We start from the raw sequence: 72,089 nt of genomic DNA, 5'->3' as shown, positions 1-72,089 counted from the left end.
TGCTCTGTTGTTACAGCCTGTTGTCCAGTTATGTTGTTACCTGATGTTCTTAACTGATGTTGTTACATGTTGTTGTTGTTGTTGTTACCTGATGTTACCTGATGTTACCTGATGCTGTTACCTGATTTTGTTACTTGATGCTATTACCTGATGATGTTACGTGACGCTGTTACCTGATGTTGTTACTTGATGCTGTTACCTGATGTTGTTACTTGATGCTATTACCTGATGATGTTACGTGATGCTGTTACCTGATGTTGTTACTTGATGCTATTACCTGATGATGTTACGTGATGCTGTTACCTGATGTTGTTACTTGATGCTATTACCTGATGATGTTACGTGACGCTGTTACCTGATGTTGTTACTTGATGCTGTTACCTGATGTTGTTACTTGATGCTATTACCTGATGATGTTACGTGATGCTGTTACCTGATGTTGTTACTTGATGCTATTACCTGATGATGTTACGTGATGCTGTTACCTGATGTTGTTACTTGATGCTATTACCTGATGATGTTACGTGACGCTGTTACCTGATGTTGTTACTTGATGCTGTTACCTGATGTTGTTACTTGATGCTATTACCTGATGATGTTACGTGATGCTGTTACCTGATGTTGTTACTTGATGCTATTACCTGATGATGTTACGTGATGCTGTTACCTGATGTTGTTACTTGATGCTATTACCTGATGTTGTTACTTGATGCTATTACCTGATGATGTTACGGGATGCTGTTACCTGATGTTGTTACTTGATGCTATTACCTGATGATGTTACGTGACGCTGTTACCTGATGTTGTTACTTGATGCTGTTACCTGATGTTGTTACTTGATGCTATTACCTGATGATGTTACGTGATGCTGTTACCTGATGTTGTTACTTGATGCTATTACCTGATGATGTTACGTGATGCTGTTACCTGATGTTGTTACTTGATGCTATTACCTGATGTTGTTACTTGATGCTATTACCTGATGATGTTACGGGATGCTGTTACCTGATGTTGTTACGTGATGCTGTTACCTGATGATGTTACGTGATGCTGTTACCTGATGTTGTTACTTGATGCTGTTACCTGATGTTGTTACTTGATGCTATTACCTGATGATGTTACGGGATGCTGTTACCTGATGTTGTTACTTGATGCTATTACCTGATGATGTTACGGGCAGTGGCGGCTGGTGAAAAATATTTTTGGTGGGGCTGTGCTATTTTTTTTTAAACAAACTTGTGCTTTCTGAGCTTTGTGCACAACTTCACTATCTCCTGAATTAAGCACAGCTCTTTTATTTCCTGTCTTACATCATTGGACAAACTGATTAATCCAGGTGTGTCTGACTATTGGCACGCTGCCTTGCGGACCAAGGTTGAAAAATACTGCATTAAATTGCACATAAATTAACATGACCATAAATGGTAAATAGGCAATGCAAGAGGCAAGTAAAAGAAACATTTTGTTTAATTTCAACATTTGAGTGAACATGAAAAATTATGAGCAGGTCACTGTTACAGTAATGGTAGTAAACACTACTTAGACAAAATGCCAGAAATTTTACACTGTTAGGACTTATGGAAAGTGGAAACACTTTCATAGGAAATAATGTCATCAGTATCCTTTTACAAATGTCATATTTCCCACTTTTTGAGACAATAAAACATTTCTGGTTCTCAATGAGATGTTTTTACTTCAAATGTAAAAACATCTCATTGAGAATCAGAAATGTTTTATTGTCCCAAAAGCTGGGAAATTTGTTTGCTGCAGCAGAAGTGTAACAAGTAAAATGGAATCAGATTGATGTATGTACAAATTTACTTGAAATACACATTTACATGATTAAATATGTATAATAGGTATGTGTATTGAAATTAGTTTTTACAGTTATTGCACACTAAACAATGTACATGATATTAAACAAATGTCCCGGTTTGTGGGACAACCAAGGATTTCTGATTCTGATTGTCTTGTTTACAGAAATGTAATGTACAGCTTACCTCTGCACCCAGCTGCTGTTCTCCCTGTCCAAACGTCCTCTGTTTCTTTGTTGGCTGCTGCACTGATGCGCTGCATTCCTCAGTCAGAGAATGAATGGAGTCCCCAATGAGACACAAGTTCCACATCCACCTTCTGTGAATCCCAGCCGTTTTGAATAACAAACACAGAAAGCAAAATAACTCATTAGCGTGATTGCATACAGCTAGCCACTGCTTCCTGGTGTACCAATTTTAGGAGAAGCGTCGTGTGTACAGTTTACCTCTCTCCTTCTCCTGCTGGCTTGTCTTTACGTCAGGCTGATCTGGTCCAAGCTCTTTGACATTAAGTTTTTCCACCATAGTTCTCCTCTCGAACGGATACTGGAGAAGAGACCGAACTGAATTCAGTGGCTGCTGAGATCCGGTATCCATGTTGTAGGCGCACTGGCGTCCATGTCTACGTCTGCGTCATGACCGTCACGAGTCACGACCAAAAACGTGCTGGAGTCGAGACTCTCCGAGTTCTACCGAACACCAACGAAAGCCTTGGCGGTAGCTCTATCGCCCATCATGCTTCTGAAACGTTCTGAAACAACGTCGACGCTGATTGGATACATTCCCATTCCTACCCTTTGATTTTCTTGTCAGCAATTGGACAACTGGTCCCGTCTTGTTAGGGCGATTGAAAAACAGCACACAGCCTCCACCGCTCGGCAGAGACCGGCAAGGATCGGCAGAGACCAATATATATATATATATATATATATATATATATATATATATATATATATATATATATATATATATGTGTATATATATATATATATATATATATATATATATATATATATATATATATATATATATATACCGTAAATCCTCTAATACAGGCCCGGGCCTCTATTTGACTCAAGCTCATCAAGCTCCAGGCCTTTATTGGAAGGAGGGCCAGTATTAGAGGCAGGCCTCTATTTCCATTTGAGCAAAATGAACTAATGTTCATTGGAGTTTTTGACAATTACAATTGCGCCCACATTTTCAAAGTTAAACACATTTCTTTTAACAACGGTAGTTTCTGCTTCAGCCCTCCCCCTGCTTTAGCCCTCTCCCCCCTCCCCCTGCTTTAGCCCTCTCCCCCCTCCCCCTGCGCAGCGGCCGCAAACTCACTGATGCGCCTGCAGCCTCTCGGAGTTCCTGCTGCTCTAAACATTAAAATAATTATTTCATTTTCTGTTCCTCACTTCTGATGACCTTCAGTGGTGTCTGTTTGTTGCAACCAGCAGGTACAAAAACTAACTTGTTTTTATTTGACTATTTTTCTGTCCTGTCTGTTTATTATCTTCCTGCATCTCCTCTCAATCCTAAAGAAAAACTGCTACCTGGGTTCATATATATTCACCTCATGAGTTACCTTTGAACTGCAGTTCTAAAAGATCTACCGACCGCAAAAACAGCAGAGTGCTCGCTGTTTGTCGGCTGTATCAGTGATCAGTGCGTCGGAGGACAAGGTGATGCGCGCAGCGCCCCGCTCCACAGCATGCAGCGAAACGCATCAGGCGCAAATAAAAGACAGAAAACATTAAAGGAAATGAACTGACATGAACGATCGCGTGTTAAATTAGTTTTTGAGGTGGCGACACCTGATTGTTACTGTGGCCGTGCTCAGGAGGCAGATCTACCGACCGCGAAAACAGCGGAGCGCTCCCTGCTTGCCGGCCGCATCAGTGATCTGTGCGTCGGAGGACAAGTTGATGCGCCCCGCTCCACAGCAGCGATACACATCAGGCGCAAATAAAAGACAGAAAACATTAAAGGAAATGAACCGACATGAACGATCGCGTGTCAGTGCCTACGGTCTGGCACAGCGCGCTGCCTGTATTAGAGGATTTACGGTATATATAGTGTAGGGCAGTCAGGGCCAGCAAAGCCTTCTCTGCTGGCCTAAACATACTCAAAAACGTAAATGTATTTTTTTTCCTTTGGTAAATATTTTTAAATTAAAAAAATGTTCACTGGTCTATTTTCTTTATATCCTATTATACCCACTTGGCTGAGCTGCTTCCAGTGTTAAAATACCAAGGCTGGGTGTTATCCAATCAGATTTAAGCTAGCTTGTGTTTTCAGGCAGATTAAGTCTGCTCTAGGCCTTCAGAATCAATCGAGAAGCCCGCTGTCTGCTGTAAGTGAACAGAGACGAGCCAGTTGCGATAGCCAATCAGCTCACGAGTCAGCGTGGCTCAGGCCAGCTAGCTGGCCTCACGCAAAAGTTGACATGAACGCATCCTGTGATTGGATAAGCAGTAGTTAGAACTTTTCTAGCAGCATGAAGCAAAACTAAACACAGAGATTTGTACCTATAGGCAGCTATCGGTGTATTTTTGAACACATGATGGCTGAAAGAGGAGAAGGGACAGACTTGGTTGCAGATTTACTTGCCACACCATTTTCCAGACGGACCTTTCAAGAAAAAATGGATCTTGTGAGAACAGGTCGTCCGACTCCAATGCTAGCTGGCTTGTCCCAACAGGGGAAAGGATTTGTTCGTCATTTTCAGGCAAGCAACTATGAACGGTACCCATGGCAAACAGCTTCAGAGAACCGCTGCAGGTTATTCTGCTGGGAATGCCAGTTGCTCGCATCAGATGGATTTGGTAGCATTAAAGTGCGTTAAAACGTACGCCAGAAACACGACCGGGCAGACACGTCTTTCAGCATTAGCCTCCATGTCCATAGAAAAGGATCCTCATGGACCTGAAGCGCACAGATAAACTGTACAGAGCCATTGAGGTTTTCCTGAGGAAAGAAAGAAGGATGGATTTTATTTTCAAATGAGCAGGAGAGGAGGAGATCCATGCTGGACATTTATGTTGGTGAGTAGAAAGTATTTTTTAATGTTTTGTCATTTCATTTTGTTAATAATAAATGTTAACGAAATAAAATGGCTAAATGAAATAATTCTATGTGTTCTGTTTCTATGCAATTTATATTGTGTATAACGTGGTGTGTGCAGCTGCGCCAACATGTTCAATTGTTTCGCGGTGCAATTTTCTCCAAAACAAATGCAAATAACGTGTTTGCTTTACTTGTTTATTTTATTGTCTCATCTCTTAAACCCATCTTTCATTTTTGAGATTTGACAGTATCCGTGGTCTTAGTTTCCTACTCTCAATTGGGAATGCGAGTTTGATTTTAAAGGCTCCGGAAATGACGTCTTGCCCAGCCACTGGCGTGTGTGTGTGTGTGTGTGTGTGTGTGTGTGTGTGTGTGTGTGTGTGTGAGTGTGTGTGTGTGTGTGTGTGTGTGTGTGTGTGTGTGTGTGTGTGTGTGTGTGTGTGTGTGTGTGTGTGTGTGTGTGAGGTTTCTCCAGCTGTGATGTCCTATTGATGGTATTTTAAGGTGTGTTAATTTAGATTGGACTGAATAGGAAATCACTGAAGGCCCAGGGGTGGAATGCACCGCCCGCCACTGTATATATATATATGATTTATTTTTGTTACAAAACACACAATTAACTTAGAATATGTGATTATTGTTAATTTTATTTATCTATTTTTTTAAATAAAAATTAAAAACACAGGGGAAACTGGGAGGGCGGCGCCCTATCGCCCTCTACTGGCCAGCCGCCACTGGTTACAGGATGCTATTACCTAATGTTGTTACCTGATGCTCTTAATTGATGTTGTTACATGGTGTTACATGTTGTTGTTGTTACCTGATGTTACCTGATGATGTTACCTGATGCTGTTACCTGATGTTGTTAATTGATGCTATTACCTGATGATGTTACCTGATGCTGTTACCTGATGTTGTTACTTGATGCTATTACCTGATGATGTTACGTGATGCTGTTACCTGATGTTGTTACTTGATGCTATTACCTGATGATGTTACGTGATGCTATTACCTGATAAAAAGATAGACTGGGGCGATCAATAGACGGATTGGTGCTGCATCTCCCTTAGAGATAGGGTCATCCTAGAGGGGCTCGGAGTAGATCCAGTGCTCCTCCACATTGAGAGAAGCCAGTTGAGGTGGCTCGGACATCTAGTTAGGATGGACAAGTCCCTGGTGAGGCAGCTCCAAGGAGGAGACCTAAAGGAAGACTTAAGACAGGCTGGAGGGACTATGTTTCTCGGCTGGCCAGGGAACACCTTGGGATTCCCCCGGAGGAGCTGGCCCAAGTGGCGTGGGGAAATGGAAGTCTAGGCCTCTCTGCTTAGGCTGGTGCCCCCGTGAGCCGACCCTGGATAAGCGGAAGAGAGTGATCCAAAAGCTGATTCAGATTAATTCACAACTAATTCTGTCAGTTAATTCTATCTATGTTAGTGATGCAGTTGCAAGACCAGACCTGCAAAGGAAATCAAAAAAGGGGCCATACACCATGAGGTTAGCTACAATCTTGTGAAGCAGGTGGAAAAGGTTTAAAAGGGGATAGTTATGAACAAAATAAAGAACGGTCACAGGAGTCCACAAGAAAAGGTCACTGTAACGAGATGCAATAAATCTTTTTCTGTTTTGACATTTGGACAAATGATAAACATTAAAGTTCCAAAATGAAAACATTTAGAAGAAAATGGCAGCAGAAACACAATTCTACTAAGTAATTTTGTTCATTGTGTGAAAATGAGAATTATTGTGGTGGCTTCACCTCAGATCGAGCCGTTTCCTACTGCAGAAGGAACAAATCCCACCGTCGAGACTTGTCTATGTTTTTGCTGTGATTCAGAACAAACAACCCAATTCCTTCCACTCAATGTGACAAAGTCTCACACTCTGCCTAATAAGTCTGGAGTAGAGCTGTCTTCTGCTGGACAGTCTTTTATTACAGCTCCTTAATGCTTTTCCTGGAACACATAATGAAACTGAATTTCCTTTCAGTGACGATTTAGAGAAAGAGCTGAGATACATTATCTCACCATGAAGACCTTCAAAAAGAACACACACACACACATGCACACAAAGCAGCACCAAATTCACTTTCATGCACATAAATCACAGATTGGAAAGCAAAGCTAAGCAAATTCTTCACACAGGGGACTGCGATAGTTTATATTGGATTAAAATTGTTCTGATTCCCTCAGTAATGTTAAATTATGATAATTTGAGCTAACTGGTTTTATAATAACGCATCTGAAAAATATGTGGCCACTGCAGCAGATAAGAGTTCCGTGTTATCAGTAAGGAGAAATTACTTTCTGGCTGTTTTTCTTCACAACATTAGATCAAATAACCGTTTTAGGTGTTTCAATTTTCAGAAGCTGACTGGAATAATTATTTTTTAATTTTAACGAACACTTAATCGAGGGGAAGTTCATATTCTTCTTTTTAAAATGCAGGACTTAGTGATTTAATCCAGGAAACACAATGATCTCCTTTTACTAACAATGAGCAAAGGATCGGCTCATACGTGGATTTGTGCAATTATTCAGCTCTTCTGTTAATACATTAATTCAGTGTAACTTCATACAATTAATTGACAGTCTTCCAAATTAGCAGCTTTTCTCCTGCGTTGCATTCAGCTGCTCTAAACTGCAGATAAGAATCTGGAGGCGGGCAATCAAAGAAACAAATAAACTCTTGAAAACAATTGCTGCAGAGCCAGAAGTTCATCCACATGAACTCCAAAAACTCGCATCTAATCTTTTGTTTTAAATTACTGATCGTACGACATTTGAACAAGTAAAAGCTAAAAATAAACGTTTCTACAGGCATGCCCCCTTCTCCTCGGAGAAAATAAGCTCTGATGACTTGCATGTGAGCTCATTAAAGCGCATTGCAATGAAAACTTGGTAATAGAAAGATTTTCAGAAAAATTTGCATTTTGTGCCAAAAATAAAAACTGAGTTTTCACAATGCATCTATAAATTCTTGCAGTGACCCAATGAAAACCTTTGAATAACCAGAACTGGTTTCTTTTCTACAAAATTATGTCAAGTCTTGTTTTAAAAATTCAAGGAATGCATGTTATGTTGTTTTTTTACAGTGCAAGAAGTCATAATTTTAGCCGAGCTTGATAAAATACTCCTGTTCGTTCTTTCATCTTTGCACCAATCAAAGCCCAGAAGTCTCCATCTGAGCACAGGTGCATCAAAATGAAGTCAGTTGCATGAAAAGAAATAGAAAAGTGGTATAAATGCTGTCACAGTCATGCCATGCTTTTTATTCTGCAGATGGCTCAGACGTTTAACATCCACCAGGAAGCACGTTCATGTCTCTGCTGTTCTCGCTGCACTTCACTGGCTCCCTGTTGGCTTCAGAATCGATTTTAAGATTTTATTATTGACTTTATGAATGTTACATGGCCAGGGTCTCCAATACCTGCTGGATCTCCTACAGCTTTATGCTCCATCCAGAACATTTAGGTCTGCTAAGGACAACCTTCAGGTGGTTCCAAGGACAAGGCTGGTGCCCAGAGGGGATTTCACTTTTGTCATCATCACGGCACCTAAAATAGAACCTCTGTGGCGAAATTCAGAGTCCTTCTAAAAACTAACCAGTTTGAGAAATTCTACCATCTTTTTTCTTCTTTTTATTTGATTTTTTAGTCAACGGATCTTGTTTTATATGCACATCATAAATTAAGATTGAACTGAGTGGAATAGTGGTGCAAGATATGAAAGATTTGTCAATTGTCACATTTACATTTCTTTATTTTTGTAAAATTACTGCTGACTTCTTTCAAAGCTAAGGAAGTGAAGCTCAATCAAAAGGAAGACTAGATCTTTAGTTATTTTTAAATCATCCACTTAATAAAAAATCATTTACAAACTACAAAACTTTTCATTATGTGAATAATTATAATAATATTATGAAGTAAGATAATGAAAAACTACGTATGTGATGTGTTTTTGTTTTCTTTAATGGCTGATTAGAAATCACAAGGCCAAGGCAGCTCAGTTGTGTTATTTTTATTTAAACTTAACAGTAAAAGATGAATTTTGTGGGGCGATGGTGGCACAGGAGGAGTGCTAATCGGAAGGTTGCAGGTTCGAGTCCCGCTCAGTCTGTTGCTGTAATTGTGTACTTGGGCTAGACACTTAACCCACGTTGCCTGCTGGTGGTGGTCAGAGGGATCAGTAGCTGACTCGTCTCTGTCAGTGTGCCCCAGGGCAGCTGTGGCTAACATGTAGCTCATCACCACCAGGGTGTGAATGTGTGTGTGAATGGGTGAAAGACTTGTAAAGCGCCTTGGGGGTCCCAGAACTCTAGAAGGTGCTATGAAAAATACAGACCATTTACCAAATACAAGCCATTTGTGAGATAATGAAAGGCAAAGCTGAGCTTTTTAAGGTCCTTCATGTTGACTAAATCATTGTTGGTTAGGGTTCTTCTGGTCTTCTTGTTTAGTGTCAAAATAAACCCATGCATGTCATGGCTGTATTTATTTATTTTATGTGTTTATCTGAGTTATTATTCTGTCTTTTGCTTATTCAGTTTTCCATCCATCCATCTTCTGCTGCTTATCTGGAACCGAGTCACTGAAGCAACAACCTAATCCCAGAACCCGGCACCCCTCTCCTCCAGCTGCCTCCTCCAGGCTTTCCCAGGCCAACAGTGAGATGTAACCTCTGCAGCTGGTCCAGAAGGTCCAAAACACCTCAACAGGCTTTTCTTACTGTTAACTTCTAACAGACATCAAACAGTCAGCTGTGTAGACAATAATCACCCTGCCAGTATAAATACTCCCTAATTTTCAGACGCTGCTGTTTGCTCAATATTGTTTTTGTTCCAGTTTCCTCATCCCTTCAAACTTTTGCAAGTTAAGCATGGTATTATCATTAGATGTTTGTTTTTCACAATAAAGTTTTATTTTATTCACCTCTGTTGACCACACTTTAGGTTCTGTTATGATAATGCAAACCTCCCACAGAATCAGATCACTTATTTTATATTAATAATGTGCTAGTTCTCATGTATGCATGCTCTGCTCTGTTTCAGCAAGTTTTATGTGTTCATTTTGCGAAAACAGAAAGCTCTACTATAAAGCTGTAAACCACAAATACAAGAAACTGTCTATTTTTGAAAATGAATCCTGTCATGTATAATGGTCACCACAGCAATTTTAAATATGTTTTTATGCAAATGTGCGGGTGTCTTCACTCCATATGCCCACTGGAAGTGGATGAAGTCATGATAGTATTCATAATGAGACAGAAAGAACATAAAAGACAAAATAACACAACCTAATTGAAATAATGTAAAAAAAAATAAAGGACAGAGAGAGCTTATTTAGAATACATTTTCATTAAAGTGAGCAACAAATGATGCAAACTGTGCAAAACAGAGGCAACGTTTGTTACAACTTTTTTCTTATTGCCCCAACAACTGACATCAAAATATTTGAGAATCAGTCATTCATGAAGTGCCGCATTGGTAATTACACACGACTGACACATGGTTGTTTTGTTTGAGTTGCATGAGTAACACAAATCAGTGAATCATTATTCAGTCCTGAACTGACAGCTGCTGATTAGATGGGATATTTTCACAACATTTATTAGAAATTTAATTTAACTTGTCATAAGTGAACATTCTTAATGCAGCAAAACTGGCATTTTATTTTAAGTGGACTTCAAGTCCATCTTGTCTTCAAGTAAAACACGTCTAATATTTAGATTCTGTCAGTAACGCAAATAAGTAATGATCAATGGAAAGGAACTTTGGTGTTCATGATTGCACCATCAAAGGTGTGGAATACTCGTTGAAGCAATACATTTCCAGTTGTCTCTTGTAGGAATGAAATGGTAAATGGTTTGTAGCACCTTCTTTCACCCATTCACACCCTGGTGAGGATGAGTTGTGATGTAGCCACAGCTGCCCTGGAGTGCACTGACAGACAGAGGCGAGGCCTGCAATACAATGGCACCACCGGTGCCTTCAACCACCACAGCAGGCGAAGTGTCTTGCCCAAGGACACAACAGCAGCAACCTCTGGTCTCCTGAGCTACTGCTGCCCCTAATGAATGAATGTCTTGTAGGTTGTTCTCTGGGGAAGAAAATCACCAGTGCAACATTTTCAGGAACTAGAAGTGATCCACATCACAGCTGAGTTTTCATCAGGATTTGGAGTTTTACTTCCTGATGTTTGGACATCTCGCTTCAGACTGGATAACAGCAAAGCAACTCTACCAGTGACTTGCAACATTTATGTTTTATCTCCACAAATAACACAAGCCTGGAGATGCTTCTGCTGTGTGGTGTAGTTGCTAACGCTAACGATTAGCTTCTACTACAGTCAAGATTTTCTCTGCTGTTTCCTTGACGTTAAACCAACAAGCACCTTCCCCGTCGCGATGGGTGAGCCCATGACTGTTAAGTGGCAGTGTGACATAGATCCGTCAGGCTTTTCAAATCCTTCCCTGTCTATTTTCAAGAGTGAACAAGAAATTAATGCAGGAAATGCCTGTAGGAGACTCTTTTGATGTTCAGCCTGCATGAAAAACTCAGAATGACAGATAATTGAAAAAAAAAAAGGTTTTTCAGTGTTCCACACCATAAAATGAATTTCTGAAGGTTTTGACATGAATATTTATGAAAACCGTACTTGGTGGCAGATTAATTGATGTATGAATTAACATGGGAATCGGCATTCATGAAGTGATGAGTTGAGTAATGGCATAAATACACAGCAGGTTGACCATCTGCTCCTGCGAAGCATCAAGAAGGCATGAAAAAATCCATCAAATAATCCAACAGATCCTTATTGTTTGGATTAATATTGTTCTCATTTCTAGCATAAACATTGTATTCTTTATCAGGTGTCTCTAATAAAAGTACGAATTTAGTGTCTGAAAATTAAAGCCAATTGGGTCTGTTTTGTTATATTAAACTAGGATCTGTAAGAGCCATAAGCCTCACAGCCAACCCAGAGAATTTATAAGTGTGTTTCACATCTCTTCAAATTCTTAAGCTTAAAGGATCAAAAACAATTTTCTCTTATGATGAGCTTTAAAAAAACGGTCAAATTAAAAAGCATGCTTGTTTAATGAGTTAAATTTAAAAAAATGTCCCCTTTCAGATTGGTCTCATCTTTTTCCATTTGAGCGCATCAGGAGGAGCCCCCCTTTGCACCGGGAATGGATCAAACCGAACCCAGTCACAGTACAGCCTGTTGTTCCGCGCACGATGGATGAAGCGGACTGAAGAAGCAACAGCTGCAGGGACTCGGATGGAAATGACGTTTTAATTATTATCTGGATTAATTCCAGGTGAGGATGTCCGTCTGTACGCGGGAAATGCGCGTCATTGTTATTCATTTCCTTTTATGTTTCTGTCGGGCAATTTAATCTTAAACGTCATCTTGAATTAGTGAGAAAACTGGACAGGAAGAAGATAAGTTCGGGTAATTATTGCACTGTGTGGCATTTTCTTGCTTTTACGCATCTTGGGGAGACATTTGTTGTGTTTTCAAGCTTTAATTAGTGTAATGATCTATCATTTCAGATGAACTGTTCTTCTAATATCTTAACACTAAATTAGAGTTAACGGTTTTTTTATCATTAGTTCTGTAATGATGTGAGGACATTTCTGGCTGAATGTGTGGAAACGGAGAAATTATTTCTGATGTTTCTCTTGGTTTTCACAGTTTGACTCCAGCTGAGGATGGCGAGGAAATATTTAGTCTAGCAGGATTTCTTTTCATTTGAGCGTCCAGTCAGTCAGTGAGACTTCATGATGTTCGACCAGCTGACGGATCAAACGCTGAACAGCAGCTGTCAGGGATCAGCCTTAGATTGCAACAAGAGCGCTGATGATGGAGACGCACTCCAGCTCCCCACTTTCTCCACGGCGGCCAAAGTCAGAGTTATCATCACCTTCACCCTGTGCGCAGTCTCGGCTGTGTGCAACCTGCTGGTGCTGTGGGCTGCCGGCAAAGGAGGCAAACGCAAATCTCACGTCAGGATCCTGATTATGAACCTGACCGTGGCAGACCTGCTGGTGACTTTCATCGTGATGCCGGTGGACGCAGCGTGGAACATCACGGTGCAGTGGCAGGCGGGGGACGCAGCCTGCAGACTGCTAATGTTCATGAAACTGGTGGCCATGTACTCATGCGCTTTTGTGACTGTGGTCATCAGCCTGGACAGACAGTCGGCCATTCTCAACCCTCTGGGCATCACCGAGGCCAAAAGGAAGAGCAAAATCATGCTGAGTGTGGCCTGGTCCATGAGCGTGGTCCTGTCACTCCCCCAGGTAGGAGAGAACTCCTGAGGGTTTATGCACATCAGATTTCTCTAAGAAGATGAAATCAGCAGAGAGATTTAAGTCAAAGTTGTTAAGAAGAAAGGCAACATTTCCAGAATAAAGGTGACATTTTGACAATTAAGGTTGAAAATTTTTCAGTGAATAACACACATTGCAACTAGACAGAAGAATGAAGTTTAGATGTTGAGAACAAAATGTCAAGATATTGAATCAAACAAAAGACCTTTTGTTTTGAGACAGAAAGTCAACTTACTGTTTCCAGACAAACGTCTGAATGGAAAACAGAAAAGTGCAAATTTTCATGAAGCAACACTAATATTTAATTCGACTGACTCACTCTGCAGCAGTAGCTCAGGAGTTAGAACAGGTTGTCTAGTAACCAGAAGGTTGCAGGTTCAATCCCAGCTCCCACCAGAAAATGCTGCTGCTGTGGCCTTAGCAAGACACCTAACCCGCCCCGCTGATGGTGGTCAGAGGAACCAGTGCACCAGTGTATGGCAGGCCTCACCTCTGTCAGTGCACCCAGGGCAGCTGTGGCTACAATGTAGCTCATCATCTCTAGTGTGTGGATGGGTGGATGACTGATGTTGTGAAGCACCTTGGGAGGTTGTGGAACCCTGAGGTCATTTACCATTACGTTGAATTGAGTTGATATTTCCAAGAAAATTTTAACTAATTATCTGTAGAAAAAAGGTGGAATCTCAAGAAATATGTCCACTTACAAAAAAGTCTAAATAGTGATAAAAAGTTGCCATTCAATTCTAGACAAAAACGCTGAGGGGAAAAAAGTCAACATTTTTTTTAGAAAATTTAAAGAATAGCCTGGAACTGAATTATGGCTTCTTAAGCTGATTATATATGTAGGTAACAAGATGGCGCCTGACTCCGGCTTTGCCCCTGTTATTAACCACTCTTTCAAACTTTTCTCTGCATTCTTCTTCGGTAGTGTCCTACCATCCCATATGATGGCCAGACTCCTTTATCCTTCCGAGCAGGATACCGGCCCTCGAGGACCAGGGTTCCCCACTCCTGATCTAAATGAGGGAAAGACAGAGCTCATTGTTTTCCACCCCAGTTGCAGGGCTGTGGGTCGTTATGTTGATCTTGGCCCTCTTTCTCCCTACTCAAAACCAGTTGTCACCAGCTTGGGGTGAAAATTGACCCTGGACTTAAATTTGAGGCTCACATCAACTCTGCGATCTGGTCCAGTTTCTTTCATCTGAGACGCCTTGCAAAAATCAAACCTATGGTGTCTAGAGTCCACCTGGAGCAGGTACTCCATGCTTTTGTAATTTCCAGGCTTGATTACTGCAACTCTCTATATGCAGGGTTGTGTCAGTCATCACTGCGCCACCTACAGGTTGTGCAGAACAGCGCAGCCAGGTTTCTGACTGGGACCAGGAAATGGGACCACATCAGTCCGGTTCTGGCCTCCCTGCACTGGCTTCTGGTCTGTTATTCACACTTTAAGCTCCTGGTCTTTGTTTTCAATTTCTTCCAGGGTGGTGCTCCCCCCTACACACCCACACTCCTGAATAGACATTCCTCATCATGCGCTCTTCGCTCCTCTGACCAAGGCCTGCTCGCTGTCCCTCGTTCTAGGTGTCATACTCGTGGGGACCAGGCTTTCTCAGTTCTAGCTCCATCACTCTAGAACCAGTTGCCACCCTCGGTTAGGCTGTCCCCATCTCTGAGTCGCATAAAAGCCCACCTCTTCTGCCTGGCCTTCCCTGAACATGTTTGAGTTTGGCCCTCTTTAATGTTAATTTTATTTCCCTGCTTTCATTGGTCTCTTTTCCCCTTGTTTTACCCATTTGTTTCTTCTTAAATGTTTAGCCTTTTTTGCACTATTTGAATTGCTTTTTATTATCGATTTATTCATCGTGTTTCACATTTCTCATGTACTGTGTTCAGTGCCTTGGGCTTCCCGACAGGGTCGCGGAAGGCGCTTGGTAAATAAAGCTTTGATTGAATTATTTGAAATAAAATTAATCTAATTATTACTTTGTCTAAACGTTCCAGAGCATAAACTAATAACCCTAAAATAAACTGTTTTCATTAGAAAATACTTATTTTTCAGAAATGGCACTTGAGCCTTTTCTCCCACAGCAATGAATTGTGGGTAATACCCTTCGCCCAAGTGCACATCGAGGTGAAGTGCTGATCAAGGGTGCAAAAGTGGCATTATCAACTTCCGCACTTGAGAATCAGGACACCGGATGCACTCACACCCCTGGTCGGGAGCTGAAGGGTGCAAGTGTGGAAGTGCGAGTATTGGGATTGGGCCAAAAACCATCTTAACTTGGTGATCTTCTCAGTCTCTTCACCACCAGCAGGTCCCTGAGGTCTAGTGGCCATGGGTGTCCAGCGCACCAGGCTAAAGACCAAAGGTGACAGATCATTTGCTGCTGTGGCCCCCAGACTCTGGACCCCCCCCCCCCCCCCCCCCCCCCCAGGCCTGAGAACAGTGGACTCAGTGGTCTCCTTTAAAGAGTAGCTGAAAACTCACCTGTTCAGGATAGATTTTATGTGACCGTCAGTTGATTCTTCATCACTACTTTCTCTTCATGCTACAGTTTCTACCAATCCTGCCTTTCTCAGGATCCCAATACCATTTCTTTTTCATGTTTGTCTTCTTTCATATTTTTTAAAATATATTTTTTCACTTTCTCTCATTTTTATTACAATAAAAAAGAAAAGAAATGAATAAATACAAATAAATTATATATATATATATATATATATATATATATATATATATATATAATATAATATAATTATTTAAAAAATGTTATTTATAGTTCTTGTGAAGCGCCAATCACATGTGAGCCTGCAGGGTTATCAAATCTTCAACACACTGCTCTGACATTTTTAATTTGACACCAGCTGACAAAGAACAGCAGCGTTGTGGACAGAATGGAAGGCAGTAAAAGGAGCAGCCAAGAAGCAAAAGATATAAAACAAACCATTTCACTATGGTTTGCTCATATCAGGAAAGGAAGGCTAGAGGTTTATGTTGAGCTAACAATGCTAACAGTGATTTGTAGTTGGCTCTAAAAAAATCTTAAGCTACTTTTTTTCAGTTGCCAACAACTGGAGATTACAGTGAAATGTATTTATCTATTTATCAACTTGCTATGTATGACTCATCTTTGCTCACTAGTGTTGATCTGTAATCGGCTAGTGCCATGAAACTCATGAAGGAGAGGACTTGTTTGTTTTCATACATGGAGTGCAGTTCCCAAATTTGACCACAGGGTGTCATGCTTACTTCATGCACATTCAAATGTAGACTATTATAAATTGTCATGCAATTTTGTGTTAAAAGTAAAGACATATTACTCTTTACATTGATGTTTAGTGGAACCAGTTGACAAAATGTTATGTAAATTCAGCATTCAATTTCCTAGAGTGTGTTGTTCTTTTTTTGTTACAGTTGTTTTCTTATTTAGCCAATTTTAATAGTTTGGCCACAAAAAGTATTTTTATAAACTGGGACAAATATGGTATAACTAAAAATGACAACATTCAAAGTTTTACTTGAAATAGTCTTTAGACTTTAGTCTCAACAACTCAACTTTGTCCTGCAGGTAGTTTGTCATTTTCTTCTTTATTTTTAAATATTTTCTCAGCATTTAGATTTTTATCTTGACTCTTCCTCCTTTCCTTCCTAGTGGCACTGATACTCCCTCATACACATCAGCCTATGACAGCAGGAACATTCAAGCAGATTTAAAAAGCACTTCCAATAATAAAGCTTCAAAACAAAACATGAATGAGTTAAAGACACTAATTCTGGAGTCCACGGATCAGTCATTAGTGTGTGGAGCAGAAATGAGGCAGTTTAAATTAAATGAAGTGTCTGATCAGGTGCAGTATGTAAATGCATCATCTGCTCTGCAGGCTCCAACTCCCAGAAAGGAAACAACTAATCAAGTCTCAAATCAACCAAGAGCCCAACAAAATTTTCCCAGTGGGACAAAAATTTGCTGTATAACCCACAGTGGACTCAGAAAACAGTTTCTCTTACCATTTACACCAACTTAAATCAATTAATGGAGACCAGATTCAACATAAAAGTGTGTACTAATTTAAACATTATTTACTTGTTATTTCAAACTTGTGATAAAATTATGAAATATTATATTTTTCATGTTGATAATTTTACGATGAAGGAAGTTATTTTTCAGCTGACTGCCTTATCCAAGTTGTATGGTTTTTTTTGCCCTAAAAAAAGTTAAGATGACAGGATGCATAGAAATGAAAACCATCATTTATATGTTCTAGCCCTAGCTGTAGCTGGTTGCTCGTGCAGCCGTCTGCAGTACCAAAGAAAGACAGCAATAAAATGACATTTTCATACCTTTACATGTTATTGAGTTTGGCTGCAAGATGAGACTGTAACAGCACTTTGAAATATTGTTTCCATATTTAATCAGGTGGCATAAACTTGTGACAGCTTTAGATTACACAAAGTGATTGCTTTCTTAGCTTAAATTTAATCTTTGATCTTGTTCTTTCAAGCTACTGTTGCTCTCCTTATGCTAATTGGTCATTTTGTCAAAACGAGCAGCGTTTCAGCTCAGTTTTTTTTTTACTGCTCTGGCTGTTTCTGCAGCAAAATGATCCCGAGGCAATAAACCAAACAACTGCTAAGTCTGTTACATGATGAGGAAGATTTCATTGGGAGTGTTATGAAAGAGAAGAACCAGGCTGTGCAGCTCGTGTTTTCTAATGCAGCACAAACAACCTGAAACCAGTGGAGGGACCTTTAACACAGTGAAAGAATGGGTAAATATTTAATCTTGTGCTGTGAGATGCTTGAGTTTTAACTGAGAACAGAGCTTTGATAGTACCTGCTGGCAAAATACTGTGCGAACAATAATGTTTAAATCTCTGTAAAGGCATGTCTGCAAAATCTGTCAGCAACCATCTGACACATATTATTGAAACTCTTAGGAGGAAGTAATGATTGGATGTACGTCTCTTACAATGTCAATGGCATTTGCAAACACAAATATTGAAATTGTGCTCAATTTTTCAAATGCTGAGCTAAAGTGTGGTGTTGTAGCCACGGGTACACTCCAACTCATACTGAGAATGTTTAATGGCCTTCTGGAATATTTGTTTGCCCTCAAATGTTGGAAAGAAGGTCACAGGAAGCTGAAGAAATGTTTTGAGACTAATTTGGATGTCCTCTGTGAGTCACTATGAGATAGTGACTTTTTAAACTTGTGTGGACAACATCAGCCCCACTAGAACAGTGAGGTGCTTCCCCTGGAACAAACCCTGGATCACCAGTGACCTGAAAGAAGTTCTCAACAAGATAAAAGCTTTAGAGGAAAGACACGGGTAATCCTTCCATTCATCCATTATCGCCTGCTTATTCGAGTCAGCAGCAGCCTAAGCAGGGAGGCCAAGACTTTCCTCTCCCCAGCCACTTGGGCCAGCTCCTCTGAGGGAATCCCAATGCATTCCCTGGCCAGCTGAGAGACATAGTCCCTCCAGGGTGTCCTGGGTCTTCCTGTGGGTCTCCTCTCGGTTGGAGATGTCCGGAAAACTTCCATCAGGGAGGCGTCCAGGAGGCATCCTGCTGCCCAAACCACCTCAACTGGCACCTCTCAGTGTGGAGGAGCAGCTGATCTACCAGTATATATATAAATGTCGATGTATCTACCCCAAGTCTCTCCCGGATGGCTGATCTTCTCCGCTCATCTCTAAAGGCGGGCGGACACTGTGCAACTTTTCCACTCGTAGCACTGAGCTTCAGCTCAAACTGTGCGACTTCCTTACAGAGTAAATTTCACGAATCGTGCTCACACTGTATGACTCAGTTCTCAGATGCAACCTGACCGCTCACACTGTGCGTCTCGTAGCAACATGTCGGACCTAAAAATATGATAAAAATAGCAGTTTTTACACAACACGTCGGACTTTTTTGTGTTGTAACGGATGTCTGTTGTCCTTCGTGAGTGCTGCAGGAGGACACAGGGATTTGTAGAGGTTGGATGAGGAAAACGAAAGAAAGTAAATCAGTGTTTTGGTCAGTTGAATTTGACATGAACACGACAAACACACTTTCTTGATAATCCTTGTCATTGTGTGTATGAAAAAGTGTAGAAATAAAAATGAACGACGTGTGTTAATAGGGAAATAGCTGGCGAGCCGTGCTAATGCATGACTGTGCATGCATCGTGAGCGGTTCTGGTACTTGCGCTTGCAGCGCCACTTCAACCCTCACGAGCGATGAGCCAAATTTCAAACATGCCAGAAGTTCGTGCAAGGTCATTATTGCTGATTGGTAGCTGTTCACGTGGTGTTAATCGCCTCTCGTAAGCCCCTGTACACTACACGACGCTCAGCACAAAACTCGCCCCAATCTTGTGGATTCTCGCACGAGTGGAAAATTGGCTCAAAAGAGTGAAAAAGTCACACAGTGTACGCCCAGCTTAAGGAAGCATCCAGACACAATGCGGAGAAAACTCATTTTGGTCACTTGTATCCACAACCTCTTTCTTTTGGTCACTACCCAAAGCTCGTGACCATAAATGAGGGCTGGAACAATCCTTGGCTACAGAGGCTGGCCACAGGCAATTCTATTTTCAAAAAACTCCTGGCTAAGTATAAAAACAATAAGCAGGTGAACATAAGACAGCTAGAGCTCAAGGTATGGCAGAATAATAAGACATTTGAGAGCATTAATAAAGAACATTCCTGGCTTTATGCAGGAGACTCAAACATCGAAGTATGGAGAATCCAGTGAGCTGAATGCATTCTTTAATGTCCCATTAGTTGTCACACTGGTGTAGACACAGCTGTGCTCAGGAACCTTTTGTTGGTTTAACTCTCCAGTCAAACCCCTTAATGTTGAGTGTCAAGTACAGAGGCATTGGGTCTCACCTTTAAAGTCGCTGGTATGACCAAACCGTGGAATTGAACCCACAATCTCCCAGTCTCAGTGCGGACACTCATACCACTAGGCCACTGAGCCAGTAAAGGTCCCTCCCACTGTTTATGTGACACACTTCAAAAGTTGGAACAATTTTATCTTCCACCTTGGTCATGCATCCTGCTGCTGGTACGTAGTTGGTGTTAACCGCATCAGGAGATACGGATCTATGTCTCTAGCAATCAGGTCAGGAAGCAGCTGGGGAGACTAAGCAGGAACCAGGTGGATTATCTTTGTGGGACACCCCTCTCACCTGAGGAAATTCCACGAAGAAGTCATCCTGCTTTATTCCAATGCCTAAGAATTACCCTTGATTTGCCCTTAATGTCCAAATTCCTCATTCCCTAACATTTCACATCTTTACGGTCCTCAAGAAGTCACTGTTAGCCCACCTGAATGAGCAAATAAACACTTTTCAGTTTGTTAGCTGTGGAGAGAAAGGCACCATCACACAGGAAAAAGCAGGCTGCATTGTGAAGATCATGTAGTTCATTTTTCTCCTGTGCATTTAATACAATTGAGTCTGTCAGAAAATCAAGATGAAGCAGGATGCACACCTCCTCAATCACCTGGATTAATGACTACCTGACAAACAGACCTTAATTTGTGAGACTGGAGGGTTTTGTGGCTGACCAGGTTGGTCTCACCATTCCCTTTCACTTGGTACAGTCTAGTCATCTGTGTAAATATAAAATGCGCTATTTTCATGTGAAACATAGATGGAAAAGCAACTGAGTACATAGATCTGGAGGACCACTTTGTGGCATGGTGTGTGAAAAATCATCTCATCTTATGAAACATCCTTCTGTCCACAGCTAGACCCATCTACGCTAGCATTTAAAAAAATGTCAGCAATAATGATCCACCACAACATTTAATTTTCCTCTAGAATTAATAAGAATTGTTGAATTGGAATTGAACGATTCAACCTCGTCTGCCAATATCATGAACCTGTGAAAATATTTTCATTAAACTCAAAGTAATCTGGTCGCACATCTACAACAGAGTCTGGGCCTCTGGGGTCTCATTCACAGGCGTCTGATGCATGTGAGTGTCTTTAAAAACAGGATTTAGTTGAAAGTCCTGATTTGATCAAACAGCACGCTTAACCTCTGGCGTAGTTGATTAGAAAAAGGAGGCTGTTGATTTTAGCTGAAAGGTGAGATGAGGGTTAATTCTGACATTAGGTCTGCAAACAGAAACATGATGAGACAACATCCAAATTAGACAAGAATCTTAATAAGAGACAGGGTATGCTGCAGGTGAACTGACTGATCATTGCAGCCGGTAATGTTGTGTGTGACATTACACCTAAAGGCTGCAGTCAACTTTAACTCACATTACCCATCAAAAGGCTTTCATTGACTGAAGCATCAAGTTACAAAAACAGGTTAAAGTTGATGGTTTCAAAAATATTTAAAATTTATAAGATTTCTGAAATTTTACTAAGAAATGTAACCTAAATTAAGCAAACTTACATTTTATCAATAAATTGGGTTTCTGATCAGAGGCAGCGTGCCCATCCATGGATTATTTACCTGATAACTTGAACAAAAAATGTAAATATTGATGATGCTGTTCAGGAACCTGATCAAGAGTTAAATCACCATATTTTCCACATCAAGTGCGTGGGATTCAACAGCAACAGATGGCTGGAAATATTTATGTTTCTCAATTAATTAGCAACTATAATAGCACCATTAGCTAGGACTCTGAATAAATTAGTTCTAGTTTTATAAGAGTTTGGGGATTTGATAGAGAAATGAAGCTGCACTTACCAGCTCAATGACTCACGTGGGTTTTGAAATGTTAATTTATCTCCACTTTACTCCTGATACCCATGATGCCTTGCTTGTTGCATTTTCCAGGTAATGCATTTTCCTTCCCTCGGAGTGACCGAAAACCCAAAAAGAAGGGAAAACACCTTGGATGTAAAGTGGTCCTATAAAGAGGGAATAAATTAGATTAAACAAACTAACCAACAATCTGTTGACTTAATCTTCCAAAATATCTTTTTTTTTCCACATTTGTTTTGGGAGATTTCTAATAACCATCTATTCATTGTCTGTACAGTGAGAATATGCAAACTCCTTGCAGACCCCAAGCTTGGATATGAACCCAGGACCTCTTTGGGGCAAAGCAACAGTGCTAACCTCTGCACCAATGTGCAGCCTAAGATTTCTACTGTATAAAATAAAATTGTAAAGATTGAAAGGATTCAGTTAAACATTGTGGACATTAACAGGAGTTTCAGGTTTTTGTTAATTCTGTTTTTCAGAGAAATCAAATGACAGAAAAATGAGTAAATATTGCCAAACTCAACATAGATGAGAAGAAAAGTCTTTATTTTAGCTTTATTTTATGCTTTGGGCTTTAATTTGACATTCCTTAAATACATGTGCTTAAACAAGATGTGGAATACTGAAGAAATAAATCTTTATTATTATGTCTGATTGTAATCGGTCACTCTGAGGTTTTCATGCAGGCTAAACATGAAAATGGTCTTCTACAACTATCTCCTGCATTAGCTTCTGATAGGATTAGAAAAACCTGACAGATCTACGTCACACTGTCACCTAACTTTCATGCATTCACCCATTTTGACTCGCCATGAGGAAGGTTGTCCAGGAAACAGCAGAGTACGTCTTGACTAGTAGAAGCTAATCGTTAGCATTAGCAACTTCACCTCATGGCAGAACTCCTCCAGGCTTGTGTTATTTGTGGTGATAAAACATCAGCATTGCAAAGCAAAAAAAAATATGTGGTAGAGTTGCTTTGCTGTTATACAGTCAGAGGCTAGATGTCCAAATAGCAGGAAATAAGACTCCAAATTCTGCAAAGCTTTCTTCTGAAATGGCATTCTGCTAGTTCCTGAAAAATGTGCATCTCATTAGCAAGCTATATTCATTAAAGAAAGACAAAAAGAATAAAATGAAACTCAGGAGGAACAAAATTATATAATTTTTTCTTGTCCATCATAAAGCTCAGTGAAAGAAACTCTAAACCTCGAAGCTGAACCCAAGCAATCAAGCAAATTATGAGTCATCCTTGATTCGTCTCGTCTCAGATTCAAAAACAAAACTGAATCTGTATTGAAGCACTTGAAAAATCTTCCCTGAGGCAACGGAGAAAAACACATCCACTCATTCTTACTTCAGATGTGATTATTGTGATGTTTTTTTTCATGATCTTTCCCCCCAAAAAAGAACAATTTTATCATTATTCCATGTTCTGGAGAAAAGCAGGCAAGCACCCATAAACCACAGGTTTAAAAACGTCTGAAGTGTCAACTTGTTTTATTCAGATGTCATTAAAAAAATTTTTTAATCATTATTAAAGCTTTAGTAGCTTTTTTTTCTGCTTTGTTCTCGAAGTTGTTCTGATTTCATAAACCTTCAGGTCTACTGGAGGTAGTTTATCTTTAATTTTTTGAGGCCATCGTTTTCCTGCTATGGATCACACCTCGTGAAAAGACAGAGAAGCAGAAGGTGAGCAGTGGCGTGCCTGGAAAAATATTTTTGGGGTGGCCAGGTGTGGGGGCACAAATTTGGACAAGGGTGGTACGTGTAAATGACTCATAACTTTAAAAACAAATCATATATATATATATATATATATATATATATATATATATATATGTATGTATATATATATATATATGTATGTATGTATATATATATATATATATATGTATGTATATATATATATATATATGTATGTATGTATATATATATATATTGTATGTATATATATATATATATATATATATATATATATATATATATATATAATATTACAAATTATTAAAGCATTCATCATAATCTCATTGGTTACTATTAACCAAAATAAGGTCAAAACACAATACCAAAGGTTCACTTATATCAGGAGTGGGGGGGAACCATCAGGAGTGGGGAACCCTGGTCCTCGAGGGCCGGTATCCTGCATGTCTTTGCTCCGACACTTCTGATTCAGTGGTTGGTTCACCTGTTCTGCAGCTCATCAAGCTCTACAGAAGCTTGTTAAACACCTGCTGATTGAAATCAGGTTTGATGAAGCAGGGTTGAAACAAAAGTAGGCTGGATAGCGGTCTTTGATGCACCAGAGTTCCCCACCCCTGACTTATATAAAAAAATTATGTATGACGTTTTTCCATGAACAACTGCATACTTATATTATAATTGGGACTTTCTCTGGCTATGTAAAGTGGGTGGGCCTGCCGGGCCTGGGTCCACCCACATGCACTTGGGCCCCCCCAAGACAGCCGATCACAACAGGTGACAGCAACCAATAACGTTCGCTCATGTACGTCAAAGTTATCTTTCAACAGAAGCTGATTAATAAAACAATTTACATAAAATTGGTCCAGAAGTTGTAGCCCATCATTCCTACGATATTTTGATATTTATCTCCCTGCTAGTGGTTTTAATATGAGCAGGTGCCGCCTTTTGATGCGTCACACATGTCTCCTTTTAAAACAAGTTTAAGCTATTCAGAATACAAATCCAAGCTCTGTCTCTTTGGATTGTTGTAATTAAATTTTGTACTGAACACAAATTTACAATTAACAATGTTGGAAAAAGTAAGAAAAGGACCCGATCTGTTAATTGTTTCCCTCATTTACAGTGAAGGAGATAACGAGGTAGTTCTAATGGCTTTGGTGTTGAACAAGTTTAATTGTTTCTCTTTGCAACAATCTTCACAAGAAGGCAAAACAGTTAAATGGCAAGGTTCGCACTGACTGAATATTTCTTGTATTTGACCATTTATTTTGACAGAGAAACCTCAAGACTGTCGTTTTGAAAGAATTACCCCGGTGCGTGCAGAAGCGCTGACATTTTAATTGTTGTGCGCATTGTGGAGGTAGCTAAATCGATCAAAAATGATTCCCATCAGAACATCTGAGCATTATGACCAGCGTTGGGAACGTTACTTTTAAAAAGTAATTAGTTATAGTTACTAATTACTTTGTCAAAAAGTAACTCAGTTACGAGATTAAAAAAGTAACTAATTACCAAGAAAAATAGCTACTTAGTTACTTTTTTCATTAAAGAATGCTAGAAAAATGGGTTCCCCTCTTGATTAAACTTACTTAATTTACTATAAATTACTACAATAGTGAAATATAAATGACTAATGACTGGAACATAATAAAATGTATGTCCAAATGTTTTTATAAACCTGAATAATTTAAATAAATAAGCACTTAACAGGAGGAACTGCTAACAGGAACATTACACTAATCTAGACTATTATCACTGTGTGATGTTTAACAAGACCCCAATCAGCTAAAATTTAAAATTGCAAAATAGAAGCACCTGTAAAGGTTCCTGAGCCTTTAAATAGTCTCTCAGTCTAGTTAAATTACAGAAATAAATGTAATTTTGCACAGTATTTAAAAATTTCCACCTTCACATTTGTGTGTTTTTAGCAGCATTTCTGTTGCTGGTAATCTAGTAAAGGTTAAATAAATAAATAAATATCCTTTAATATGACGCTAGAAGAGGCACAAATCTGATGTAGGACTTACATGTACTAACTTGGGTCAGACCCAACCACAGAAGAGCTGAAGCTGGGTGATAAACACACACAGGTAGTGCTAATAACACCTGAGCACCCATGACGTCTGAGACTGATGCATCAGTGTTACAGAGGGACTAAAGACATGATCAGAAACAGGTTACAGCTGGATGATCTAGGAAGATAGAAGATCGTGACGTCTGAGCGGTGAACAGGTGAGCGGACCTTCGGGAAGTCCCGCTGTCACGCTAAGAAGGGAGTGGCTGCAGATCCACACCTGCAGCCGTAGATATTCATCACGTCTTCCTCGTTCTTCACGGGTCGTGATGCGCTTGGATGAAGACATCTGCCTCTTTAGCTCCTGATCAGCTGATGACAGCTTCAACACACCGCACTGCTTAACGCACGCTTTTTCTTATCAGTAACAGAAACAACGTTTTGATAAAATAAGACGGTAATTAATTAGATTGCTCTTTACTGAAAAAAATATTTTTTTAATAACGCAGGTTATTTTAAACGGCGTTATTCCCATCACTGCTCTGTTGTGTCTGTAGACAAACACAAACAAAAACCCCTTTGTGACATCATATATGACAAATATCTGAGATCACATGAGTGACACTTACATGAGATTTGGTGCAGAGCAGATGAGAATGTGAGGCGAACGTATTTCCATGGCGAAATACATACATTCGCTGTGTCCCCTATGCCCCACCTTCTTTTCAAACTTTCCAGTACTGGAGGTCATGTGACTCCAACGTGTTTTCTGTTATTTGGCAAAGTTTTACATTGATTAGGTCAAAGCTGTCCAATGGGGAGACAGTAAAGCATTACTTGGTGAGAACACCAACTTTGACACTTGGCCACTCCCACACATTAGACTTAGAAAAATATTTCAGCTCAGATTTTTTTTCTTTATGGCTTCAGAGCGGATTGTATAAACAAGAAATGGCTGTGCCCCCAGTGTCACGATCTGCCCCTGCCCAACCTGACTGTGTTCCTCTCCTGCCGTGATTGCCCTTATTGTTCTCACCTGTCCCTCGTTTACCTGCCCATGTTTCCCTGATTAGCCCTCTGTATTTAAACCACCTGTTTTGCCCCTGTCTTTTGTCAGTTCATTGTTGTTGTTTGTCGGTGTCCTGTTCATCCCATCCTGCCATTAAACCATTTTTACTTTTACCGAAGCCTGCATTTTTCCTCCGTTCAGCTCATCCACACATGGTCTGCCGTCTCCACCTCCTACACCGTGACAGAATGAACTGACCAAACCGTGACCTGTGGTGAGCACTTCTAAATCTCCCTGGAGGAATTATTTTTTCTTTTTTGTCCTTTAGCAGAAGGAGATTCTGGCCTAGGGTGTTGGCGCATCCTACCTGTTCTCCGGGGTGGTCAAGCCTCTGGGTGGGTTTCGGCGCATCCAGTTCATTTCCTGCGGTGGTCGAGCCCTTCTCCTCACCTGCTTTCTGCCCCCGTCCCGTTTGTGTCATGGAAGCCGCGGATCCTGGAGCTCTGACAGAGTTACACCCCCTACGCACGCCATCATTCTCCGGGGTGGTAGGGTTGGTCTCCCCGATCTTCTCCTGCTTCCCTGCACCCAAGCCTCTGCCTGAGACCCAGCTAATCGTGCCGTGTACCTGCTCTGACCGGTTGTCGAGCACCTGCCGCCGAGCTGGGTTCCCTCACATCGCTCCTGCCGTTCGTCTACTTCCTGGTCCACGCTGTGGGGCTTATGCCTGCAGGTCTCGTGCTGCTGCAGCCTCTGCTGGGTCCCACGCCTGCTCCTGCAGTTCTCTGCCTGGGTCCCACGCCTACTGCTGCAGCTCCTGCAGTTCTCTGCCTGGGTCTCACGCCTGCTCCTGCAGTTCTCTACCTGGGTTCCACGCCTGCTCCTGCAGTTCTCTACCTGGGTTCCACACCTGTTCCAGTCCAGTCCATGTTCCGGTCCAGTCCAGTCCATGTTCCGGTTCAGTCAAGTCCATGTTCCGGTCCCATGTCAAGTCCATGTTCCGGTCCCATGTCAAGTCCATGTTCCGGTCCCATGTCAAGTCCATGTTCCGGTCCCATGTCAAGTCCATGTTCCGGTCCCATGTCAAGTCCCTGTTCCGGTCCCATGTCAAGTCCCTGTTCCGGTCCCATGTCAAGTCCCTGTTCCGGTCCCATGTCAAGTCCCTGTTCCGGTCCCATGTCAAGTCCCTGTTCCGGTCCCATGTCAAGTCCCTGTTCCGGTCCCATGTCAAGTCCCTGTTCCGGTCCCATGTCAAGTCCCTGTTCCAGTCCCATGTCAAGTCCCTGTTCCAGTCACGTTCCTGTCATGTCCAGTCTTCATGTCCCCGTCTCCTGTTGTATAGCCTTGTGGGCGTCTGGTATCCGCCCTTAAGGGGGTGGGCGGGTACTGTCACGATCTGCCCCTGCCCAACCTGACTGTGTTCCTCTCCTGCCGTGATTGCCCTTATTGTTCTCACCTGTCCCTCGTTTACCTGCCCATGTTTCCCTGATTAGCCCTCTGTATTTAAACCACCTGTTTTGCCCCTGTCCTTTGTCAGTTCATTGTTGTTTGTCGGTGTCCTGTTCATCCCATCCTGCCATTAAACCATTTTTACTTTTACCGAAGCCTGCATTTTTCCTCCATTCAGCTCATCCACACATGGTCCGCCGTCTCCACCTCCTACACCGTGACACCCAGGCCCCCCTCTGGACGCACCCCTGAAGGTGTGACGGCTGCCAGGTGGTAGGGAGACCTCTTCAAATGTTTCTTGAAATGCAAATAATGTCCTAAACCCTTTTTGGTGTTGTCCTTTAACTAGTTAATAACCAAAAAGGAACAAGCTGATGAAAAAACAGGTTTTGCATAATAAAGTTAAGCTTCAACCACTGGATCCCCAAGACTCTCATCTCAGAACAATCAGAACAAACAAAGCCTGGGCCTTTTGATGGATACACATGTGAGACTGAAATTTCTCAGCAGGGTTTCTTGCTTTAATTTACATCCATCCTCAACCAAAGAAAAAAAATACAGCAGGATGACGTTTAAGCACCTGTATTACAACCAGGTGTGATAAGAATGCAGGACTTCTCATCTTTCCTCTGCGTTTCTGCCGTTGAAGGTCACAGGATCAACTCTCATTTTACAAACATAATGAGGCAACATAGCAGAAAAGGTCAAGAGATAACACCAACATACAACAGCTGCTGGGGTCCTTGCTTTCGTTCTTTTTTAAACACAGAAACAGTTTTGTTTACCTGTTTGTAGCTACGGTTTCGCCGACAGCTGCCGGCTTCTTCAGGCTGACGCTGATGGTGGCGCGTCACTTCCTTCTCCGTTTATCTGCGGGCAGCAGAGGACGTTGTCGCCCTCTACTGCCCGCTCTCCCCTCTCCGACGATGCAGTCCCATGCGTGGTCCAGCGTGTAAACTCCGTCGTCCCTGTTCATGGTCCCACATCCACGTCTCCTTATCTCTATTGCTTCCTTGATCCATCTTTTGTATTTTTGTTGTTCAGTGGTTATGATCCGTGTGCTGTCCCAGTCCATTATATGGTTTTCTCTTAAGCAATGTTCTGTTACGGCTGACTTTTTTATTGTACTTTCTGCTTCTTCTTTTGCTGCTCTTGTGTGTTTACGATTTGCCTCTTTCTCGCACTCCTTTCTGTGTTCTATTGTCCGTGTATTGAGTTGGCGTCCGGTTTCTCCTATGTATGTTTTATTGCATATTTTGCATGGGATTTCGTAGATGACTCCACATTTTTGTCCAGCTGATATTTTGTCTTTTGGGTGTACTAATCTTGGGGAAAAAGACACATAAAGAAGTTAAACAGACTCATAAACAAGAAAAAGAGGGGAGAAATACAAGGCAACTCCACACCAAACTCATGGGTATGTAACATTTCACAATACAAACTAACAGAAGCAGAAGAGAGCATATTAAAGAAAGGTTTAAACTTTGCAGTCACACCAAAAGAAATACCATATGATGAATTTATTGTAGCAACAGAACTAGCATGTCAACAGATCACAGATGAGGGAAAGAAAGCAGAACTCAGAAATAACGTAGTTGGGATATTAAAAAACAGCCAAATTCAACACAGCAATATTACAAAAGAAGAACAATCAGCCATGACAGCTTTATCCAAAAATGAACAGATAATTATTCTACCGGCAGATAAAGGAAGAACCACAGTAGTTATGGACAGAGAAAAATATAAACAACAGATGAAACAGATGCTAGAAGACAAAAATACATATGAAATACTTAAAAAAGATCCAACAGAAAACATTAAGAAAAACATGAAAAAATTACTGAAGCCACTGCACGAAAAAGGCAAAATAACAGAAAAAATGTACAAACACTGGATTCCCACAGCAAACATAACACCAAGAATATATGGAACACCAAAAATACATAAACAAAACACCCCACTTAGACCAATAGTTGACAGCATAGGTACACCAACATACAACATGGCAAAAGATATCAGCAGAATCATCAGCCCGTTATTAGGAAATACAGACCAACACTACAAAAATAGCATAGAATTGGCAAAAGAACTAAAGGAGATTACAATAGAAGACAACGACATACTCATCTCACATGACGTCACATCTCTGTTCACAAAAACACCAACCCAAAAAACCATAGACATAGTAGTTAACAGAATCAGACAAGACAAAACTTTACATAAAAGGACAAACCTCACAGCAGATGACATAGCACAACTGATAGGACTGGTAGCTAACTCCACTTACTTCACATACGACAACACAATATACAAACAACTGGAAGGCTTCGCCATGGGTAACCCGTTATCAGCCACCCTGTGCGAGTTTTTTATGGAAGACCTGGAACAAAAAGCCATAGCCACCGCCCCCCCAAACTGCAAAATAAAACTATGGAAACGCTACGTAGACGACATACTGGAAATCATACCAAAAGGTCAAACAGAAACACTAACACAACACTTAAACAATATTGACGACACGGGCAACATAAAATTCACTTATGAATTAGAAACAGAAGGCAGCATAGCATTTATGGACATGAAAATCACCAGGCAGACCGACGGGACCCTAAACATAAACACATACAGGAAACCAACACACACAGACCAATATCTATTATGGACATCAGAACACCCCACCATACACAAAATGTCAGTAATCAGAACATTATATCACCGAGCAAACATAATAACAGAAGAGAGAGACCGTAAACAAGAGGACAAACACATACAACACGCTTTAAAGACCTGCAGATACCCGACATGGGCAATAAACAAAGGAAAACAACAAACAAAAACAGAAAGCAAAGAACAACCCAAAAAAAGAACCAGAAACCCAGAAAGACAAGAACCAAAACCAGTGATAACCCTACCATACATCAGAGGCATAACGGAAAAAATAAGAGCAACAATGAAAAAACACAACATAAACACACCAACAAAGCCATACACAACAGTTAGAAACAGATTAGTACACCCAAAAGACAAAATATCAGCTGGACAAAAATGTGGAGTCATCTACGAAATCCCATGCAAAATATGCAATAAAACATACATAGGAGAAACCGGACGCCAACTCAATACACGGACAATAGAACACAGAAAGGAGTGCGAGAAAGAGGCAAATCGTAAACACACAAGAGCAGCAAAAGAAGAAGCAGAAAGTACAATAAAAAAGTCAGCCGTAACAGAACATTGCTTAAGAGAAAACCATATAATGGACTGGGACAGCACACGGATCATAACCACTGAACAACAAGAATACAAAAGATGGATCAAGGAAGCAATAGAGATAAGGAGACGTGGATGTGGGACCATGAACAGGGACGACGGAGTTTACACGCATGGGACTGCATCGTCGGAGAGGGGAGAGCGGGCAGTAGAGGGCGACAACGTCCTCTGCTGCCCGCAGATAAACGGAGAAGGAAGTGACGCGCCACCATCAGCGTCAGCCTGAAGAAGCCGGCAGCTGTCGGCGAAACCGTAGCTACAAACAGGTAAACAAAACTGTTTCTGTGTTTAAAAAAGAACGAAAGCATGGATTTACAAAGACACAGCAAGAACACACCTAAGATGCTGGGGTCCTGTTTATTAAACATGTAGGTGACACTAAAATTAAATATATACAGTAGTTTGTATTTCAATCTAGCTGTTGAGCTTAAAAAATCAAAAGGGAATATAAAAACAAACTATTAGAACCTTATAAGGTTAAATTATACATGTTTTTGCAGGAAAAGGCGTATTTACAGGGCAAAGCTTTCTTATAAAACTAGTCAATCCCCTGTATTTGCTTTCTATTCACAGCTGTTCGCGTTTTAGTCGTAGCAGCTGGACTGGTTGTTCGTGCATGCTTGTGCATGTGTGCCACCATGACAGGATAACAAAGGTCAAAGCCTCCAGATTTTGTTAATAAAATGTTTTATTGAGGCTCCAGGTCTTGCCATGCTTTTTGTTTTGATTCTGCTTATTGGGGCCTGACATGCTTTTGCTCTTTGCAGACAGTGGTTTTCATGAGGCTGTGCACCATATGAACAATTGTGAAGAAAACCCATTAAATCAAATATTAATCATCAGAAAGTTTTATTTCTTAGAAAATGAATTAGGGGAATGTTGCATCATCATTTATTAAAAGACCAATGGCTGCCTGTGGTGTGATGAAATGTTTTCCCACTTAATTTGACATTTCAGTTGGTTTTGTTTACTTTACTCCGTCCATCCATTTTCTGCCGCTTATCTGTGGTCTGGTCACGGGGGCAGTAGCCTAAGCAGGGAGGCCCAGACCTCCCTCTTCCCAGCCACTTGGCTCAACTCATTTTGGCCGCATGTACCCGTGATCTCATTCTTTCGGTCACTTTGTTTTCCACTTGTGCTAAAATTTTCAGTGGGTAAAAACTTAGGTTTTGATTAGATTGACTCTGTTGTGGAGGCAGGAAATATATATATATATATATATATATATATATATATATATATATATATATATATATATACTGTGTATGTATATATATATATACTGTATTTTTGCTTATGTTGTTTTTTATTAGCTTTCCTTTTCATATATTGTCAAAGGTGTCTTTCTGTGCCTAGCTGGAAACTGAATTTGCCAGAGGAACCATCCCTTAAGATTCATATTGTTTTATTTATTTTGATGTAATCTAATCTTTATGAGGGGGGAAAAAGAAAGGAAAAAAAAGATGGAGGTTTCTCCAGAACCTGCAAGGATTATCAGTGAAACCAAAGTTTTCAGTTTCCAATTGCAACAAATAGAACTGCACCCAAAGGTCATGTAAATAATTGTTAGGTGTTTAGATCAATGGTCAGATTTTAACTTCCTCTCAGGCCCAGTGTGTTGCAGAAAGAGCAATGTTGTTTCACAAACTGCAATCAAATAAAAAAAACTACTACATTTTTTCTGTTTTGGAAGGTTATAAATTTGTCTCACTGTTCTCCCTATTGCACCAGGAACTGCGATAGGAATTCTTACTGGGTTTTCCCATCAGCACTGGTTCTCCCACCCAAAAAATGTATTTGAGTTCGGTCAGGGACAAGGTTCAAGTGGAGGAGTCTAAATATGTTGGGTTCCTGATTATACATGAAGGAAAGATGTGGATGGATTGGTGCTGCGTTTGCAGAGATGTTAGCGATGTACTGGTCTGTCGTGGTGAAGAGAGAGCAAATCTCTTGACAAACCTGTCGATCTATGTTCCTACCGTCATCTATGGTCATGAGCTTTGGGTAGTGACTGATAGAACGAGAATCGTGAATACAAGCAGCTCAAATGAGTTTTCTCCACAGGGTGTCTGGGCTCACTCTTAGAGATAGTGTGGGAAGCTTGGCCATTCAAGAGGGGCTCAGAGTAGATCTGCTGCTCCTCCACAGAGGAGCCAGTTGAGGTTGCTCAGGCATTTGGTTTGGATGCCTCCCTGGTTAGGTTTTCCAGGCACTTCCAACCTGGAGGAGACCTAAAGGATGAGCCAGGATATGCTGGAGGGACTAGGTCTTTGTTGGTTGGAAGAGCTGTGCTCAGAAGCCCTGCCTCTTCAGTACGCCCCATGGAAGCTGTGGCTACATTGTAGCTCATCACCATCAGGGTGTGAACGTGGATGAATGATACAGTGTAGTGTAAAACGCTTTGGAGTCCTCTGACTATGAAAGACAATATACAAGTGCAGGTCATTTTGCATTTATTATTCATTATAATTTCTCAGCTGGCCAGGAGAACACCTTGGGATTACCCCGGAGGAGCTGGCCCAAGTGGGTGGGGCGAGGGAAGTCCGTGCCTCCCTGCGTAACTTGCCGCCCTGCGACCCGACACCGGATAAGCTGACAATAATGGATGGTTCGGTTTTTCTAAGTCAGAGCACTAACTCAAAGCTGCATCATTATGTCACTTAAAACGACTGTCCATTCCCAAATGTCCATCTGATGTATTTTTACTCCTGCAGACGATCACAGAGCAAGGGGAAAATTTATAAACACAAATCTCAATTGGTCTCCTTATTTCTGCAAACGGATGTCCTCTCATCATAAGCAGCCAAAATGTTTTGAAGAAAAATGTAAAGATCATAAAACATTGAGGCGAAAAACTTTGTGACAAGAATTTGTTTAATTCTATGACAACCTTTGGCCACATGTGTGTTTTATAAACACCGTTTTAAATCAGTTTTGCTGTTTAGTGAATGCTCTAAGATCTGCAATTTGTTGGTGTAACATATTTTGCAGGATCTGTTTACACCAGAAGGTAGTATTAATGAGCAGACTGGGTTTATAAATGATGTTCAATAATTCGATTTTTCATCAATTTATTTATTAGACAAAATCAAATTTGTCAAAAATCCCATGTTTACATAATTTGTATAAATGATTCATTCAGAATTTCATTTGTATCAAATTTAGAAAAGAATGTGCTCGAATTAGATCATGAATCACAAGTGTGTGTGGTGTGATGCGCAGTGATATATCTCCTGTTTTGTTTTCTGAGCGTGACGTAAACCTGCATACACCTCGAGCACTCTTAAGGTGCATACAAAATGTTAGCAATGATGAGTCACACTTGCTGATATTCAGCTGTGGGATTCATGTCTGTTTTCTGATCCAATCCATCAGTGAGAGAAGCAACAGGATTTTAGTCATATTGCAGCAAAACTGGACCAATCGGTTTTATTTTTCTCAGTCCTTAAGCAGCGTCAGCAGCTTCTCAGTACAGAACAGTCACAGCCGCATTCACTTGCCTCTTAAGTATTTGAGCAATGAGACGCAACAAAATCTTCTTTCTTTTTGGCATCCGGTAACTTTTGTTTTAACCTGTATTTCAGGGTTTTCCTGCTTTGCATTTGTTGAGAATGATGACACAAGAATAAATAATTCAAGATCATTGTGATTGCAGACAATGAATTTTTTATTTAAAATAAAATAAAAAAACATGAATAAAAATGAGCTAGGAGAATAAAAATGTCATGAAATAATAATCATGGATGAAGGTTTGTTTTATGCCAGATCATTTCTTTAGAGAATATTAGTTTAACCCTATTTACTTAAAACGGTCAGATCTAATTAGAAAAACGAAAACTATAAAAAAAATATTTAAAATTATTTAGGATTTAAAAGAAAAAAATCCCCAACATTTGTCAGAAGCGAATAAGAACAAAATGAATAAATGTGTAGCTATCTACATCCAGATTATGTCTGCGTTTCTAGACACTAACTGCTTATTTACCTGCACAGATGTTGCTTTTCAGACACATAAAATAATTTTTATTCTTCACTCTTTTGTCCTGCAGCTTACCTTTCTCAGTGGGCCTCTGAGATGTCTGCCTTCCATCTAAATGATTTCATGTCACTTCATTAACAACAAAATTAAGCTAATTATAAAATGTTCAAGCTGCAGGTTAGGGAACATGACGTTGCATATTAGTTTTGGCTTTAATGAATTAGGAGTCTCGGCTCGGTTTGGACACATGCAGCCAAAGGCTTGTTGAGTTTAGCAGAAAATATCAAATGTCAAACCTCTGACATCAGTCTTTCGTGCAGACAGCCAATTTGCTCAATTTAGCAAAGCTCCTGATGAAGGAGTGGAAAATAAATGCACAGTGTCGTAGCATCTTCCCTGCTCTTTTTTCCAAATCTTCCACAGAAAACAGAAGACAAGTGCAACATCAGTGGAGATTTTTAAATAAACTTCCATTTAGATCAGGTGGTGTATGATTGTTTCATTAAGCAAAACAGGTACTCATGGTGATTATCGTATGTAGGTTCAAACTAAAACAGGTAGGAGAGGCTTAAATCTGGGCCAATAAAGCAGTTACCAAAGTCATGTTTTGGCTCATTCTGACTGAACACGGCAACAACTCACAGCATAGTTCTACTACCTTCATAAGGTCTCTCTCAGGAAAAAACTTCAAAGCAGAGTTGTTGTAGAAACTCTGTTCCTGGTCTTTTGAAGAAGTACAAAGGAGCAGACCACACGGCAGACCAGAGACACAAAGATGTAGCAGTTGAAAGACTCTTCTTTCTTATTCTCCTGCTAAATCTCAAGACATCCAGCAGAGCCATCAGCTCAGATCGGACACAGAACCTGTAGGACCCAGAAAAGTGTTGCATCCAAAAAGTCTACGTCATAAAAATACCTGCAGAAAATATGTCCGCAGGTGCTCCAAACTAATGAGTCAAAAAGATGCGATTTGCTGTAGCAGAGGTCAGATGTACTTTACTTCGTTAATGATTGTCTGTAGGCAACAGTCAGGCATCGTGCAGGATATGGGGAGGATAAATGAGACTTGGTCAGGATTAATGGTTTCCTCAAAGCTAATAAACACAATATCCATTATGCAATACTGCCAGGGAGGCATTATTAGCCTTAGATCGATTTTCCTGGACAACAGTCTCAAACAGACAGCTACTGTGTCATGTAGAGCTATATTTAGCACAAAGACCAGCAACAAAACCTGAACGTGATGTTTAGGCCCACACAGAACTCAGATTTCAGCATCCCTTATAGAGTTTGGGACTGCAGGAAGAGATGGAAGGGTTTGAGCCAGAAACACCCACAGATGATCTGTGGTTTGTTCTCCAGGATGTTTAAATCAACCTGATTGCCAATTTCTGTCAAAGATGGCCTTCAACCGAAATGCTGTTTGGAAAGCAAACTTTTCACACCAATTTTGCATTGATTCTATATTTATTTCATTTATTTATTTATAAAGCACCTCAGTGCCACCAGCCAAGGCTGCCCAAAGTGCAGTACATGATAAAATCATAGATCATATACATTAAAATTTGAAACAACAATAAGACCATACTAAAAAAATGGATGTCATAAGACATAAAAAACACTAAAAACAATCTAATCAAAATGCAAATAATGCCTAAAAACAGTTAAAATACATAAAAACATTCCAAGAATATTACCAGAAAAATTACAATTAAACCAGAAGAGTACAAAAAGGTATAAAATTAACTAGATTTGTAATATTGCTTCAATTTAGCTTTAAAACTTCAGACTGTTTAATATCTAATTCCACAGTCTTGGGGCCAGCATTGCAAAGGCTCACTCCCCTCGAGACCTGCAGTTAAATCTAGGCTCGACCAATAAATCCTTCTCTGCAGAGCGGAGAGGTCGAGTAGGAACATACCTTATTAAAAGCTCTGCATATGTATATCCAACACAGCTTGATGTATATAGCGCATTTGCACAATTTGCATTGGCCAAAGCGCTGCACAGAATAACAACTTATAAACAATTTAATAAATGCACAGCGAAGTGACAGAACAAATATTAACTGGAGGCAAAGCTGGAGAATATAAACGAGTCTTAAAAAGAATATTCTAATTAGCAAATGAGGTAGCCCGTCTAAATAAATGGGAAGATGAATCCACAATCTGCAAGCCATCGCAGCAGAGGCACGATCACCTCTACGCACCAACCTCATCTTTGGAGTCACCAGAAGACAAGCACTCTCAGATCGTAATGATCTGTGCGGTGCACGAGACTGTAATAGAGCCGTCAAGTATGGTAGATCCCAATCATGTGATGCTTTAAATGCCAATAAAAGGATCAAACAATCAATTCTGAAATGGACTGGGGGCCAATGTGGTGCAACAGGGACAGGGGTGATGTGATCATGCCTTCTAGTGGATGTTAGCAATCTGGCAGCAGCATTCTGCACCATCTGCAAGTGTGAAAGAGGTGGCTGACAGACACCGGCATACAGGGAATTACAATAGTCTAACTGACAGGTGATGAAGGTGCAGAACAACTTCTCAAAATCCTTTGTCGATAAAAGCGTCACCTTAAACGACAACATTCTCACCCTAAACACATTTTGTCACATGCTCTCTAAAGTAACTCGATGAGAGGCAGACAGAAAGGAAAGTGATTCTCAGACATACAGCTAGTGTGTGAGTATTAGAGGAGGCTCTGATGGTCACACATGAGTTTTTATGTTTCTGGGACAAACATGTTATGGTGTAATATGTTTAAAATGTGCTGGAGTTTGTTTGAAGATTTGACAGATTATTTGACTTTTCACCTGAACATTCACTGTGATTGTGTAAAAACCTTAACTATATTAAAATGACAGAACATGAAATATTATTAAAAGGACCAAGTACCTTCTGTGACCATTTTAAAGCTTGAAAGATGTTTCTACTTTAAAATCTGTCTCAGATGATGTCCTCCAGACAGGACTGTGCTTTCTCACCTGGTTCATCAAAATCCTACAGCTGTCTTTAGGGAAATTTCTCTCTGTTTTCTTACTAAATTAGACTAAAACACACAGCACTGCTACTAAAAGACTTAGCACACGTTTCCTAGCTGAACATCTTAGTGTATAATTTGCATGTCCTTTTTTTTACAAAGCAGCAGAGTTTGAATGAAGATGGACCAAAATGACAGAATAAAAAAAGGACCATGGGTACTTTTGTGATCAAGCATTGGCCTATTTAATGATTACTACTACCAGTGTTACATTTATCCATAATAATTTAGCACTCATTCACAATATATTCTGTAAATTACACATTCATGATTCATCTTGCTGTCAGTTTGCATTGAGCAAGTGCTGGTTAGGTTGTTCTTCAGCCACTTCACGTCCATTCGTTAGTCATTTTCCACACAGCGGTGGCCGCTTCATTCCAACGGGGTGCAAAAGGATTATCGTGTTGCACCCATGCACTTACCACATGCACTTATCATTATAGGCACCAGCTCTCTTCAGCTCTGCATAGAAAGGAAGGCTTAAACATGACCACACATGGAAATAATTCTTGTGATGAGTTATTATTAAAATGTTATTTAAAATTTTACATGTCTTTGCAAAATTTTATTTTGCCAGCCTAATTTTATTAATGAAACGACACAGCTCTTAGACTCTGCGGAGAAATGTCATCTGCACCTTCTTCTGATATCCATGACAACCTGCCCAAGATGTGCTCTGCTCTGCTCTGATTGTGACCAAAGCTGTAGGAATATAAATTGACCAAGAGCTACATCAAGCATCTCAGCTTTTGTGTAAAAGATTCCCTTCATGAAAGTTGCATCCTTAATGAAATTTTGTTTTATTGACTGTTATATTAACTTTTCTTTAATCGTGCACTCTAAAAGAGTAAGTCAATAAAGAATGAATATGTAGTTTAACAAGGATGCCCATAAGTTTTTCTGCAGAGCATCACTGCTTGTCCTTCTGTTTCCCCAGATGTTTATTTTCCACAATGTGACCATCACAGTCCCAGAAAACTTCACCCAGTGCACCACCCATGGCAGCTTTGTCCATCGCTGGCAGGAGACCCTCTACAACATGTTCACCTTCACGTGCCTCTTCCTCCTTCCCTTGGTCATCATGATTTTCTGCTACGCACGAATCCTTATTGAGATATCCAGCCGCATGGCTCAGAGTAACAGTACGTCTCATGAAAGTATTCCTTTACCTTCAAACTTTACACCAACATTACTTTCTGGAGCTCAAAAAATGTGTTGTTCTTTTCCTTCTCTAGTTCTGTCAAGAGACGTGCATCTTCGCCGCTCGCACAGTAACATCCCCAAAGCTCGGATGAGGACTCTCAAGATGAGCATTGTCATTGTGACCTCGTTCATCATCTGCTGGACCCCGTACTATCTGCTCGGCCTGTGGTACTGGCTGTTTCCTGAGAGGATGGAGGAGACAGTGTCTCATTCGCTCACTCATATGTTGTTTATATTTGGCCTCTTCAACGCGTGTCTTGACCCCATCACCTACGGTTTGTTTACCATTCACTTCCACCAAGGGCTGAGGAGACGGCGCCAAGATTCGAACACTCGGACCGAATTAGAAAACGACACTTGTCTCAGGCAGATGTCCTGTCTGTCTTCTCACAGGCAGTTCGTGTCAAGGAGCGGCAGCAAACGTGCAGAGGAGGTTAACGACAACGGCGACTCAAAAAAGGCCTCAACCCCAAACATTTTGGTGAGTAAGATCTAAAGGCTGAAATGACTGCTGCGGGGCCGTAAAGTGGTCGATTCTGTTTACCATGTTGTGGAAGAATCCACAGCTCTTTATAAATGTCAGTATTTTGCATGTTCAGTATTAGTGCTACTAACTAATATCGTTGTGTTTATTTCAATGACAAAAAAGGATTTCTGCATCCGTTGTTGACATTTTTCACAAAATTGAATTTTTTTTAAAGTGTGAAATGTAGTGACTATAAAAACTGTTAGTAGTGTGTTTGATGCTCCCAATCTGAAACACAGACATTGTTTTGTAAATGTTTACCTCATGACCAGTTTTGCATTACAATATATTTAGTATTGAGTTAATTTACATGCAGAACGAATGTCAGTGGCAGCAGCGAGCGTGCACCTCTACTACAATATTGTAATATCCAGATCTAATATGAAGTAAAATACATTTTTTAATTGATTTATTTGACCTATTATTGCTTGCTCTCAACAGTCTATGACCCACTTTCACTCAGCGGATTAAGATTAGAGTATTAGCTGAAAAATTTTCTTGTTGGGAAAAAACTGCTTCAGGAAGAGAAGCTTCCTTCCTTTTTTAAGAGGAGCATGAACTTATTAAACACAGACATCAGCAACTAAATGTTGGCTTCTCCTTTGTTGCACAAATTTATTTACACGTTAATTTTTGTGCTAATTTGAAATAAGTGGGGAAGCTTTGGGTGGGTTTAACCCTAACCCCACTTAGAACACAAACACTATAGACTGAATAAGTATTTTTTATTGTGCTATTTTACAAACTCAAATGTGTTGCACTGCCATCCCTTCATGCTTTCCTACAGGTTTCTGGTAAAAGAAAAAGAAAAAAACGATGCATTAATGTGAACGAGGTCTATATCTGAAAATATTTCTTTACACAACAAATGATTTTTGTTCTTGTAGAATCGTGTTCACAGGCGTTTGTTTAAACATTTAGCAAAATGTGTTCTGTGATTGTTCATTTTCATTTAAAAATGTTGCCCTTTCAAACTTTCATTAGGAAATACAAACAGTAATTGATTTTTCATTGAGCTCAATGATACCTTGTGAAACAAACTGTGCTTCAGTCAGAGATGGATTTCATGTTTTATGTAAAGAGGTCAACAAAACAGTTTCTGAAACTGATTAGTTGAGTGTTTGTAAGTTCATTCATAAAATTGTACCTCCACTTCTCAACCAGCCTGAATAATTCGAGGTTGATGTTTCATTCCAGTTAAATGCAAACTGGTACCCAGTTCATTTGCATGCACTCGACAAATGCACATATTTCTGCTTACATACGATTCTACGTGCACTTGCAAAACCTTACTTATTACAAATGTACAGTGGCTTACATGATGAATTTCAGAGTGGGGTGGTATGTAACATGCAGCCTTTTCAGATGTTTGTCTGTAACCTTGTATGATAACTAATGTACTTTATGAAAAGAGTGACACCATATCAGTAAGTAAATATTTTCTTCGTGTTCAAAAAAATCTTTAAAAAGACAATGCAAAAAAATTATCTGATGAGAAATGTTTTTGTGTGTAAAAGAAGAATTACAATAAACGGCATTTGTCCACTAAACCTATTTGTTTTTGTCTATTTCAAAAAATGATATTTTAACTGAAAGGAACTGTTGAATTATTTAGATTTCAACATTATGTCAATTAACATAGTCTACAAAATTATTAAGGAAATTGTTGCACTGTTGACTTAAATCAAATACATTCTCATGAAAGTCTTTATTTGTATTAAAGCTGTGGAACACTGAAAAAACATTTTTTTTAGCATTAGCAACTCCACCCCAATGCAGAACACATCCAGGCTTGTGTTAGAGATAAAACATCAATGCTGCAGAGTCAGCTGTAGAGTTGTGTTGCTGTTAGCCAATCTGAGGCCAGATGTCCAAAAATCAGGAAATAAGACTCCAAATTTTGTTGTGTTAAGCTCTCCTCTGAGGTGGCATTAGTTACTGAAACAAGATTTGGTGGTATAAAAATGAGCTGAACTGACTTTAAATGAATAGTTTTCTCATCATTTAATTAGACTACATGAGTCACTCTGCTACTCTGTTGATGTTGGGACAAACAGAAGGTTTCCTGTGCTCTTCTCAGTGGTGCGCGTTGGACCAAACAGACAAGATGACAGGTGCATGCTCAGGTATTCACAAAGAAATGCTCAGGAGTTGACCTGGAATGCAAGACTTCCTTCAGTGAATGACAAGGTCAGGACGGTGGCAGATTCTCCTCAAGAGCTTTTTATTACCGAGTGGCACTTTTAAACGAGATCATAGTAGGAAATGTTTCCTGTCTCATAGGAACATTGCTTCAGAAATTTCTTCTTCCATGACAAGTTGAGATGAAAGATTCAACAGATAAAGGGGAATTTTAAGCAGAGTATTTGTGGAATACCATTAAGGCAGCTGCATTTTCTCAGTCCTGGGTTGTCCTCCATAGAATGGATATAAAAAAAGATTTTTTTTAAAGATTTTTTATCAGATGCTTGTGGATTCGTCCTGGGTATCTCAAGGCTATGGATGTTGTAGGGCTGTCATGGTTGACACGTCTCTACAACATTGCGTGGTCATCGGGGGCAGTTCCTAGGGAGTGGCAGACCGGGGTGGTGGTCCCCATCTTTAAGAAGGGTGACCTGAGGGTGTGTTCCAACTATAGGGGGATCACACTCCTCAGTCTCCCTGGAAAGGTTTACGCCAAGGTACTGGAGAGGAGGGTCCGATCGATAGTTGAATCTCAGATAGAGGAGGAGCAATGTGGTTTTCGTCCTGGCCGTGGAACTGTGGACCAGCTCTATACCCTTGCAAGGGTGATGGAGGGGGCATGGGAGTTTGCCCAACCAATCCACATGTGCTTTGTGGATTTGGAGAAGGCTTATGACCGTGTCCCCAGGGGCACCCTGTGGGGGACGCTCCAGGAGTATGGGGTGGCTTTCTGTTAAGGGCCATTCAGTCCCTTTACCAGAGGAGCGTGAGTTTGGTCCGCATAGCCGGTAGTAAGTCGGACCTGTTCCCAGTGAGGGTTGGACTCCGCCAGGGCTGCCCTTTGTCACCGGTTCTGTTCATCACTTTTATGGACAGAATTTCTAGACGCAGCCGTGGTGTGGAGTGTGTCGAGTTTGGTGGCAGGAGAATCTCGTCTCTGCTTTTTGCGGATGATGTGGTCCTCCTAGCTTCATCCAGCTCTGACCTTCAGCTCTTGCTGGGTAGGTTCGCGGCCGAATGTGAAGCGGCTGGGATGAGGATCAGCACCTCCAAATCTGAGACCATGGTTCTCGACCGGAAAAGGGTGGCTTGCCACCTCCGGGTCGGGGGAGAGGTCCTACCTCAAGTGGAGGAGTTTAAGTATCTCAGGGTCTTGTTCACGAGTGAGGGTAGGAGGGATCGGGAGATCGACAGGCGGATTGGTTCGGCGTCTGCAGTCATGCGGACGCTGAGCCGATCTGTCGTGGGGAAGAGGGAGCTGGGCCAGAAGGCCAGGCTCTCGATTTACCGGTCGATCTACGTCCCAATCCTCACCTATGGTCATGAGCTTTGGGTAATGACCGAAAGAACGAGATCGCGGATACAAGCGGCCGAAATGAGTTTCCTCCGTAGGGTGGCCGGGCTCAGCCTTAGAGATAGGGTGAGGAGCTCGGACATTCGGGAGGGACTCGGAGTAGAACCGCTGCTCCTCCGGATCGAAAGGAGCCAGTTGAGGTGGTTTGGGCATCTGGTCAGGATGCCTCCTGGACGCCTCCCCGGGGAGGTGTTTCGGGCATGTCCTGCCGGCAGAAGGCCCCCAGGTCGACCCAGGACACGTTGGAGAAGTTACATCTCCAATCTGGTCCGGGAACGCCTTGGGGTCCTGCCGGAGGAGCTGGTGGACAAGGCCGGGGAGAGGACGGCCTGGAGCTCCCTAATTGGGATGCTGCCCCCGCGACCCGGACCCGGATAAGCGGAGGAAGACGAAGACGACGAAGAAGCTTGTGGATTGTGACAGCTATAGAAAAATATTTTATTGATTAGAAGTTTCTGAGGATATATATATATATATATATATATATATATATATATATATATATATATATATATATATAAGCCATGGACATAAGAAAATGCCCCCCCCCCCCCCCCCCCCCCACACACACACACACACACACACACACACAAATGACGTCCCTGATATAAGCAGACATCCCAAACCACTGGTCATCAGGGTTCACCATCCTGCATGTTAGATATCTTCAAGCAGATCATTTGAATTGGACTAAAGTCCTTTAGTTAAAAAAAATGGATATTTTGACACTGACCATTTGTGGAATACGGAACAACGAAAATACAGAAGATGTATTAAGGAAGCGATGGAGATATGGAGACGCAGACACAACATCATGAACAGGGACGACGGCGTTTACACTTTGGATCACACATGGGACTGTGTTATCCGAATGAAGGATGCGGGCAGCAGAGGGCGACATCATCCTCTGCTGCCCGCACATAAATGGAAGTGACGCAACAAACAGCTGGTGGCTCTGATGAAGGCGGAAGTTCCAGCTGAAACATGTCAGCCAAAGGTAAACAATACCTCAAATTGCTACACTTAGTTAAATATGAAAAAAAGAAGATGGTTAGAAGGTGAATCCAGTTGGCTGAAATTTAGTTCAATCCAGTTTCATCTTATGCAGACAGATCAAACAGAATAAAACCACAAACACCCCAGTTTGATGCAATTTAATCAATTGCACTAACATGTAAACAATTCCTTAGTCCCACACAATACAGTACAATAATTAGACAGTCTCATGTTTTTCCAGTTACAATGCGTGCATGTTTTCTCATGAGTGTATAAAATATTGAGCAAATAAACAACTTTTAGTCACCTTCCTGCCTGTCGTGTCACACAGCTGTGTTCATAAACAGGTTATTTTCAACACCTGGTAGTCCAAGGTTATCCTCCTAAACTCCTGCATATTTCCTAAAGGACTTTTCAGCGTGAACATCAACACAGCTTTTATTTCTCTAAAAGGTCAGAAGGTTTGCTCTATAAAGGCCAGTTAAAGATAAATTGATTCCCCCTTTTTTTTAAACTCCCACTCCAATTTGACTCATAGATTTTCTCTAAAGCAGCAAAGCTGTAATTGGGCAGGATTAATAGAGAACTCTTTTTAAAAGGCACAAAGTCCATTTTTACACAATAATGAATTGATCAACTACAATACAATGAATTTGTTCTGCATTTTAGTTATGACGTTTGTAGATGGTGGAACAAAAGAACTATGATGAGATGAGTCGAAAGCTTGGAACTTTGGCTGAGATTCAGGCTCTGGCACAAAAGGTGGATACCATCAAGGAACGAGTGGACGGATCAGCAGGGATTGGGATTGATTAATTACGCCATTAGTGGATCTAGAGGGGTTGTAGACCAACAGAACTCTAAGGCAGAGAGGAAAGTATCTCTGTCTGTCCCCAAAACAATTTTTATCTGAATCTGGTGCCCTTGGAGCCTGTGAGGCTGAAGTGATACCCCCCCCCCCCCCCTCCCCCAGAAGAAATGTTGAATGTTGCCGTCACTATGGTAACTCTTCTCCCTATCCCAGCCTGGGCGGGACTGTGGCCGGTGAAGGCCGTGGAACAGTCTGGGAGTCACTGTGCCCTCTAACCCATTATCTCCCTCCCCTGTCCAAACAAAAGTGATGAGGGCTGCTCCATGCGGCTGCACGCACTGAAGTGAGGAGAGTCCCAACCCTACCACCCCACCTAGTGGACACTTATGATGTGTAATGTCTGAAGTCTGTGTGCATATCTGTCTGAGGAGTTTTTTTGCATAGCAAAGCTACCCTCTCTGTTGAGGGTAACTCTGAAGGGCCTCTTTTCCCCTCCCCCTGACTCTATCCTCATATAAACCCTCTTAACCCGTTCAGCCCGACTGGCAACTATTGTTGCCAAAGTGTATCACTGTCATTTTTGACTCACTAGGAAAAATTGTGCCCAGTGAAAATAATGCCCCAGGGTTGGCCCTGGTTATAACGATATTATTATTACTTCTCTATTGCTATTATTAGGTGAATTTTCACCTACTGACAAGCTGTGTGACCACTGGCAACAATAACTGCCAGTCATAAATATGCCATTTTCTTCCCCAAAAAAGTACATAATTGAAAAAAAAAATTATATAACATGATTCAGTGGAACTTAACTGATAAAATGATATGCATTACGGCTCTGAAAAAAATTTGGGCACAAATGGGATTAATCAATCAATCAATCAATCAAAGCTTTATTTATAAAGCGCCTTCCGCAACCCTGTCAGGAAGCCCAAAGCGCTGAACATGGTTCAGTTGAAGGTAAATATATTGAATAAATCAAAAATAAAAGCAATTCAAATTACAAAATACAAATTACAAAATAGGTGAAACATTCTGGTACAGGACAAATGTGTAAAACAATGGATTGAGTGAACCAATGAAAACTGTGAAATAAATTCAACATAAAAGAGGGCCAAAATCAAACATGTTCTGGAAACGCCAAGCGGAGGAGGTGTGTTTTTAGGTGACAAAGACTGGCAGAGAAAGGGACAGCCTAACTGAGGGTGGCAACTGGTTCCAGAGTGACGGTGCTAGGACTGAGAAAGCCCGGTCCCCGCGAGTACGACACCTAGAACGAGGGACAGCGAGCAGGCCTTGGTCAGAGGAGCGCAGAGCGAGTGATGGGGAGTGTCTGTTCAGGAGTGTGGCTAGATAGGGGGGACCACCACCCTGGAAGAAATTATAAACAAAGACGAGGATTTTGAATTGTGAGTGATAGCAAACCGGAAGCCAGTGCAGGAAGGTCAGAACCGGACTGATGTGGTCCCGTTTCCTGGTCCCAGTCAGGAACCTGGATGCGCTGTTCTGCACAACCTGTAGGCGACACAGTGATGACTGACACAACCCTGCATAGAGAGAGTTGCAGTAGTCAAGCCTAGAAATTACAAAGGTATGCAGTACCCGCTCCAGGTGGGCTCTCGACAGCATATGCTTGATTTTTGCAAGGCGTCTCAGGTGAAAGAAACTGGACCGGATCACAGAGTTGATGTGAGCATCAAATTTAAGTCCAGCATCAAGTTTCACCCCCAAACTGGTAACAACTGGTTTTGAGTAGGGAGAAAGAGGGCCAAGATCAACATAACGATCCACATTCCTGCTGTTGGGGTGAAAAACAATGAGCTCTGTCTTTCCCTCATTCAGATGTAGATAGTTGGCCATTAGCCAAGACTTCACCTCATTAATACAGGACACAAAGGACTGGATAGAGTGACCTTTCTCCTGACACAATGGAGAATAAATCTGGCAATCGTCAGCATAGAGATGGAATGATAGGCCATGTTTACAAAAGATTGACCCCAGAGGTAGCAGATAAATGACAAACAAAAGAGGACCAAGGATCGATCCCTGCAGGACCCCCCAGCGGAGCCCCTCCCAAGATGAAAAAACATCACCCAGTTTAATGCAGAATGTCCTGTTGTGGAGATACGATCTAAACCAGTCCAGAACAGACCCTTTGATCCCAACCCATCGTTCCAAGCGATCGAGTAGAATCGCGTGGTCAACTGTGTCGAAGGCTGCTGTCAGGTCTAACAACAGAAGCACCACAGAAGTACCCTGATCTAGTGATAAGCCCCCATCAGACAGGCCATGAAAAACGGAAATGTTCCGGACTCTGTCCGTAAGACCTTTGTGTCTGAATACAAACATCCGGATAACGTCTTCCGGAATTTAACCGGACAAAGCCCCTAGTAACAGGTCCGGACTTGTTACGGACAGGGTGGCTGCTTCAGACTGGTGAGGTAGAGTTCCGGACAAGGGGAAGGGGGAGGAGGAGGGGACCGGGGGACGCTGTGCGCACCTAGATAGCCCGCTGCTGTAGCATGCAGCGAACCATGGCAGCTCGCCTCCTACGGTACCAACTAGACGCGCGACGGAGCTCTTCACACCGCTTCAGTGATTCCTTTAACCATTGAGCTTCATCATCCAGGTCTCTTATGTGTCTTCGTGTGCGCAGAATTATGCTTAAGCGCCTCGTGATTTTTATCTTGAGAGGCGCTATAGCAGGGGCGGCTCCAGGATTTTTTTTCTGCAGTAGCTTAATAGTTGCTTAGTGACAGAAAGGAGTTGCAAATCCTAAAATTGTTCCAATTTAGCCTGAAGTTGTGTACTTAATTAAAAGAAATGACTCTGTATGACTTTTTAATAAGAGGAAATTAGAAAGAAAGAAAGTAACAGGAAAACATACTAATATGATCATAAATAATACTAGATATTAAAGTCATTGTCTTTTCATTACACAGTGAAAAATATTGCACTTTTGGACTGTTTTAACACTGTAATTTAATGTACCAAAATAAACACAAATCACATGCATTATGGTCAGGGAGGGTGTAGTTACTCACCAACTGATGTCAGAGCAGAATAATGCGTCTGTTGTTGTGGTTCAAGGCGAAAGCATCGATGATGTCCTGCTCATCAAGGGCTCTTGCACGTTCTGCGTTGATGGACAACAAAGCCAGGTTGCTGTTTCTTGAGTCCCCGCTTTTGCTCCTCAGGTATGTTTTGACGCGCCGTAAACATGAAAAGCTCCGTTCACAGGTTGCAGATGTGACAGGCAGTGTGAGTGAAATGCATAAAAGTCTGTGCAGATCAATGAATGCATCCTTGTATGGATGAAGAAGGGAGAAAAACTCCTGTGTGGTGTTTACAGTTTGTCCGTTCCGTCTTTTCTGGTCAAGCATCCGTTGCACTTGGTGCAGTTCTGCAGAAAGGATGTCTTTGCTTACTCCATAATGCTGAGCCATGGGTAACAGGAGATCCATTTGAAGAAAGGACTGATGTTTTGGATTTAAAGCAGATGTGCCTTGTAGAACGCCACATCCTTCAGGTGAAAAGCGTCTTTTCAGTTCACTGACAAGTCTATCGATGACAGGGTAGAAACAGTTGTGTCTAATGGCATCAGGAGAGTTGAGGGCTGGACGTCTTCCTGTTGGAGCTTCAACTACAAAGCCTTCTAACTTTCCCGCAGTTTGCACATGTCGCCTCTCTGGTCTCATCTCTGTGAAGATGCCGGCCTTGGTTGACAGGGTTTGAGCTTTATCCCAAATGTCATGCCAGAACTTTTCCTTTGCCTTTTCAGAGAGAGATGCAATTGTGGACTCAACAAGGTCTGTAGCAGATGCAAGTTGAAGATCTGGAGACTGGAGGTGATCAGACAAGAATTTGGTGGTGCGAAAGAGATCCTCAAACAGAGCAAGCTGCACAACAAACTGAAAGTCAATCAGGCCCTTTAGTGATCTTGCTTCTGTCTTCCTTCGGGCATTTGGCTGCTGCATCATATCATCAAGTGACGCACAGATTGCTGGCAGAGTTTTCTGAATGGCTAACAGTGCAGAATACTGACAAGCCCATCTAGTTTCAGACAACTTTTTTAGTTCAAACAGCTTATCTGCAGCTTGAAGCTCCTTTTGTTTCTTCATGAAAATACTGTGCACAACAGAGCCAGAAAAAAAATTATGCAGCATCTGCACAATTTCAAAGAATTCTCCAGCTGGTTCGACATTATTCACACAATCCACCAAGACCAGATTTAGACGGTGGGCATGGCAATGGACATAAAGAGCTTGTGGGACCTCCTGTCTAAATTTTTCCTGGACACCATTATTACACCCTGACATGACAGCTGCCCCGTCATAACACTGGCCGATACACCTGTTGTGATCAATGTTGCATTTGCTCAGAGTCTGTTTGATGGTTGTCAGAAGGGAGTTGGCATCTAGCCCATCAGCTGGAGTAAAGTGAAGGAACTCTTCCCATATTTCATCATTATGCACGTACCGCACAGCCACAGACACCTGCTCCTTCTTACTCACATCTTTACTCTCATCAACTATCAGTGCAAATACGCCAGCCTCTTGTACTTCCCTGCTTATTTGCTCCCTGACCATATTTGCCATGATGTCAACCAGTTCATCTTGTATGTCATGATGAGTGTACTTCGCATTTTTGGGATTATTGGCAATTTTTGATTCAACTGTTTTGTCAAACTTCCCAATGACATGTAAAAGTTCAATAAAATTGCCTCTGTTAGATGTTTCAGATTCCCTGTGTCCTCTCTGTGCAATGGTCTGACATGCAGTATAGCGTAAAGCTTCCACAACTGCACGCATATATTCCCGGTTTTCACGTACCGTTTTGAAATGTCCCTCGCTGAGTGCATTGCTTATTTTGGAGCCACTCTCTTTTCTCAGCTTAAATTCAGACCACGCATCCATTGCATATTTATGGCCAGCACTGACATTGTGTGTGTGGAATGACTGTGTAGCTTTAACCCATGTGCTGAACCCATCCTGGGTAAACGCGGTCTCTTTCCGAAACTGCCGGCCTGGGTGAGCAAAATGTCTGCATGCAAAGCAAAACACACTGTCCTTGTCGGCCGAGTACTCCAGCCAACTATATTGCTCATACCATCGGCGGTTAAATGACCGCATTTGTATGCCGCACTTTTTAGCCCGGTATTTTACCAGTATTGGGCGACGTGGTCCTTCATGAGGGGTTTGGCTGATATCTGATGAAGTTGAGTCGTTGTTTGTTCCACTGCCTGGGACAGAAAGAAGCGGGTCAGGGCGCGTCTCTTCACACAGCGCGGGCACCTGTTCTCCTCTGTGCTCATCACATTCATCCTCGACCCGTGGATCCTCGCTGCTGTTAAAATCCGTGGCGTGGTCCTTTTCAATGGTGGAAGTAGCTGCATCATCCGTCTCCGTTGATAATCGCGGTCGTTTGGGTGGAATAAGATATTTGTCCATGTTTGCATCAGGCTGCTTTGTAATAGCTATGCGCTAGCAAGACAAATCTCAGTGCTTCTTAAAGCATGGGGTCAAATCGAAGTCTCGCGATAGCACCAGTGAGGCACGTCTTTTTTTGTTTTTCCAAGAAATTTGTTCTCCAAAACTATAAGTAAAACTACCGCTTTTTATGTTAGATTAAATATATATATTTTAAATTATTTAATGTAAAAACTTTATACAATCTTTGTTACAACATAATCAGGGTTGCTAAGCAGTTGCTTGGTCAAATCTTGTGGTTGCTATAGCAATACCAAGCTACGCCTGGCGCCGCGTCTGCGCTATAGAAATGATATTTTCTTCTTCTTCTTCTTCTTAACATAAGTCCGATTCTCTCTCTCCCCCACCACCACCCCGCCGCCGTCAGACATCTGGAACTTTTCCCTGCTGTGTGAACGCAGCCGAAAGGACAAGTTCCGCTACAAAAGTGGTGTGTCTGAAAACACAGTTCCGGTTAAAAACCGGATTGAACTGTCCACAAATGTTCCAGAATGTCTATCTGAAAAGGGCTCCAGATAGATGTCATTTAGGACCCTCAGTAGAGCTGACTCTGTGCTATGGCCAGACCTGAACCCTGATTGAAAAACCTCGAACAGATCAGAGTCAGCTGATTAAGGTAGCGCTACTCGGGTTGCGAATGACCACAGTCACCATTTCTTGTCATGTGTCTATGTATGTATGTCTGATCTCAGAATTACTGAAACTCTAATTTCCCTCTGGGATTAATAAAGTATTTTTGAATTCGAATTTGAATCGAATGGTATGTGATGACATTTGACATGTCCTTGTTTTTCTGAGAGATAAACAACATTTTTACATCAACACATTTAAAATGAGTGCAGATGTGTTTAGGGTGTTTAGGTAAACATCTAGAGTGCAGATATTTAGGTAGTGAATACCTTAAAAGTACCTGGGTGTTCACCTCAACAGCAAACTGAACTGGTCCAACAACACAGACGCCCCGTATAAGAAGGGTCAAAGCTGCCTCCACCTCCTGAGGAGGCTGAGGTCCATCAGAGATAATTCCCATCTGCTAAAATCTGCTAAAATCCTTTTGGCTCTGTTATCCACTCTGCTGTGGCTCTGAATGAGACAGAAAGAGGCTGAAAAAGCTAGTTAACAAAGCTAGCTTAGTTCTGGGCTGCCGACTGGATCAGTTGAGGGTTTGGGTTAAGATGACCTCCATCTTTAAAAAAAAAATACCTCCCACCCACTACGTTCCACTGTGGAGACCATGGACAGCTCCTTTAGAGGCTTGAAAAAATAAATAAATAAAAACTCTAATTTCCCTCTGGGATTAATAAAGTATCTTTGAATTGAATTCATCCCCCCTGCTGTAAAAGTGTATAACTCCTCAGTTTTACTGGTAAATGATAAATGATAAATGACCCGCACTTGTATAGCGCCTCTCAGAGTAAGGACTCCAAAGCGCTTTACACTATAGTGTATCATTCATCCATTCACACACTCATTCATACACTGGTGGAGATGAGAGGCGAGGCTGCCGAGCACAGGCGCCACCGGACCCTCCAACCACCACCAGCAGGCAAGGTGGGTTAAGTGTCTTGCTCAAGGACACAACAGCAGAATTCTCTGTCGGGAGCCTGCAACCTTCCGATTACTGGACAACCCGCTCAACCTGTTGAGCTACTGCTGCCCAATAACATCAATGCAATATTATGTGTTCAATACTTGTGCAATACAGTACTGGATTTACATAGTATGTCTGTGTCCTTTATGCAGCATAGTTCTGGAACCCAAGTTTCATTTTGATTTGTGTCCTTTTTAGTGGTCGAAGTTTACAAAATAGCTTACTGCCTATGTGTACTGTATAAACATGTACTTTTGATTTTTTTTTTCTTCAAAATAATCTCAAAGTGTTTGTGCTGCAGTAACAAGTGGGTTTCCCCACTGTGGGATCATTCTATTCTATTCTATTCTATTCTATTCTATGGTACTAGAACCAGCCCAGTCAAAAGGCCATAAGTGTGATGGATTAATGACCCCGCCCAGGGTGTTCACTGCCTCAAATGCAATAAAGTCTTCAACAGCTGTGCTTAATAGAAAAAAAGATGACAATTTTGATAGTTGTCCACTGTAGTGACCATTATGCATGAAAAGGTTAAGTAAGCTTTTATCCTGTTATAATGAGAAAAATATACATTTGGTCAAATACTGGAAAAAAAACAGAAATTTCCTCTTTGAAATGATTTTCATAGCAATCAGTGAAAATGCTTCTACTTTTCATAAAGCTTTCAGAATCAAACATGCCAATAATGTTTTATGTATAATTGTATCATAATTAGTCTCTGCTGGGGCTAATTTTAGCCAACAATTAGCTGCATACTTTCATTTGTGTTGTGCACTGCACAGCAACAACATGATTAGATGACTTTTTGTCCACTAAATCCTCTTTTTCTAGGTTTTAGACTACAGTGAGCAGAAGACTGAAGTAATCTGATAACAGTGCACATGAAATATTAAAATACCCAAGGCTGAAAGAATACTTTAACTTTCATCCATCCATCCATCCATCCATTTTCATCTGCTTATCCGGAGTCGGGCTGCGGGGGCAGTAGCCTAAGGCGAGAGGCCCAGATTTCCCTCTCCCCAGCCACTTGGGCCAGCTCCTCCGGGGGAATCCCAAGGTGTTCCCTGGCCAGGTAAGAGATATAGTTCCTTCACTGTTCATCATTGATTGTTTACCTTTGTGGAATCCCCCCAACCTCTTTTGTCTCTTCCTTTCTCTTTCACCTCTGTCTCCGTGTCTGGTCGGAATTAAAAAGCATCCAAAAACACTGACAATAAAGTTTTTAGTATCAGGCGTGACATTAAAGCAGAAGCTTTGATGCTCCACCTGAGAGTACATTTGTAAGGCTTGTCACCAGCCTTCTGTTTGCTTCACAGCCGGACAGGACAGGGAAAAAAATTAAAATCCCAACTGGTAAGCTAGAAAAGTCAATCCCACATAATCTGTTTTCAATATTTGTTGCAACTGTAGGCTGCACAAGCAATGAGTATATTTGCCCACCCTGCATTGACTCCAGTTGGTTTTGGGGAGTGAGGAACCCACCCAATATGCCAGCGATGATGTTACGCTCTCCAGTGCCCAATGTGGCATCCCACATATTCATGTTTATGGTTACTGCAGCTTTCAGAGGAATAAGGCTGTTTATTCCTGATTTAATGAAATTATGTTTTGTTTCAGATGACAGAAGATTAAAAGTTTATAGTCAGAGTGAGAGGAAGATTTCATCCTATTAGGGACTTTTTCTTACAACTTTCTTTGAAAACAGACTCTAAGGAGGACAGTGAGACACTGATGACTCCCTCAGCCATTTTCACCAAACATTGCAGAGTCCTTCTGTCAGTTCTTCTGCAGTTGTGGCACTAAGATGTCATGCAGCATGTCTGGGTACTCTCATTTGTGCTGCTGTAAAAGGTGGTGGGAATGGAGGAAGGAAGGCTCTCACACTCTAAAGTTCAGGAGCATCCTCTGCTGAGCCATCTTGGCCTGGTGCGCGCCGTAAAGTGTTGATACGCTGAAGCATTTTTTATACTTATGTTTGATGTTGTATAATATTTTTATTGAATAATGCTGGTATCATTAAAAATGCTTAATAAGAAAATTATCTATTTGGTTAAAACTCTGAGAGAAAAGCAGATTTTTGCAATCTGCAGTGCATGATATCAGCTCACCAAAACCTTTGTTTCCTAGTTACTATGCTTTAAATGAGCGGTCTGCTTGATTTTCTTAAGTCTTATGCTTTTGCATGACTCCATTGCCTCACAGATCTTCTAAAAATATCCCCTAAGCTATTCTGCTATCAAGGCTGCAGTGAGATGCGGGGTGTGAGGTTGTAACCTCTCCAGATCCTGAATCAGAGTCCAACACCAGATGAGATCTGCTGGCAGAGCTGACATTTTAAAAATAGTTTCACTTCATCTTTTTGGCTCTTCAGCATGCATGGCATGTCTATGCATTTATTTGTTTGTGTGAGTGTGCGTGTGCGTGTGTTTGTGTGTGTGTGTGTGTGTGTGTGTGTGTGTGTGTGTGTGTGTGTGTGTGTGTGTAGCATCCATCCTCTGGTGCCTGTCTCCAGCAGTCAACGGGCAATCAGGCGGGGTACACCCTGGACAGAGAGCCAGTCCATCGCAGGGCAACACAGAGACACACAGGACAAACAATCATGCACACACACACTCACACCTAAGGACAATATAGACAGACCAATCAACCTAACAGTCATGTTTTTGGACTGTGGGACTGTGAGTTCCCGGAGAGAACCCACGCAATCACAGGGAGAACATGCAAACTCCATGCAGAAAGATCCCAGGCCGGGAAGCGAAACCAGGATCTTCTTGCTGCAAGGCAACAGCTCTAACCACTGCGCCACTGCGCAGCCGTGTGCGCAGCATAGTATAACTATGTAATTCATGCCTACTGATCAGCCACTACATTATGACTGCTTGTGATACAGCTCATTTTGTTGCTATGCAATGTTCTCCTACATTGCACAGAAAATTTCATCAGATGCACATCCCGTAGCAACGAGTCTCCTTTCAGAAGGCATCTGTACATCCCATAACATCCCAGATTTTCTTCATCAGCACTCCACCCTGACTACTTGGGAGTGTTGCTTCAGTAATTGAGTCTGGGTCAAAATGTCTCAACTGCTGTCACCTTGTCGGTCAGAAACTTAAAAAGGAGACTTTTTTTAGTACGATGCTGCATATAATGTTTTTATTACCATGACAACAGGTACAGTCCGCAAGCCGCAGCATCGACTAATCTCAGCATGAGGCCATATCAGATGATCAATCAGCTGTAAATCCTCCGTGCATTTAATTACTAAATCTCCCACGGAGAGCTTTATTTAAGCATTCCTGCCTCCAACAAGCCGTGGAAGACTTGGACTCCACTTCTCTTATAGTGTCATGGTGCGTTTGCCCTGATCAGTGTCACATTGGAGGATTTTGAAATTATTTAATTTCATGAAAGTGCTCATCTGAGTACTCATCACAGCTTCATCAAAATCAAAAATCCGAACCTGGTTTAAAGACCAAGTTCACCAAGAAACTGTTATTTTTTTTTTTTTTTACTTTTTACTGGGGCGACGGTGGCACAGGAGTTAAGTGCTCGTCCCGTAATCAGAAGGTTGCAGGTTCAAGCCCCGCTCAGTCTGTCGCTGTCCTTGTGTCCTTGGGCAAGACATTTAACCCACCTTGCCTGCTGGTGGTGGTCGGAGGGACCAGTGGCGCCAGTGCTCGGCAGCCTCGTCTCTGTCAGTGTGCCCCAGGGCAGCTGTGGCTAAATCGTAGCTCATCCCCACCAGTGTGTGAATGTGTGTGAATGGGTGAATGACTGATTGTGTTGTAACCCTTGGGGGTTCCAGGACTCTAGAAGGCGCTATATCAAATACAGGCCATTTACCATTTTACTTGTTTTGAAATATGAATAACTCATTTTTACATCCAGGCTGACTGAAAATGGTCTTCTACCGTATTTCCTGAGCCGCCAACAGAAAATAGATGGGCAAACACTCAGATCAGAAAAGACAGTCAGATCCATGTCATACTGAAAATTAGCCTTCATGGACTCACCCATCTTGGCTCGTGACGGGGAAGGCTGGTGTTGCTTTAGCACCCAGAGGAGAGCAGAGCACATCTTGGCTAGTAGAAGCTTTAGTAACTCCACAACATGGCAGAACTCCTTCAGGCTTGGCTTATCTGTGGAGATAAAACATCAACATTGCAGAACGAAAGGATGCAGTGGAAGAGTCACTCTGCTGTTAGCCAATCAGAGGCGATATATCCTGCCATCTTCTGCTCCCAAATTCTCCGCCTAACTTTTACTTCCTGAAACAGGAGCACCAGCGCTTTTCTGGTCGCTGATAGAAAATAGACGGGAAAACACTTTTGATTAGTAAAGTCATTCAGATCTACGTCACATTGTCAAATTAGCATTCACAGACTCACGCGTCACGACGGGGAAGGCTGTGTTGGTTTAGCAGAGAGATCAGGGCGCGTCTCAGCTAGTAGAAACAAACTGTTAGCATTAGCAACTCAACCACACAGCAGAACTCAGATTTGAGTTATTTAAGAAGATAAAACATTAACGTTGCAGAAAAAACAGTGTTAATGGTAGAGTAGTTTTGCTGTTAGCCAATCAGAGGTGAGATGTCCAAATATCAGGGATAAGACTTCAAAACCTGCTGTCTTGTGCGACTTTGCTGTGGCTCACTTCTACTTCCTGAAACAGGAGTGCCAGAGCTTGACTTACAAGGCATTCATTTATACTTGAGAGACCAAAGTAAATGTGTAGATAAAACGTCTTTAACCCTCCCACTGTCTTCATGGGTGACCCTGCAAAGAAAGATGACCATTGAGCAGGATTGATGCTTTATCCCTTGAGGTCCATGTGGCAGGGGTGAGGTGGTGCTCACTTCTGGCACTCGCAGAGTACAGAAGCTTCTGCTTTTGCTCCCTTATCTTTTTTTCCCAAGGCTCTTTGTCCTGTCTGCCCACAGAGAGTTTCTCTGCATTTCTTCTGAAAACCCCTATTTTTTAGAATGGATTTAATTAATTGGTCATTCAATCCGATTGACAAGATTTTTTCTACGATGAGAATGGAGGAGGGGGCTCCCACTTGCCCGCAAGGTACACACACAGCGGGACATATGCTCGATTCCTGGAGGGAGTGGAAGATCGTATGCCTCTCTCAGTTGTCCATTGAGGATGTTGAAGATGTGTGGATATTTGGCCTGATGATCACTGGATTTCTTCTGATTGGAGTGGGAGGATATCTGGTTTTCTGGAAATTTGGGAAGACAGGAGCGATTGGAGGGCGACCCGCACCCACGGAAAGCACCGTCCGTGTGGAGACCTCACAGACTGGGTCGTTACTCGAGGTGAATCGTAAGCTGGTCAATGTTCTAGCTGCGATACCAGTATTAGTGCGCAAAATGGATGTCATCTCAGAGATCACTGGACGGTGTGGAGATGTTTAAAACCTGAATTGGCTTCACTGGAGGACTTGAATGATCAGTTACAGACTTCAAGGCAGAGAGGAAAATTATCTCTGCCTGACCCAAACAAAGTCTTGTTATCCGAATCTGACGCCATGGCAGCCTTGTGAATGCCAACAACAAACCCCCACGAAGGAATGCAGACAGATGCTGTGAAAACCCGACCTACCCCCCTGCCTTCGGATTGGTGGACTTCAGCCTGGCGACGTCATCAACCTGCAGGTGTCAAATGTGCTCTGCGCTCCTCCCAAGATCTCCCTCCCACCTGTGGCTACAGTGGCTGAGCGCCATAGGGCTGCTCTCGCTGGGGATACATGATCCCAGAGCCCAAACTAATGATTTTGAAATTGACAAACAGGAAATAACAATCAACATTGGCAACTTTGTGGGACAATCTTTAACAGTTGATATGCTGTTCTTGCTCAAATAGGCCTTGTGTTGGAGGTGCTGAAGGTTGAGAGTGATATGATGTGATTATGGATGCGTGTGTGCAAAGTGTAGTGAGAATTGAACATGAGGTGAGATGAATGCGTGTGTGCATCTGATTTTGCTTCAGGAAGAAACAGGTGTCTGAGTGAAAAGTGATGGTTTGAATAAACTTAGGTTTAGTTGGAAAAGATGCATCAAAACGCTATCTGTCGTGTTCTGCCTCACCGAAAATCCGACCCCCTGTTGGACCCAGGATGTCACCTTAGGATGATGTTTCATCCAGGGCACCTTGGCTGGCAAAGAAGACAAAGATGCGCCGCGAACCGGTCCAGAGTTGCCCTCGGTACACGTTGATGGTAAAGCGTTTTGTCGATGCGCTTTCTTAAGTTAATTCACTCAGAAATCAAAGACTCTGTATGAGTCTGCGTTAGAAGTTGCGATTCAGCTATTCTGCCTGGCTGACAGGAACAGCGTGAGGGGGGGGAGAAACGAGCCAACCGGCTCTGTCCCCCCTTCGGTTTCTTCAGGTCCTCTCTCTTTCGTTGTCAAGCACGAACTGCCATCATAAGACTGAAACTTACCAAAAGCCTTTCTCTTCTCAAAGCAAACGTGTGCGTCAGCAAATGTGTTTTGGAGTTTACTGTGAGAATCTGTGTGTGGGTGTGTTTGAGTGTGTGTGTGCTTGAGTGTGTGTGAAGGTCGGTAACAAACATCCTCAAACATTATCTAATTAAGTATGGATTCATTAATCCATTATAATTACCCAAAGCATAAGAATCATTCATTTGATTAAACACATTTATAATGAGCAAAATGATAATGATTATTCTTTAACATTAAAATCAAGAAAGGAAGTTTTAAGACTTGTTATGTTATGACTACTTGTTCATGAGAACTCCTTCTTCTGGTACTGCAGGTGTTCAGATGTTATGGTTTCCAGCAGACTCTTGCAGACTTCATGTCTGCAAAGGTCTCAATCTGTGGGTGAAAGTTCTCAGCGACCCAGCTCTTTGACCCAGCCGAGTCAAATGACCTTTTGCACAGAAAACCCATATTTCCTCACATTACAGCTGCAACAATGTGTCACCGAAAATGTTTGAGAATTTACTTCAAATGACTCAGATTTCTTACTTTTAAACATAACCAATAGGCATATATTTGCATAAGGAGGATTTTGTAATGCACATTGTGGGATTTTTAAATGACAGTACAAAATTTGAACTACAGAAACAAAAAGAGCAGCTCACTAAAGTTGAACATGATGAAGTCCGTACATTTGTATCACCGGCAGGACCTGGGAAATAATAAAAACTTATCATACTAATGCTAATTTGTTCTTTTGTTTCCCCTGCAGCTCTCTAAAGGAAAAAAATAAACATTTGAATCATTAAAATGTCATTCAACACTGGCCGAGTTCCTTGCATTCATTAAGGATGCGACAAGTTAAATTTGCTTCTATATAATGATGTCAGAGGCCTTTTCATTACTGCAGAAAGAGATAATTTACCTTTTACAGAAGGATGTGTATGCAACTGGGCTGTTATATAAATAACTCCTAAAACAACCTTTTTTTGCACCCATTTAAGCTGTATAAAATGCATCTTGCTGCTTTGTCCACTGTAATGCGGCAGTTAGACAAAACAATAAACAATATTATGGTGTTGAAGTTCACTCTGGTCAAAGCTGACATTAAACCAATCCCTGAAGGAACTCAGTCTCCTCAGGAGCTGGAGGCAGCTTTGGCCCTTTTTATACAGAGCATCTGCGTTGTTGGACCAGTTCAGTTCATTGTTGAGGTGAACACCCAGGCACCTCAGTGTCTTCTCCCTGTATGATTACTGGTGAGTGAGGAGGAGTGTTTCTCTGGAAGTCAATCACCATTTCCGTTGTCTTACTGGTGTTCAAGCGAAGGTGGTTACGCTTACACCAGTCCACACACAAGTCATCTGAGAACTTCTGCAAGTAACAGCTGCTGGTGTCGGTGAAGTTCAAGGTTTAAAAGGTGAATGGAAAGGGTGAGAACACCATACCCTGCGGAGCTCCAGTACTGCACACTACCACCTCAGACGTACAGTTGTGCAGCCTCACGTCCTGTGTTGTTGAAGTTCTAAATACAAATTTGGGTCAAATTATGTGGAATCCCTTGACCTTGTTGGCTGCAACAATGTGTCACTGAAAATGTTTGAGAATTTACTTAAAATGACTCAGATTTCTTACTTTTAAACATAACCAATAGGCATATATTTGCATAAGGAGGATTTTGTAATGCACATTGTGGGATTTTTAAATGACAGTACAAAATCTGAACTACAGAAACAAAAAGAGCAGCTCACTAAAGTTGAACATGATGAAGTCCGTACATTTGTATCACCGGCAGGACCTGGGAAATAATAAAAACTTATCATACTAATGCTAATTTGTTCTTTTGTTTCCCCTGCAGCTCTCTAAAGGAAAAAAATAAACATTTGAATCGTTAAAATGTCATTCAACACTGGCCGAGTTCCTTGCATTCATTAAGGATGCGACAAGTTAAATTTGCTTCTATATAATGATGTCAGAGGCCTTTTCATTTCTGCAGAAAGAGATAATTTACCTTTTGCAGAAGGATGTGCATGCAACTGGGCTGTTATATAAATAACTCCTAAAACAACCTTTTTTTGCACCCATTTAAGCTGTATAAAATGCATCTTGCTGCTTTGTCCACTGTAATGCGGCAGTTAGACAAAACAATAAACAATATTATGGTGTTGAAGTTCATTCTGGTCAAAGCTGGCATTAAACCAATCCCTTCAGCTGTTTAATTCTTAATTTGATTAATTTAATTAACTATTTTAGAGCATTTAGTGGAAATATGTGGTCAGCTTGTGGAGGAGAAATGCGTATAAGGTCATGTGTGCATCAGTGGTTAAGTTATTATTATTATTATTAGTATTATTATTATTATTATTATTTAGAAAATAAAAGCTCACTTGGACTGGACTGATGAGATATAGGTCCAAACAGTGCCAGGAGGGGACTTAGATTTTATCATTATGGGCCGAGCGTACTATTGATCATAAATCGTGCAAAATCTTTAAAGGGGTCTGTTAAAATCATTTATTGTAACACTTGATGTCTAAAAGTTAAGTTAATTAGATTACTCCTGACGGTGCAACGGTGAAAAATAAACTGAGGAATAAGATATTTGATTGAGATGAATAAAAGATTAAGCTTTTAGTCCAGAGTCAGCCACACTTCATCCATCAGAAGAAATGTACAGATCCAACTAACTGAACTGATAATTCAGTTCCACACTGGACAGTAGAGTCATATTTACTCAGTCGGGAACATACACATTTTCATAAAGTTCTTCTAAAATGAAAATAAGAGCAGCACTTTTTAGTCAAGAGGCAGGAGACTTTTTTGGTTCATTTCAAAGGTTATACGATTTGGACACTGTGAGACAAAAAAAGACTAGAATGACATTAGAATATAAAGTCTGTTGTGCTAAATTCATTTTAGTATTATTTAAATTAAATCTATGTTTTTAGAGTTGTGCGAGTTGAATGTTTTTACAAATAAAATGGCTGTAAAGCCATGCAGGGAATTTGATGCAGTTTACTTTCAGAAAATAATAAATGTAATTTCATTATTTTTTGTTCGTCAGGTCACTTTCCTACACCATATTCAGAACTCAAAGATTTGAAAGATATATTTTTATTGCAACTACCGGATTTTTATATATTTATTTCTCAGGGTCAAGGTCAGCGTAAGGTTTATTTCTTTATAATATTTTTTAATCCTCTGGAGGCAGGCGTTGCAGATTTACAACATTAAAACCTACCTACCTGGTTACTCCACATACGTATTTCATGATCATTTTTTAACTCAGAGGTACCCCTGAAGGACTTAGTTGTTCGTCCTTTTATCAAACCTTATTTTGAGCCTGAGAGGGTTAACAACCATCCAAGCCGCACGTTTTTAAAAGAAATATGGTAAAGTATTGTGTCGCCCTCTAGAGGTAGAAGAAAGTCTAACTTTCACATAAAATCTTTTTTTTCTTATTTATCTCAAAAGTTTGTTTTTCTCCCTCTACCCACCAGAGCCTTCTGCAACACATCAGTAAAGACAGCATTTATGTTTTTGTTTGAGTTTTGAGCTTAGCTATAAAGGGAAACTTCAACTATTATATTGATTATAATATTTAAATTCAACATTTTATTTACTTAGCTCCTTCAACTTTCCATTTGCAAAAGTGCAATTTAAGGCTGAGAATCAAGCAATTTTAGTATCAAGCACATTAAATCAGGGAAGGTATGGCTGATGAGGAAGGAGGACTAAAATCTGTAATGCAGTCATGAAATAATCTACATTAATACATTTGAAAGATGATATGAAAACAAAAGCGTTTAGCTTAGGCTAAAAATAATGTAATAAAGTTATAACTTTTTCACCTGAAATTAGAAGCAACCACCAAATCTGGTTCTTAAAACTGTGATTTTTATTTGATTTCAGGGTTGTTTCATTTCTTAGACAGGAAGACTTCTCTGCTGCTGCTGACTCAGCTCTACATTTGTCTCTGAAACCATCGGTGCTTTTTGTAGTTTCATCACCTCACAGGATGCTTCTGAGAAGTCTTAACATTTTTTGTAAAACTCTATGCATTTTATTATACAAAAAAGGGAAAAAATATATAAGTATTTCAGCTATGAAAGATCCAGACGAGAGCTAGTTTAAACAGGGGCGTGTCCAGGGAGTGGCCTGGGGTGGCACATGCCACCTTTGGAATCTGATTGGCCACCCCAGGTGCCACCACACTAATTTACCTTTAAATAGGCTTTTCATTGTCCACAAAAGGCTTGGAGGTAAAACAAAAAAAGCACAACCATTGGTGCCACCCATGCACAAAATTGTGCCTCACCTGGGCCACCCAATTTTAAAAGATCTGGGCACGCCGCTGAGTTTAAAGGTTTAATTGAAGCTGCTGGGAGGAAGAGGCTCAGTGTAGCGGTAGTCCCAGCAGGTTGGTTAGAAGTAGATCTGCAGATTATTAGCCGAGAGTTTTTCACAGGTTTTCCGGGGGGGGGGGGGGGGGGAGAGAGGCAGCAGATTATTCATTTATTTTCATTATTATTTATTTACTGTGAATTAGAGTGATTTGGAAATGTGTTTCTTCTACCATTGTTTGTTATTTTAAAATGTTCTTTTTACTTATTTTCTAGTTTGCCCTTTAAACCACATTGTCATAATATATAACTTAAACTTGTCATTTATTTTATTAAACAAGTAGCATCTGTTTTGATCAAACATTTATTCAGTTGTCCAGGAGTATTTTTACCAAATAACTTTTTTACTATTCCTGGAGTATTTTTCTAACTATTTTTTCATATACAAGACATTTAAAAATGTAAGTGGTATGTTTTAATTTGCGGGAATCTACAGGAATCACCGATGAGTTGTATTTTGTTGACATTTATGAAAGCTGTAGTAATAACTTGTGTCTGCCAGAGGGCGGAAAAAATCGTTCTCTCAAAAGCCAGATAATATAGAACGCATATAGAACGTATACACAACCTTTGTTTGTTTTGCAGAAAAGAGCAATGAGAATTATAGACAACACTCATAGTACAGCTCCATCTAACCCATTATTTATAAAATATAAAGTAATTAAATTTCATGATTTGGTCAACTGGAGAATATTGCATATAATGTATAAAGCAAATAAAGGTACATTGCCAAAGAATATTCAGCATATATCTGAAAAGAGAGATAGCAGTTATTCGTTGAAGGGATTTGAAATCTTCAAAAAACCTAGATTTAGAACAAGAATGAAGGAAATGAGCATATCTGTGAATGGTGTGAAGTTGTGGAATTGCCTGGACAGAGAATGGAAAGAGTCAAGAACTCTAAAAGTGTTCAGTCTACACATTAAATCACGTGTGTTGAGTGGATATGACAACGGACAATTGATGTGGACATAATAATTAACAAATGTGAACAGTTACGGGACTGAAAGAACTGGTGAGGGACTGCACAAATATAAATTGATATTTAAGTTTAAAAAGGGTGCAGAAATAATAAGATTTTTCTTCTATCTGCTCCCTTTCATTCAAATATATATTGTGTTTTTATGAATATTGTTTAGTATCTGTTGTGTTATTTTTTATTGAATGAAATAAAGATAATAAAAAAATTTAAAAAATGGTTGAGTTCTCACGTTTCTATCCAGTTGTCCTAAGTATTTGAAATCAATCAATCAATCAATCAGTCAATCGATCAATCAATCAAGAGAAATGACCAGTTACAAGTAAGTAGATTAAAAGTTTATTTAGACAAAAAAATGAAAACAACATTTAAAATAACTGTGTTTCAATCAATTCATGGGTATTTTTATGTAATTGGTTTTATTTTATTTAAGTATTTTATACATGTATTGTTAAATCAGAATGGATTAATTATTCCCTGTTTAAAACAATAAAATAAAAATTTAAAAAGCACGTCAATGTGTGTATGAATCTCTGTGTTTTTAGTTGGGCATTTATTGGTCTTAGAAATTAGTAAGTGGAATGTAGTTTGCAACAAGATGTAGTAACAGCTTATGGCCGCCAGAGGACGGAAAAATCCTTACTCTCCAATGCCAGATATTAAAGGGTTGAGCTCTCGTGTTTCCATTCAGTTGACCTAAATAATAAACATAAATTCCTAATAGACAGAGCATGTTACCATTAATCAAGTCAAATGACCAACTACAAGTAAGATAATTGTATTTGTTTTTTACATAACAAAAATATTAATAACAACAAGACGAACTTGCATTTTTATTTTTTATGTTATTTTTGGTATGTTTTATTGAAGTAGTTAAAATCAAAATGCATGAATATTTTTTCTATTTAGACCAAAAACATGTGTACCTATTTAGAAATGTGTGTGTATGTAGTTGCGTCTTTATTAGTCCTCAAACAATAACTAATAGTTTTATATCTGTCATGTATGATTAGAAATTGCAAACCAATGCTGGTCAAATGATGTAACTACATTTAGAAATTGGTAGAAAATCCCTCTGAATTCATTTTGGAAATAATTTCGCTCTGATGCCGCTAGAGAACGCATGCTCTGATGTGTTTGTAGCGCTGATGTGGTGATAGCTTTACTTTATGTCGTTGACTTAATCTAGTTAGTCTTATCTAGTAGTTTAACATTGATAGTTAAAATGGAATTATCGCGTTTTGGAAGTTTCGTAGTTTTAATGACTGAAGGCGTTCTGGCTGGTTTCCCCGAACAACTGTGTGTTTTATTTTGAAGGGATTTACAGGAAATGCTAATCAAGACAAGGAAGAAGATACGCACCCGGAAGTGTTCACTGAACAAAACAAAAAAGCAGCGATTTCCTCAAAGAGGAGCCTTTTTATGAGATTATTTCTAAATAAATTATATTTGAAGACGAAAATAAACACAGCGCAAGGTAAAAATAAACCACTGGAGAGGAGCAACTTTAGTAAAAAGGGCATCAATCGACACCCGCAGCCTGACTTAAGATGCCAGCAGCAGAAGAATCGCATGGTGATTTTTTTCGATTGCTTTTCTTGTTTTTTAAAACCAATTCGGATAGATTGTCATTATTTTTAGCTTTAATCACTCACGTATCCTGCCACCCTGTCGTCTTATCTACCTGTTTGATCCTTTTGACAGTTGTGAACATCGACATACATATAGGTGAACTCTTGTGTAACAGGAACTGCTTTGCTTCTGTGTTTCAGGCGTCAACAGTGTTGTGGGCAACATCTGCAGACTCCCCCCAGATGTGTTAAGAGAGACTGTAAGTAAATGATGCTTTTAGGAAGGAAGATTCAATACAAGAAGCATTCGTGACCCAGGATGGGATGCTGACTTTATCATTTTCAGTGTCAGGATATTCTGTCTTATCTTCAAGGGCAGACGAGTGGAGTAGATTCGGCTGACATTTCTCACGTGAGTCAAACTTTCTTTCTTTGTTTGTTTTTTTGTAATTCTGCTTTCTAAATTTACATTTCTGTTCATCATCTGAGCAGAGATTTCAGACGGCTGAGGTCCCTCTTGATCATGAAGCTCAGCAACACATGATCAGATTTCTTATCCTCACGTTCAGGTATTATTTATGCTAGTTTTGCGTACTTTTATTCAGGCACTCGATGGGCCTTATTCCTTTAAGGTGTCACAATGATGATTTGAATCTCTAGGACGGCTGGGAAGAAGAACCTCTCTGCTGATGAACTTGTGTCAAAGCTAGAAGAAGGCAGTAACAAGTGGTGCAAGGCGTCCATCCAGGTGCTGTGCACATTGTGGAGTGAACATGGTGCGTCGGTTCATGCCCAACAAAAGGTTCATTCCATGCTCAGCACCTGTCAGGCATGTCTGAGTTCAAAACTGCACAGCTTTTTGACTCTTTTGGTTCTAGATTAATGGAATTTGAAACTTGTTTTGCTGCAGCTGGTGGACGTGCAGTGGAAGCTGGCGATGGCGGTGAGCTCCGACACCTGTCGATCTCTTAACTCTCCTTATGTTTCGCTGCTGCTAAAGGTCCTTGAGCCCTCTGGGCAGATTAGCCAGAGGTCATTCGAAATGACCATTCCGCAGTTCCAGGTTTGCATCAGTTAATAGTTGGAAATGAATGATTGAAAATAGAGTTTTATGTTTACATCCTGTTTTTTTTTCCCTGCTCTTGCAGAATTTTCACAAGCAGCTGAAGGAGATGGCAGCGATTATGGAGACCGTATGATTTTAAGAAGCTGCTTTTTCCGGTTTTTGACCACGAAGCAACTTGTGTTTTGTCGGTTTGTCGCAAATTATGTAAGCTCCTACGTGATTAATTGGAAGGAACTCATGATTTAAGAGCGTACATGTACGTAATTCCTCCTCACACAAATGATGCTTCATTATGACCGATTACAAAAAATGCCACACATTTATTGTTTACTCCTGTGACTTATGACCCTGTTTTTTTTTCTGAAGATGTTTATGAGCTGCCTGTTTGAAAAGTTCCTGCAGTTCTGCTTGTTGACTGTTATGGTTTATGAGGTGAAATGTTTTCAGGAATTACATCATTTAGTTCATTTTTATTTGTCATGACATGGATCATATAGGGCTTACGCCAACAAGATTTCTAAAAGCTGCAGTCATTAAATAATTTTGCAATTATTTAAATAAAACTAAAGCATTGTCTAGACTGCTTTAAACAAGCATGTTTAACAGAGTACGTGTGCATTTGCATGCTGATTTATCGTAATAAAAACACAAGTGGGAAAAAGTCTTTAAAATCTGTAAAGATGTTTAAAATATAGTAAATATTTATGGAATTGGAATTTTGGAATGATTGGTGCAAAAACCAAACAAAGACCCATTGGATTCTAGTATAAATCAAGAGTTTATCCTTAAAAAACAACTTTTAGCCTAATTTAAATGCGCGTCCCTCAGGTGAACCAGCAGACAGAGAAGCCCATTTACCAGTGAATCATTTAATGGCCCGTTTTAAAGCTGGGCTTGATCATTCTGTTTTTTTTTTTTTTTTTTTTTGCTCATTTAATTTTACTATCATGTTTGTGCCTCTGAAAACAACAATGTCAAGGTTAACTGTAACTGATCAGCAGCTCAGAATCCTGAGCACCCTGACTGAAATTAGGCTTCACCTTAAAAGACTTTTATGTGTTTGGAGTGATGACACAAATCTGATTTAATTAGCTGTTTAAATAGAAAACTGCATGACAATGTTAAATGAAGCTATTTTGCAGAAATGAGAAGATGTCTCTTGATAATAAGACAAAACAACAGAAAAGAAAGATTTATAAAGGTTTTTTTTTTATCCTGGAGGTTTGCTTCCATGGTCAGAATATGTAAGAATGCGGCCATCAAGCTTACGACTACAGATCTACGTTTTACGGTGGCCCTGAAGTGCAAATCACTGAACACAACTACAAATTGAGAAGCACACAAACAAATTAAGAATAACACGAAAAAAATGGAAAAACACCAAAATATTAAGAATAACATACACATTCTGAAAGACACAAACAAATTAAGAAAAACTCAAATTAAGAAAAGCACAAACAAATTAAGAAAAATGCATAGTAGTCCACGTGCGCATCACGGAGGGTACTCTGTATTGCTGTCATAGTCCCATTCTCTGTCCCGAGGTCTGCTCGTAATCTCATTGGTATCACACCAAGACTTTTTACACAGTTTATATAATTTTGAGCTATAACAGCTGGGTTATTGTTTGTTGCTCCCATAGACTGTACATACATTAACCAAACATGAATAATTTTCTTAAGTTTCATTAATTATCTGGGCATTTGAAGATACCAGTGATGAGCTTAATACTCTCTTACTTTTTATAATTGATTAACTATGTAACGTACCCAAAAGCCAAGTATTTACATTAAAAATTACCAGAAATTCACTTTTAATTTCCATACACAAACTGCATCACACATCCAGGGACGCATTACATCTGTCTGGTCTCCACACAAGAAAAGTAAGGATCTACGACCTTGCAGCCAAACAAGTTAGCCATAATAAGTGCTGGAAGACAAGGCCCATGTGGAAGACGAGACTTTCTGCACTTTCACACTCAATAAAGTTCATCTTTCTTGAATCGTAAATGACTTTACAACTTCTTATGTTGATATAATCAAATATGCTGAATGAACAAGATGTTTAAATCCCAAAGCGTTTGAATAATCTTTGCATCAATATGTTAAAATTAATATTTTTCCTGCAATGATTCATTTCAGATCTTAAACTACACTAGATCAGTATTTGTTGATTTAACAATTTTGTCTCAGTATATTCACACCTCGTAATAATTGTTGAATCAATGTTTTAACATTCACTTCACATACATGGGTAAGAACATTTTCACTTCACACTAAGAGCAGAACCATGTGTTCCATGAATAGTCAGTCTGAACTAAAGTCTTGTGATTAAGCATTCAAATACAAATCAGATTTATATTCCATATTTATATGGAATATCACGTCTTATTGGTCATTTACTATATGTAGTCAATCCAACTACAACTAGAAACCCACAGCTAGTATTTCAGACAAAATCAACGTCATCAACTACGAAGACAATTAAAATGTTTTAGCCTAAAATCTTGATTAACATGAGCAGATTATACACGATTTAAAATGTGTTTGACTCCATTTTCACATGTCCTGGAAATTTTATCATTAAAATGCCATTTTATAAAGCATATCACAAATTTACCATAAAAAGAATATTTTTACACTTTTTCAACCTGCAAACTATTCTTTAAAAATCTTTTTAGAAGGAATTTGCCAAACTTTTAATTTAGCATAATCTACATATTTTACCCTGTAGGGGTTATAATTTTATGATGCCCCGTGGACTGGTGCTGCCTATTGGAGCTGCTGTAGTGGCCTCCATTTGGCCCCAGTGCATTAATTTCTACTGAGGAGGGTGCTTACCCAACTAAAATACACATTTTATCAAGCTTTTTCACAAAATTGGAAAATTTTAACATAAAATCTGGTAAGTTAGAACAGTCATTAGTAATCCTACGTGATCTGTTTTCAATTGCACGCCGGTAGTTGTAACCGTACGCTGCACAAAAAAAGGGCATAGTTGCTCACACTGCGCTGATTTTGGAGAGTTAGGAGTTAGGAGACCCATCCAATATGGCGGCTGTTACACTCTCCAGCGCCCAGAGCGGCGTTGATAAGACGCAGTGGTCCGTCCTCGAAATCTCTCCGCCGCGTGTTCCGTTACCAAAAGAGGTTGTAGTAAAACAAGCGCGCTTCGCTTTCAGGTGTTATCCAACCTTTCTGTTTACGGAGCACGTGGAAAAGTTACTTATTTAAGGCGTTTTGCTGTTTTTTGGGCAACATACAAAACACCTGTTAGCCATGCGTCCGCTGAATACAGGAAGCGGATATTTTGGAGTGAAGGCAGCGACGTGAACGGCGCAGTGGCGTGGATAACCAAAGTTGACAGCAGTTAGCTGAGAGAAACAGGCTGTTCCTGCTCGGTAAAACCATGGAGGCAGTTGTAAAATTTACTAACCAAAGTCAAGGCAGGGACCGTGTATTCAGGTGAGTGATCTAAGAGTGCTTCTGACCTGGTTAGTAGAAATTAATTTATATTTACTTATTTGTTTGTTTTGTTTTATTCCAGAACAACCCAGTATGCCTGCTCACTCTTGATTTATTTACTGCGGAACAAATCTGAAGGAAGGGACCTTGTGGCCAAACTTCAACAGTTGGAAACTAACATGAGGGCTGGACGAAAACGTGAGTATAAATGTAAAGCAGGGTGGGAGGTGTTCGGAGTGGAGTAATACTGAAATTACATAATTTGGTTTGATAAATTCCCAAACTGTAATTTATATATTTTTAAAAAATCATAGTATCACAAACCTAAAACTAGTGATCAAACTATGCAGATTTGACTGGATTTATAGGAAATAAACACAATAAGACGTTTTTTAACATTTGCATTAGAAATTTACCTAATCTGTTGAAAATATGTTGCAGTGTTTTAATCCACAGTTTCTGAAAATATCAGAATTCTTCTTAAATTTTATCCTATTTTAAACTTGAAATATTTTCTATATTACAGTGTTTTTTTTTTACATTCTTTAGGTGGGTGATTCGGGTGAATTATTCAGTGATAAAAAAAATTAAATAAAAACAACCAGAACATTAATGCGTGTTTTGTTGTTATGACAAAAGAGGCACATTCCTTCCAGTGTAAACGTCTGGATCACGCTGTCTGCGTTGATAGTGTTGCTTCTTAAACATATGATTCTTTTAGGTTGAATCTAATCAGTCACAGATCACCTTCCTGGGGTAAATGTTTTAACGTTTTGAACTTGGACACAGACTATCAGACACTGACACATGGAGATCTTGTCCTTCTAAATTCCTCAAATGAGTGGTATATTAATGGCTGCTAGGCCAGAGGGAACTCGGCTGTTGATGCACCGTTTAATTATCTCCCTGTGTGTTGGAGCTGCAGCCGAGAGGCCCTGCTGCTTTAGTGCTTTGTCTGTCTGCCTGGGTTAATAAATGTGTTGTGTAACAGTTTATGAGTCAATCCCTCTGGAAAAAGCTTTTTAAAAGGAAAATCTTCAAATGTAAAGGTCAGAGTGAAATTACAGCTGGACTTCTGGTTTTAGAAGCATAAAAATAGTCTTAATCTTTTTTTAAGTGAAACTGCTATGTTCTTCTGATAATTGCTGCTAAAGTTTTTCACCTCACATTGTTTTTATAAATGAATTCTTACTGCGTTACCCACCCGTTTCTCCCCCTTCGTTAGTGTTCAGGCTGGGAAATGCTGTGAACTCCATTGTGGCTGCTAAACAAACCGTGCACCTTCCTGACCGCGTGCTGCGCCTGTGCCTCACTGTGGCCAACTTCAGCCGTGCCCTCTACTTCCTCTGCGATAACGTCGTCTGGGCCAGAGGGGTCGGCCTGGTCCGCAACATCGATAAAGAGCGCTGGAGCGTGAATGCCTCTCGCTTCTACTTCTACTCGTTGGTGATGCATCTGACCCGAGATGCTTATGTCATTTTCCTCCTGATGGTGAAGAAAAGCAGGGACGAGCAGTTCAAACACAAATTGAATCAGCATGTCAACGAGAGTTGCGACGTCGCTGAAGCCGTCATTCCTGAGCTGGATACTTTTGTTTTTCTG

At 40.6% G+C, this 72,089-nt stretch overlaps 3 protein-coding genes across 8 annotated transcripts in view; all 3 read left to right on the top strand.

Moving 5' to 3' along the window:
- The first annotated feature begins 11,671 nt into the window (after nt 1–11,671).
- Nucleotides 11,672–41,687, top strand: gnrhr4 (gonadotropin releasing hormone receptor 4). 3 transcript variants are annotated; one of them, XM_054733096.2, is made up of 5 exons: nt 12,194–12,321; nt 12,565–13,172; nt 39,337–39,541; nt 39,635–39,877; nt 39,996–41,687. In XM_054733096.2, exons 2-5 carry the CDS (start codon nt 12,651–12,653, stop codon nt 40,085–40,087), a joined length of 1,062 nt encoding a protein of 353 aa, XP_054589071.1. In that variant the 5' UTR covers nt 12,194–12,321; nt 12,565–12,650; the 3' UTR covers nt 40,088–41,687. The 3 variants fall into 3 exon arrangements, with proteins under 3 accessions (XP_015820005.1, XP_054589071.1, XP_015820006.1); XM_015964519.3 differs by lacking the exon at nt 12,194–12,321 and adding an exon at nt 11,672–12,187 and having other exon boundaries at nt 39,635–41,687; XM_015964520.3 differs by having other exon boundaries at nt 39,635–41,687.
- A 24,040-nt stretch (nt 41,688–65,727) lies between these two features.
- Nucleotides 65,728–67,681, top strand: commd6 (COMM domain containing 6). Of its 4 annotated transcripts, none has more exons than XM_015964514.3 (7): nt 65,728–65,958; nt 66,156–66,214; nt 66,301–66,366; nt 66,447–66,523; nt 66,615–66,783; nt 66,865–67,017; nt 67,103–67,681. In XM_015964514.3, exons 1-7 carry the CDS (start codon nt 65,934–65,936, stop codon nt 67,151–67,153), a joined length of 600 nt encoding a protein of 199 aa, XP_015820000.1. In that variant the 5' UTR covers nt 65,728–65,933; the 3' UTR covers nt 67,154–67,681. The 4 variants fall into 4 exon arrangements, with proteins under 4 accessions (XP_015820000.1, XP_015820001.1, XP_015820002.1 ...); XM_015964515.3 differs by having other exon boundaries at nt 65,740–65,958; nt 66,615–66,756; XM_015964516.3 differs by having other exon boundaries at nt 65,888–65,958; nt 66,329–66,366.
- Nucleotides 67,682–70,280: 2,599 nt separating this feature from the next.
- The window catches only part of pex11a (peroxisomal biogenesis factor 11 alpha), a 2,132-nt gene continuing 323 nt past the window's right edge, over nt 70,281–72,089 (top strand). The window contains exons 1-3 of the mRNA XM_015964513.3: nt 70,281–70,487; nt 70,570–70,685; nt 71,713–72,089. The exon at nt 71,713–72,089 is cut by the window's right edge and continues 323 nt beyond it. Of these exons, the coding sequence (XP_015819999.1) occupies nt 70,432–70,487; nt 70,570–70,685; nt 71,713–72,089 (549 nt within the window). The 5' untranslated portion in view covers nt 70,281–70,431. The remainder of the gene's footprint in view (nt 70,488–70,569; nt 70,686–71,712) is intronic.

Source organism: Nothobranchius furzeri, chromosome 4 (genome assembly GCF_043380555.1).
Source record: "Nothobranchius furzeri strain GRZ-AD chromosome 4, NfurGRZ-RIMD1, whole genome shotgun sequence".
Classification (NCBI taxonomy): domain Eukaryota; kingdom Metazoa; phylum Chordata; class Actinopteri; order Cyprinodontiformes; family Nothobranchiidae; genus Nothobranchius; species Nothobranchius furzeri.
This window is presented reverse-complemented; position numbering and strand designations above follow the sequence as displayed.

What these genes read in the sequence shown, in the direction of transcription:
- gnrhr4 (XM_015964519.3), top strand. Translation starts at nt 12,651, where the DNA reads ATGATGTTCGACCAGCTGACGGATCAAACGCTGAACAGCAGCTGTCAG. An exon ending in TGGTCCTGTCACTCCCCCAG is followed by an intron (nt 13,173 to 39,336) that starts GTAGGAGAGAAC and finishes CTGTTTCCCCAG; the next exon opens with ATGTTTATTTTCCACAATGT. An exon ending in CCGCATGGCTCAGAGTAACA is followed by an intron (nt 39,542 to 39,634) that starts GTACGTCTCATG and finishes TTCCTTCTCTAG; the next exon opens with TTCTGTCAAGAGACGTGCAT.
- commd6 (XM_015964514.3), top strand. Translation starts at nt 65,934, where the DNA reads ATGCCAGCAGCAGAAGAATCGCATG. An exon ending in AGCAGCAGAAGAATCGCATG is followed by an intron (nt 65,959 to 66,155) that starts GTGATTTTTTTC and finishes TCTGTGTTTCAG; the next exon opens with GCGTCAACAGTGTTGTGGGC. An exon ending in CCATGCTCAGCACCTGTCAG is followed by an intron (nt 66,784 to 66,864) that starts GCATGTCTGAGT and finishes GTTTTGCTGCAG; the next exon opens with CTGGTGGACGTGCAGTGGAA.